We start from the raw sequence: 72,089 nt of genomic DNA on the forward strand, positions 1-72,089 counted from the left end.
AATAGTTGACTACTTCTCTTAATATTAATGAAATTAATATTATAAATCTGAGTTCTTTAGGCCCACAAAATGGTCAACATGAATAATGCTCATGTCTCATAAAAACGTTCCATAAAGAGTCATTCAAGTGCTGCGAATTCGGTATATAAAATAACCAACTGTAACTCCAATACACATTTTTAAATAATATATTTTATAGCCTATGTAAGTACTATTGAGTAATTAGAGTCTAAAGACTATAAATATAGATTTAACTTTTAGCTTTAGGTATTTATAAGGGATATATTGTAAAGTCTTGTGGCCAGGTAACAAGAAAATGTTTAGAATATAAGAAATCTAATATAGACTAGTGGCTATACTCTACTCAACATAATAATTTATACTTTAGATATGTTCGGGAATTGTGATTGTATTGACTATAAAGTACGTTTGAAATTTGTGAAGTAAACTTATAAATATATACTTTACAGTTACATAAATTAATAATACTTAATAACTATAATTTATAACCATTCAGAAAAAAACACTTTATGAACATTCAATGTAATCCTTGGATTATAAATAAGTCTTATTTACATAAATTATAATAATTTATATAGCCGAAGGTGGAGTGGATACAAATTTTCCAACTCCGTCTCTGCAGCCCTGCATTCAACTCTTATCTACTCTTTTGGGATAGTAAATAAATAAAAAATCAACATATTTCCTGTGGCCCACGTTCAAATTACGATACTCCTTGATACTCATTGCCATAAATGCTATTTATTGAGGTAGCCTGAAGATTTTATTTATATATAAAGGCCCAAACTTAGTTGGTATCATTTAGCTAATTATTCCCAACTATTATTTAATAATAGTTTGTAGTTGTTCATAGTATGTTAACTAAATTAAATTATAATTCAATCAATCAACGTTGTTCGGCACACTAATGAGGGAGAAAGAATAAAAAAAATCAACAGCATAATATAAATTGAAATTGTACATGCATAATCTTTTAATATACCAAGAGGACCAAATTTTATTTTAAGGTATTATATCTAAGAAGCCAACATTTCTTCAATATGAAGTTGGTGACAACCAACTCATGTGAGAACATGCCTAGGTCTCCTCAATCAAATTATAAAAGTTATACACAATGAAACCTTTTAAATTTTTTAAAAGTCATTCTACCCATGCTCAGAGTTTGGAAATACATATGATGTCATGAACAATGCATCTATTATATTGTTCTAAACCTTATTTTTCTATGAGCCCAATTCAGAGAGAACTTCTTTAAAGGACTGACTTGGTATAACGATATCGGATCGACCAACACAACACTAATTTTCAGGATTTGCATCCGTAAATAATTATTTTTAATTTTAGATAACTATACCTTAACAAATTTGAAACAATAGTTATAGTCAAAACAGTTGGCTTTAGTAATGTGTATCTCGCATTGTATTAGTTTGATCATTTTAATCTAAATACTATTAGAAAGATAAGATTTCGTACTAAAGCACCTTTGTAAACAGTTTTGTGATTTTTTGACTCAGTATTGTTTGAGTGCGCTTAAAAGATGGACATCAGCAAAGTGAAAATACGCCATATTTTATAGGTTTTGCTTCGAACAAGACGACGAAAACGTAAACCAGGCTGCTGTAAATGTGAACAGTGTTTATGGTATTCTGTTTTGTGGATTCTGTTGTGTTCATTTTGATGTCAAAGATGCACCGCCTTTTTGAAGGCCAATTGTCGAAAATGTGAATAAAATGATGGAAATCGTCAATTCCGATCAGAACATAAGCACAGTTTTGATTTCCATGGAGATAAACTTAAATGAAAAAAAAATCCCTTGGAAATCGTAAATTTATTTTTTCTAAAACTTATTTATAAATTTGGCAGATGTGTCGACACATGTGTGTCGAGGCTGTTATTGCTCGTATAGAACTACATATTTAACATATGTGTTCTTTTAACATATAACAATTATTTTTAGTTTTCTTTTTTTGATTACATAAAAATGACGTTATTAATCATTTAGTCATGCTAACGCTCAGTTTCTTTTTAGCTGCCAACAATTCCCAACAACTACTGTAAAATAATTTCATAGTAAGGAAGAATATGCTAACTATGAATTGATTTAAAGCCTGTTTCTCTGTTTCTTTTCAGATGAAAGGTTGACTGACAGAATAAAGGTAACAGATTCCTACTAACTGATTTTATACATTTTTGTTCTTTTTGGAGGAATGATGCTGACACAATAACAATCAAGGTTGAGTATCATTAAATAATATTGAGGATAGATTAAGATTTCATTTTGATTTAATTGTAATTAGGAAGCGTCTGCAGGGGGCGGGCTGGAGGTGCTGTAGATCTCTCCAAATTAATGAAGTGTTACTTTTTACAAGAAAATATAATATTTGAAGTAAATAAATAATAAATATTTGAAATTTAATTTTTGATTTTTGTTTTGTGTAAAGTTGCGGATTTTTGAAATTTTTTGTAAGTAGCTGTGGATTTTTGAAATTATTTTCCAGAAAGTTCAATGATTGAAATTTAATTTTTAAATTTTTTTTGCAAAAAATTCGATATTTGTTATTTTTCCAAAAAAATTAATTTTTCTAGCTTTTTTCCAAATAATTTAACTTTTAAAATTTTTATTTAAAAAAATTTATTTTTTTACAAAAAAAAAAAACACAAAAACCAAGCCCCCAAATATACACCTTTAGACGCCCCTGGTAATGTATAATGTACTTATTTGGATCTTGGATCTAGTGAAAAAAACAATCGATCTATGACGAATAATTTTTTATTTTTGTTTTTTCAATTACTTTTACAATTAAACACAGCTCATATCCAACTTACATGTTGGATTAATGACCCCTATAAATTACTTCTGAATCTCTTTTGATTTAGTGAGAGATGAAATGGCACGCAATTGAGCCATTAAAAATAGATATTCGATGGGAGCTTGATTAAAAGGCGCGGATCCGCCTTTTATTGTTGTCCACGTGCTAAGCCTCCCTCGCTCCAGGAGATTCAATTAATAATCAATATGATCCTTTGTTTTTTGCTCTTTTATCTTTTGATATATGAAGTGCGTACATGGATAATATAATGCATTGTATTTGTATTTGATGGATACAAGTCTATAAAGAAAAAGACCATTCATCATGATTTGAAATCATTCTCCAATCCCATTGTTTTTACTTTTTTTAAATAGAGCGTTTTTAATCAAGTCACAGATGTTAATATAAAAAACAAAAAATTGAGTTGTTACTGCGGCCTTCATTGACTATTAAACTATCCAAAATATGTTTGTAGTCAAGTTATTGTATGTATTACATAAAATACGAGATGAGAGACAGAAACATCGACTTAAGAAAAAAGAAACTGAAATGGCCAGTTTATAAAGCATTGTATTCTAAATGTAAAAAAAGCGACTCGTATGATGAGAAGATGTCCACAGAATTTGTTATGATGTTGAACCTGATAATGAGTATATTACACATGTGACACATATATCTGGGAATGGAAAATATATTGTCAAAGCATTGTATGAGTTTATAGTAGATAAGAATCTAACTGAGCAACAGCTTCACATGATTGAGCTGCCTTTCCAAGCAGTTTTCTATAAGTATGACTGTAATCCAAGTATTCAGAGTATTGGCGTGGTCCTTTGTAAAAAAATATATAAAAAGTTTTAGCTGAGCTACTAATTTTTCATTCGAAACAACCGTTGTTGTTGTTTTTTTTGTAGATTTTCTGGTTTTGAACGAAGAAGTTCAAAAAACCTGCCTTGGAATTGGAAGTAGGTATATGCATTTTTCAATGGAGTTATTTTGGTGCTATCAATGACATTTTGGCTGAAAAAACTGTTTTAATTATTACAAAAATCGAAAGGAGAATTGGACGGCAGATAGATGTGTAGATAGGACTAATTATAAACAAGTGGATTCTGTTCTTGCTGTGAATAATGATTTGCCTTCTTTAAATTACATAAGGAATAGGGTGATTTAGGAAGAAAAATGGCGAGCACTAAATTATAATTCATTTATTGACTTACGGCCCAACCTCCTTATGTTGCTTCACTATCTGCAGGAGGGTCCATATTATTTTAGGAAGGACCTGGTTTTTGGATTTTTTTTTCTTTCATTTGAAAAATTAAACTTTTTTGAAAAAATTTAAGAAATTAAATATTTTGCACAAAAGTTTGAAAAGTAATTTTTTTTGGAAATACAGAGCTATTCACAAAAAAAATAAATGTTTGGAAAAAAAAAAATAGAAAATTATATTTCAAAAATCCCCAGCTATTCAAAAAAAATTTTTTTTTTTTTTGAAAAAAAATTTGATAAATAAAACTTTTTCTACAAAAATTGAAAAAGAAATATATTTTTTTTGAAAAATTAAATTGTTTATGAAAAAATTTTCAACATCCAGATTTATCCACAAAAAATCAATTTTTTGAAAAAATTAAATATAAATATTATATTTTTTGTAAAAAAATTTCAAAAATCCACTGCCATACATAAAAAGTTTTATAAATTAAATTCCACATTTTAAATTTTCCAGTTAAAAGCAAAAATTCCTAAATTTGGGGAAGGATACAGCCCCTCGCCCACCCCCTGCGGACGCCCCTTATCTGATATTATAAAGAACCAATTGTCTCTACCAAAGTAATCGAATCCCACACAAGCTGTTGAAAGAGCTATAAAAGTAATGGCTGAATAATGTATTGAAGTACCCGGATACAACGCAAGATATGGGCACATCAGGCAAATGTTAATGACTAGAAAAATGAAAGGTCACAATATAGAATAAAAGTGGTAGGACAGGATTTAGTAGGCTTACTAAAAGGATTACCTTTATTTTTCCAATACATGGCTTTAGAAATGTGTATCTTGCGTTGTATAAGTGTGATCTGTGTACGCTGGATGACGTTAAAAAGATATGATTTTATACTAAGAAAACTTATCATACAGTTTTTGTGTGATTATTTGACTCAGATTTGTTTGAGAGCAAGTCAAAGATGGACACCAGGAAAGGAAAAATACGGCAGTATTTACAGTTTTCATAGAACAAGGGCAAAACGCAACTCAGGTGGCAGAAAATGTGAAAAGTATTTATGGTCCCGATACGGTAACAGCTAATCTTGCGGTATTTTTTTTCCCCAATTCCGTTCCGGTAATTTTGATCTCAAAGATGCACCACGCTCTGAAAGCCCATTTGTCGAAAATATGACTAAAATTATGAAAAGTGTAGAGTCTGACCTTCAGGTAGGCACTGTTTTGATTGATTAGAAGGCCCTAACCATTATTGGGGTAAAAACATATACAATCCCTTATAAATAATGGATATCTTTTAAATGCACATTATATTTACTTTTCAATTGTACTTAAGTTATCAGTGAAGTCTGATGTATTTGTTTCCCCCACAATCAATTTTTCCCTACTTGATAAGCCTAAAAAATCTAAGTATTATATATGTAGAGGCAAACGTTTTTATTCATCCCTAACCAAATGAAAAATGATATGTCTTTGAGTTTATTTCGAGGTCTTTATTATTCTTTGAAAAAAGCGGTTTGTTATTTTGATATATGATACAAACTATTATTATTTTTGTCTATTTTGTTGAAAGATTATTCAGTGCTCTATGATTATACATGGGGGAATATCTCATACATACATATGAGCATTAAGTAATATGAAGCAAATTCTTTTTATTTGAGAGACAAATTGTACGCACAACATCCCTCCAATGAGGAGTATAATTGGATTATGGGATGAAGGAACCGACAGTAAATGATTATATTAAAAGAAGACTCAACACTTTATATATATATATATATACTGTACATATATGAATATATTATGACGTAACATGCAATACTCTGATTTAGACACTTGTTTGTTCGTGAGGGGTTTTGTTCTCTCTCACTTCTTGTAGCAATTGAGTCCGAAATTGTATTTCTCCTCCTTGATCAATTAACAAAATTTACTAAGTATAATATTCAAATAACAAACTTGTCAAACAACAATTGCAAAATAAAACTTTTAACACAATGGTAGACTTAAGGCACATAAAGAATACCATTGTAATTTAAGTCAGCTGTCCATTTGTCTACTACATATTTGTGTGCTTTTAAAATTTGTGTGCCATTCTAAATTGTCTTCCTCGAGGCCACAGTCTGTTATCTCAATCGGCTTCTAGTACTGGGGGCTCATGGTGGCGACTAGGACAATCTTTTTCTTTGCAATCGACAGCTAATTATATGTTCTATAACATTGATCATAGAAAAATTGTAAGAAAATGACTTTTAACCTCTCAAAATTTGCCTAATAGAGATAAGTAAATATTAAGAGTTGGCCCGTTATACTAGGATTTCTCTAACAAGATCCACAGATTTATTGGTATTTATTAAATGTTTTTTGTTTTTTAAATAGATATAATGTAGTTTTTTAAGTTTTTTCAATATTTTATTCTTCAATAATTTTCTCAATATACTTAACTTCTCTACAAAACAAAGGTTGTCATAAAATATACACGGGTTATATAATACTACCTATTATTAATTAATTTATGAAACTACAGACTTGTTAGTACCCGAGGGAGGCATATTCAACTCCATATTAAATTTGCTATCCTTGACTATTTGTTGGTCGATGATGCTTAAAGGAAATCTTTAAAAAAATATAAATTACTAGGAAGTAACTAAGAACAAAGAAACAAATAATTATTTAAAAGTAGTTGCCTAAATATTTAAGATGCAATAGATATTTATGAAACAAAATATATGTTCGATTTTGTAAAAAACAATAACTAACAGAATTGCTCCGGTATAATTATAGGTATATGTTTGTTATGCATAATAAATTAACTAAATAAAGAATGCTAAAAAAATAATTAAATCACCAAAATTTTACTTCATCAAAATATTTAATATGTGATTAAATAAAGATTGTACCGAATCTATCCGCAGTACACCACATAGTCTTTTAGCTCAGGATAGCCTACAAATCTCTGAAATACCAATTTTGGTATTTCAAAACCGATCTGAAGAATGGATATCGTGACAACACTAGTTTAGAGTTTTCTAATATAAAAAACAATTTTAAATTGACGTGTTTTTAATGGAATAAAACAATTACGATTTCCCTTGGTATACAAGTGTGTTTTGGAGTGTATAATGACTAAAAATCTAAATTGCTTGATTCCCTCACTCATAAAACTCAAAAATACTCGAGCAGTATAGACTTCCAACCAACAAATGACTATAATTTTAAGACGAAATATATAAAATGTTTTATTGTAGTTTTCTTTAGGAGATGTCTTTGTAGAAATCATTTCTTCCCGTTGAACTCTTTTATGGAGTTATATGGACATAATATTTCTATATGGCTCAGGTCAATGAATGAAAACTTCTCTAGAAATAGTTATTCCTTTATCTCCATTCTGTATTTATTCACTATTATATATCATGAAACTGGATCAAAAAACATTTATTCCCTTCGTGAACATGACAAGTGAATGAACATTTCCTTTTGATAATGAATCATTAGGAACAGCACTTATAAAAATATATCTCAAATACGGAGAGCAACAACATATTATGGGAACCAATTTCATGTACAATTAGAGTCTTCAAAAATATGACCTTAGAAGAGTGTAACAATTTTTGTAGTTGCAACCTCAACATGTTTTTTATGTTGAAATTTTCTAATACTTTTTTAATTTATCTTTAATTTTTAATTCTCTAGTTTGGAACAACTAAGTATAAAGTGCGTTCGCTCATGGATAATGGAGTTGTGTTGATTAAGTATAAGTCAAACATTTCGCCAAAGGACCATTTGGGACATTTGCCCCAAAAACGATACTGAATGTATTGATCTATATTAAACTATGAAACAAAAGAAAGGTCTTGCAATGCCTGCAGTCTGAACCCCACAATTATTATTAGTATTTAAGCCGTAGAATACGAGCATGACCATTAAAACTTTCAACTGATGTATGTCTGGCCTTTCAAGCTTTTTAAAAATGGAGTTTTTAGGGTATAACTACAATTCAGTGTCATATTTTGACATGAAACCCCTATATAAATGAAAATAAATGGATATAACAAATTGATACAAACATTTAGCATTGGAAAAATGAATTATTTATTACTTTATCTTGATAACAATTTAAATTATTTTTTCATATTAGTATATGTTATTACTTAAAAACTCAAGAAGAGTTCTAATTATTTTTCCACGGATTACTTTTTTAATTGTATTCAATGCAACCTAAACAGCTTATTGTATGAAAATTCCTTAATTCCTATACCATGGCTCATTGGCCTTAAAGTTTTTCCAAAATACCCTTTTTCATTTATTTTGTGTAGTTTTTCGACAAAAAGTTTAGATAAAACACACGATTGAATTGTCAAAAAGGACATGAAAATAAATATGATTATTTTCATATGCTGTTGATTATATGTTTTATTCTACAAGCATCAAGATTCCCGTACACAATAAAGATAAAGAAAAACAGCTAGGCGCACGGACGGCAATACTATAATTGTAGACTCACCTTTATCAATATTATTTTAACTTATATTTACTCATTTCTTGGGAAAAATATATATTCATATTTCCAAAAATTTATAACATTTACTGATATTTCTTATTTTGGAAACTGTTGCGACTACCACTGATTAGTAGGTCAACATCCCATCCTATGCCAATGCATCCATATATATACTGTAAATACACGAATAGGATTACCGTCTAGGAGCTTGTCAGCACCTCCAGCAATAGTGGAGTTGACAAAGGAGCCGCTAAGCAGATAGAAAACAAATTACACAAATCTTATTTTATCCGGCATATAGACACCATATAATGGAGTTAGTTACAGGAGCAGTTTAGGAAAAGTTGTTAAGTAAAGTTCAGAGTCCAGAAAAACCTTGGTTCAAACACTTCAAGTAGAAATTGTGTGACTTGAATACATAATATCCAAATAGGCTCACTATTAAATGTGTTTTCGAAAATACAAATTGCATGTGGTATTTGATAGAGGAGGTGGTACCATTCGTTCTATTAGCAAATGTTTTAGATGATGATCAGAAGAAATTATATTCAAATAAAAAACCTGACATATTTAGAAAAGGCAAAACTATATTTAAGATTATAACTGAAAAAAAAACACCTCAATTAGATAATCTCATTTAGCGATACTGAATATATGGGTATGAATACTTGGCTTCGAAAGCCTAATGCATCATGGTCAGGAAATGAAGACTACATAAAAGCCAAAAATTATATACATAATATATGTATGGGTCGTTAATGGTATTTCAGAAAGAGGAATAAAAATAATGACTGACTATCCGAACGTAATAACTAAATATTGCAAGTACAGAAAGTATTTCCTTCAAGCCGTAGAATATAATATGCGGCGAATTGACAGTCTTAAAAAGAAATAAACGGATAATATAAATTATCTCTTTTTTGGGATTTTTACGTTAAAATTATGGAAGTCTAAGAAAATATACAAAACAATATGTAAGGTTTATCATTCTGATATTCAAATTGGTATTAGAAAAATTATTTTCTAATAAGAAATTAAGGTGAGTGTAAAATCTTTCGAAAATTTATATATGTTCCCCAAAAAATGTGTTAAATAATATTGATAGATGGGAGATACATTTTTAATATTGACATCCGTGTACCTGGTTTTTTTCTCTTTACCTTCATTGTATTCGGCAATTTTAGTACTTAAATAATAAAATAAATAAAAAGTATTATTTATAAATAACCATAATTTAGTTGAATGTCTTTTTCCTCATTCAATGGGGTGTTTTATCCATATATTTTATACAAAATCATACAAAAAAAAACACTTTAAGGTCGATAAGGTAGGGTATAGAACATATTTAAATTCCTAAAAAAATGATTTTCGAGCTTTTCACATGTAAAAGCATTGGAAAAATGTGGAAACATATGGAAATTCAAAAAATTATATTTTTGAATAGGTCTAAAGTCACTTTTTATGATTCTCATAAATTGGCTTTAGGTCCATTGGATGTATGAAATCAGAGTCCTTGTAGGTGTTTGTTTATTATTTAATTTATTTATAGTACTACAACGGTAATGACTCGAACCAGTTATGTGTTGTGCTTATATAATGATCATTAATGAATATGATTAACAACAAATATTTTTTCACCACAAAAAACACTCATTTCTTTTTTATATGACATATACACATAGCTTATGAACAATGCCTATTTACCATAATATTCCTTTAAATAAAATTAAAATATACAATAGTATATATCAATAAATTAAATATCATTTTCGGCCAAATATCCCAAATGTTCTTTCAGCGAAATGTCTGTTCAGTAAAATGTCTGTTCGGCAAATTGTCCTTGGGCAAAATGTACAATAGGAAAATTGTCCTTCGGCAAAATGTTCCGCCGGAAAAAATGTTTTCGGTCAAAAGTCCACTAATGGTTATTTCAGCAAAGTAGTTCAACGCTAAACTGGAAGGAATCCTTTGAAGTGGTGTTTGTTGGAGTTTGACTAGGACCAAATACGTATAAATTGTAACATGAAATTCTAATGTAAAAAATCTTTATTATCAATCAACCTTACAACTAGAAACGTGATTCCTATTTCCTAACAAACTATTTGAACCAAATGAATCAAAGCTAATAAATTAATTCACTTAATAAAATTATAGGAAATAGAATTTTTTTTGGATGGTTCAAAATTTGTCTTAAACTATGGTTATTCCTTAAATAATAACTTATTATCTGCTGTACAATTTTACTTTACTAAGCTTTTATGAGAGGATATAGTTCAATCTACCAATACAGTCTTACATATAACTTGTGATCCCAATTTATTTTTTCCACTTTATGAATTGAGCACTGAACGGAATGTTGAACGGCAAAAAAATAATTGAACGGAACAAACGCAAGCCTATTTTTCTTCTTTTGTTTTTTAAATCAGCTTTCGAACGTTTTTGCTAATCAGTCTTTTGAAGATTAAATTTTAAAGATGTAAATTATCTTATCTGTGAATAATTCTCAATTATTATTGCATACTCATTCTATAGTTGGACAGAAATGGCTCATTATCAGCTGATTTTGGGCTCTTTTTTTTTGTTTCTGTTAATATGAGAGCTTGCAAGATGGATTAAATGTGTGTGATGTAAGTTCCATGTCAAACACTCATTTTTGAAGCACATGTACACACTTTATTTTGCGTCCTATTTGCTTCATTTATAAAATGCGAGTATTGACTCACGATTTTTACTCACAACACATCACTGTGACTAATGAACTATTAGTTCTTTTATTACTCGTATTAGCTGTGCTATCCATCCACCCTCCCCACCCCCGTCCTCCTAATGAGGATCTTTCATCCACGGAATGAAAGATGATTTAATCGAGTTCAAACAACAATCATTACATATTTTTTTTAAATCACGATTAAAATTAGATAGAACCATCAAAAGTTCCAGGACGTTGGATTTTGAACAAATAAAGGTTAGACTCTCCCGATGTAACGGCAGTATTATTAAGAACCATTGATTTAGTGAAACAGCCTTAAATCATCCAGAATAAAGTCTGCCCAGTTGACTTAATGTATAATTACGAAATACGACTATCCTTTGATTAAGAGTATTTTGCTCCCAAGACAATACTGATTATAATTCATGAGCCTTCAATGTATCCTTACTAGTGTTGCCAGGTAAGTTGAAGCAAAATCGGCTATACTTTTTTATAAAATTGACTAAAAATCGGCAAGATTCAACAACAAGTGGCTAAAAAATCGGCTTAATATATATTTCTTGGTTTATAGCTAGAGATATTTAATTTTTTGGGCACGTTTACTAAAATCTACCATCACCACTTTCTCTTTCTAATTATTCTTCTTTTTTCTCTCTTTCTATACCAAGAACTTTTTTCCCCTAGACTCAACTAAATATCGAATATACTGTAACATAGAAAAGTATAGATCTCGGAAATTAATGAATTAGATACTACAAATTTTTATTTTTCTAATTTATATTTGAATGAGTATGAATCAATGGAGTAGCTAAGAATTCATGATACTAATTTATATTCCTTCAATATAAACCCAAAATATTTCTAACGACCACTACCATCACCTTAATATAAATAAAATAACAATTTTTAATATATATATAAATATAAGTTTTATTTATATCATAAAATTTAAATTAAATAAGTAAAGTAAGATAGACGTTTAAAATATATATCCATAATATGGAGAAAAACTTTTCTATAACATCCTAAAGTCTTGTATAATAATCTTGGTTAAGCATTTGTATGATGCGTTTTAATGGCTGTCATACATTACAGTGATTTTTTATTTTTTTTCGAAATTTATTTGGGCGCGCTTTTTTTCGGCGCGCTTTTTATAGTGAAACCCAAATAGCGACTTTTCTTTTATGTGGTTGTTTTGAACTTTACAGTTCTATTACTAATTAGTTGTTACGTCAGAGGTAGGAAATTGAAAATCATCATTCTCTATGGTCGAGTGAGCCTTTACGTCATATTCATTCTTATGAGAAGATACTTAATTGATAATTCAATGGACAACGGTGAGCTTCTTGGATTGATGATGACGTTTGGTACTCATAAGTTATGAATATGATCAACTTAAGTTATTTTTACGTGAAATATTACTTCCTATTATAAGTTGTATAAGACAAGGACTGAATTTAACTCTTTTGAATAAATAATATACGACTGGCTTTGATATGCAATTGTCTACTACTTCCCAGGCTCTGCTTAACCACTACCAAAATCCTGTAATAATGAGAAAAAAGAAAATACCTTAGCATGAGACTGTTATGCCGGTTCAACTATTTGGCAACTTTTTGAGAATACTTCACAATAGCCTTGCAATCTTAGGAGAAAAGCTGAGATGATTGGATCTCATATTACGAATTTCAATTTCAACATGGACTCTCTCCTAATCTTCCGGACCTCTGAAGATGTGATTTAGTTGAAGCTACAAGCTTGTGTATGAGTGACAATGCTACTCAAAAAGTTATATGCTAACTCTGCTATATCAAACAAGATTACCATTGAAGCCCTCCTATAGACTAGAACACATAGTTTATCCTTTGTATGTACAAAATTGAAAAGTAGGATATGAATGGTTGCTACATCATTGAAACAAATTCAATCAGAAATTGGATAAATCGTTTATATATCCAAGGAGCTACGAGTCCCAAACAACCTTCATCTATATTTTAATCCCAATTTAACTCACTTTGCTACATGTATCATGTATTCATTGTTCTAATTGGGAATGATATTACATTTATTTGCAAGATAACACTGACGAAATTTGAAAATATTAATCTTACAAAAAAATAATATAACATTAATTTTTCTCAAAAGTTATAAATTATATTAAAGAAGAATAAAATGAAATGATAATAACTATTATCAGCATATTTTATTATCCATTTACCTTTAATTATCCTTCATATTTTATTATTGAATATTTAAAATACATTTGATTCTATCACCACATCCAACAAAATGGAATAGGTAAACGATAAAAGATTTTTCTTGATAATAGATGGATGGAATCTAAGATGTTAATAGATAATTAATTGATGACAATAATGCTTTAATTGAACATTTAATATGTATATTTTACAGTAATCTATACTATTAAGAGTAATACAATCCTTTTTTTTAATCTAGTCGACTTTGATCTTGCACGTATTAAACAATTCAATCATAACCGATGAAGTTTCATTATTATCAAAGATGTAAAAAACAAGTTAAATAGTTTAAAAATGATTTGTGTAACATATTAAGCTCAATATCTACATTGAATTGCTTCACTTCTTCGTTTAAATTAAAAGTAATTTTATTTTGGGAAAAGGATCAAATGAATGTTGATCCATATTTTGTTTATTTTTCACTTTGGTGTATACCTAAGTATAATTAAAGGTAATAAACGCTTTTGTTATGGATTTCTATCATCAAAGATATTTATAATAACGGCTTTATCAATCCATGTATAACATTAATGATCATCGTACAAATTATTCTTAATTCAAGTAATTGAAAATTCATACAAAATTACAGCTTAAATTATTATACTTTTCCAGATATAATTAAAGTATAGATATGTATAATGAAAAAATAAATAAAATCAAAGAAACTTGCTTAGTACTACAGTAATAATAACAAATGAACTGACATTCGTCTTTTCAGTATATCGAAACAATTTTCAGAAATTAATTAATTTAATCAAACTTTGGACTTAAAAGTTTAATTGGGAAGGATCTTAATAAAAATCGGCAGTTTCGTGAAACCCATTTTGTAAATAAAGTAATCAGATAAAAATTGAGGTATAAATTTAGCGTGAAGAAGACAAATAAACTCCTTAGAATTGAAATATATCAGAGCTTGGAGACTTTATCAAGATGAATTGCAATGATTTGATATTGTCGTGACTATAGATTGGAATGCATAGTCAGAGACTCAGATGAGAGGGTCTTTTTCGAGTTCTTGGATGACAAGTGATCCAGGAGACGAATGAACTTTAATTTATTATACAAAAAATGAATTACTTAAATCCCAAAACACGCATTTGATGACGAGTAGGAGTATGGATAAAACCGACGACAAAATTAAAAATATGTTGATGTTCATGTAAAAATATAATTTGAAAGTGTCTTATGAAATGACGTCATTAGTCAACAATCATCATTGGTAGTGTTCTCTTCTAATATAAATTATTAAATCATCGCTTACACGATCCTAGCTGTAAAGAAGTCCGCTGAAATAAATTTGGATATAAAAAACTTCTCTATATCAAGCCTCACTGAAAAAATCTTCTATATAAAAAACGGATACCCATAATAATATATCAGGTTGCTCTAGGATTAATATATAGTTGAATCTAGGGGGGGAAAATGGTATATAGAAAGAGAGAGAAAGAAAGGAAGAATAATTAGAAAGAGAAAGTGGTGATGGTAGATTTTAGTAAACGTACCGAATTTGTTTAGTGCTCCTTAAAATATCATTTACACGTCCAAAATCAAAGCTATAATTAATATATATATATATTCCTGACATTACTAGACATTGGATAAAAATCAGCTAAATTATTGCAAAGACCAGCTAAGCTTTCCAGCTATTGAAGTCTAAACTCAAATAGCCTGGTAACAGGGATTATTACAATATTTAGGTAGAAGGTTGATCTGCAGAAGTCCAGTATCCTTTCTCTCTTTATATAAATGTTCCTCATGGAAACAAAAGGGGGTTTAATCTTTGTACATATTAGTAGTAATATATTATTATTACTCATAGCTAGCTCTATATTGATACAAGAAAAAGTCTTGATAAATATGTAAACATCAAGTGCTAGGAGGGATGTAGAGATAGCTATAGAAATGCTATGAAGTGACAGACCTATTTGAATATAACAACGTAATATTAGATAATAGTAAGAAGACCAAAGATTAATTTTCAAAAAATAGAAAAATTCGTTTGATCATTGTCAAATTTCAAAATATTTGTTTAAAAGTCTCGTATGTTGTCATTTTTAACTCCACCAACGAATTTGAATGGAGGTTATATTTTTGCCTCTGTTTGTTTATCCCATGTTCACATGGATTACAGCAAAAGTTACTCTTCAATTTTGATCTAATTTGGTACGAAGGTTATATATGGTGACGGTGAGACCCCATTAAATTTCGAAATGTGAAGTTCAAAGGTCAAGGGAGCACGAAACGTTAAAAATAAATAATGAACAATAAGTTCGGAACATATCAAGTCCAGGACTGTCACAAAAGCTTAGGCTTTGAGGGCTTTACACTGACAAAAGAGGCTGGAACGATCGAAGATCCTCCTTAATAAATGAAAAAAACCCAATAAGAAAGACCTCTTTTTTCGGATGAAAAACTTTTCACAGTCGACCCAGTCAGCAACTCCCACAGTCTTCGGTACATTACCAAGTCCCCCAAAGACACCCCTCTCCCGTGTAAAATTCATCAGGGGCTCGAATTATCTAGCTAATGCCATGATGCTCGATGTCATTGGTTCAGACGGTACGGTGTTTCTACCGGTGTGGATAAAAGAGACCTTAAAGGTCAATTAATATAAGGAGGTGTGTCCGCTCAACTTCTCCAACCTGAACCCACGTGTGGCGCGCCGTAGAGAGAAAGGCCATTGCCCACCACCACAGCAGCGTGGAGATAATGAAGGCCAAGGTGGAGGAGGAATGGGCCGAAATTCTGGCAGACGCCCACAGGAAAGTTTATCGTCAGTTTCGAACTTGCCTGGAGCTCTTTATTGTGGCAGAGGGCAGAATTTTTTAAAAATAATAGAAATTAAAATATCCTTCTTCTCCTTTTTAATATTTTTTTTTGTATTATTAATATTAAGCCTAGATTAATCTTTCTCTCTAATAAAGTAAAAAGTGTGCAAGGACTTATGACGCATACAGAACAAATAATATAACACATATGAAACTAAAAATCCAAATAATATAACACATATTAAACTAAAAATCCAAATAATATAACACATATTAAACTAAAAATTCAATAGATATTTAATTCAACATTCCACATTTTTACTTTAACATAGAGAAGAAATGATATTTAACTGAGGAAAAATGACTATTGGTATAGATTTGCGCTATGCCAAGTTACTAAATTCAAAAACCAATAAATAATAAAGTTTTTTGACAAGTTTTTAGCTTAAAAAAATAGACATTAGACATACCATCTGAAAAAAAGTCACCTCAGAAAGGAGGAAAAACTATAAATTTCTGAGCTAGTTAACTCCCAAATCCCAAAAAATAATCTTGATAAAAATTAATCAAACTAATAATTTAAGAATAAAGTATAAATACAATCCGATTCCTTTTTTATTAATAACTTGGATTTTTTTTTTATTAGAGAATTTTAATTCCTGCATAAATTTTGATTTCACATTCTAAGGGCGTCAAAAGGGGGTAGGCTGGAGGGGCTGTTGTGAATACCTATGAATTTTTGAAATTGTTTTCCAAAAAAATTAAATATTAGAAATTATTTTACAAAAAATGAAATGTTCGAAATTATTTTCCAAAAAATTGAATTTTTGAAATTATTTTAATTTGAATTTAAAAAAAAAAATTATAATATTTAGATTTTTTTACAAAAAAAAATCCTAAAACCAAGCCCTAGCCCCCCCCCCAAATATAATCCTGTGGACGCCCCTGCATGCATTCTAACAAATTTTTGACATGTGAAATTGATTTCACCTAAAGAGACCCTAAGGAGACAACACTTCTGAAATAATAATGGGCATTAGCTTTGTTTACTCATATTCGTTTGTTGACAAATAATATAACTCCCAAAATGCCAATATCGTATAATAAAAAATTACATAAGTTACTCATATAGAGGGCGCTGTGAAAATTATTCTGAGGAGGCACCATTTTTTTAAACAACAAGCTACAGACTATCACACGACCTTACGTATAATATGTGTATTTTTTAATTTGCTAATGTCCTATTATGTTCCCTCCTAATCAAAAAATGAATAGCTATATAACTTATTAAAGGGAGAGGAGAATAAAACTCTAATTTTTCTTTATAAGAATCCCATCCCTAATAATGTATTGATTCGAAAGAGGAATACGAGGCTTGAGGGCTACATTCTCATAACACAAAAATTAAAAATATTGTTACTATTGCCTATATGGCATTCAAAAAGTCTAATATTTAATGTGAATACATAAAATCAGATAAGTTCAAACTGTTGAAATGAATTTTTCAGATCCATTTTATGGTAAAAATGGGAAACATCACGATTCATAAAGAAGAAATTGAGTTTCCAGGCTTAATAATGTAAAGTCAATATTTGACTTACGACAATTTGGCTCTCACTCCATGAATAAGGCGTTAGACAATCTTAAACTTATCGGAATTAAAGGTTAAATTTTTTTGTAAGGGAACTTTGTCAAGTATCAGTTCATAAAATTTGATCTACCTAACCTGCATCGAAGAAAGGAGATCCTTAACAGCGTTGTTCCTTAACGATGGGGATATATAATTACGTATTTGTGCGTGTTCTTCTCATATTTGTCATATTCAGGCGATTGTTTGCTAATAGGGAGAGGTAATTAATAACTAAACGAAAAATCTTGTTTGTCTCGCCCTTTAGGGGTGTATTGAGTATGTACATAGTTGGGGGGAGGAGGAATGAGGTAGAAAGTCTTCAATAAGATTTTTTTTAATGTTTCTTTTCTGAAATTATATAAATGGAAGGGATTCTAGTACAATATATACCTAACTAATTAATAGAGCGTGTTCAAGTGACGTCTGCATTGTTAATATCGAACATTCTGGTGGCTTACACATACAACCAAGTTTTATAATAATGAAAACTCTTTTATCACTAATATTAAGGAAAGTAATGAACCATTGGATGTCAAAATGGTACCAACCAATCGAAGGACTTAAGCATCTTTGTCCAATCAAAAATATATCACTTTATTGCCTAGTTTTATTTTATATATTAGACCTTGATAAAATAAGCTGGTTAGGTTTCTTTGAATACAGATTACAGTAGTACTCCGTTGGGAAAAAATAATTTAGATGTAGGGGCTTCAAAGTCTATAGGTGCTTCAAATTAATCAAAATAATTGATTAATTTTTAGATAAACAATTTAATTTTTTCTTCGGAATATAAATGTAATATATATTAACGCAGCCTAACTAGCTCATTTTATTAAATTTCTTCATAAATATTAAAAAATAAATTGACCAAAAATCAATCAAAATCGATCTTTTTTAAATCAAAATATAAGGTCTAATCGATAACTTCAGATGGAATATAAAGCACTTGAAGAAAAAATAAAACAAATATTAGCTTCTAAGTAAGGGCATTCATTTCACTCGATTTTTTAGTGGTATTTATCAGAGAATATGAGTAATACACTTCTATATCGAGGATTAAACTACAGACTCTTATACCACCTTGCAAAAAATGTATTTTTTTAGTTTTTTCATGTCCTATTTGTAGTTATTGAAGTTTCTGGATATATTCTTGTTATATTTTATTGTTATTATTTAATACGCAAATGTGTATATATCTATCTATAACTAAGTAATGTTCATGTAACTTTTACTATAAATACCCTGTAGTCGTTTTATCTATCAAAGTGTATTTATTATCTATTGAATATAATATACATGTGTTACTCACATATATACATGATAATAATCATAGTTGTATTACTACACGTTCCTCCTCTTTCTATCGGTTGCCCTGGATTCTTGATTAATATAGATTGTGTCTAGTATATTATGCTTATGGTTTCTTCTCAATGACGTCTGTTAGCGCATCTAAATTGGAATTTAGAAGATTTGTAATTTATTATGAATTCTGAATTAAACACAACTTAATCCACACATAAAGTTGGTGCAGTCAATAAAAAATATTTCGAAAAAATACATTCTGTAGTACATGGAGAGTTTAATTTAGGATCAACGATTACTTTTTTATTTAAAAAAACAAGTAATCTTAAATAATATAGCGGGTCGTACGTAATGGATGTACCACTACTATAGATTTATTTTTCGAGGTATAGTGATTTTAATTCGTAAATTATCGTTGTTTTACGTGACAGCCGACTTTTTAAGCTTTCGAATGAGCTATCGCAGTTATCTCTATCATTTCTGTAAACAAAAATGGAAGAAAAAAGAAATCCGATTGCTGCTTTGATTTGCACATGCCACAGCATATCTGAAGTTGTCAAGATTGTTGGGATCGAGAGGCACTCCGTGTAAGGGGCCAGACGGCTCATAAAAGAGGGGAAGAGCCTTCAAATCGAGCCTAATATTGGAAGGCTGGAAAAAATTGTCACAGAAATGGCCCAGAAGGCGTTTGAGGCTAAGCCCACCGTGTCAATGACCAAATTTGCCAAAAAGATGTCATTGGCTCCCTCCACCATCTCCGGGGCGATAAAGTCCGTCGGGGAAAGTCCAAGAGGAACGTGGAAAGACCATTAAGGACTTGACAGCAATAAGATGTCCGTTTGGAGCGGGAAAAAAGCATCCTAAACGACTGGAAGCATCATGGCAACCGTATAATCTTCTTCTGAGATGAAAAGACATTCAATGTCGGCCCGTCTTCAACTAGTAGAACAATCTAGTTGTTTGCTTTGAACTTCTGAAGACCTCTGCCACGTCTACAACCCCCATCCTGGTGGAAGACATAGGACGTCTTGTCCGTCTACTTGGAGATCTTGAAGACCAAGGTACTTCCGTAGGTCCTCAATATCACTAATAAGTTGGTCAAGGGGTCCTACGTCTTCCAGCAGGATAGAACACGCGCCCACACAGCCAATTGTGTATAAGCCTGGATGGAAGAGAACATGGAGTTTGGGCCCAACAACTTCTGACCTCTCAAGAACCCCGATTTGAATCCTTTTTGATTACTCTATCTACTGGCAAGTTGAGTCCAAGGTCTACAAATGACGACACAGCAATGACATCGACCTGAAGTCCTCCGTGGAGAAGGAGTGGACGTTTATAAGAAGATACTAAATTGTAAGAGTGTTCTCCATCTTCCGTTGGCCGTTTGAAAGCTGTCATTGAGAGCAATAGAAGTCAAATTCATAAATAATATCTCTCATCGTGTGCTTAATGAATGTCTATAACAAATCTATCAATTGTGATTTAATTGAGACTCAGTAGGAGCAAATGTTTGCTCAGGTTGATAAGTGGTACATCCATTTTGCACGGCCCGGCATTTCATATTCCAACCCACTATGGTTATAAGCCACTGTGGTAGACAAAACTACATTTTCTTTGCAGTCTCAAGATTGAACGAATTGATCTCTTATAAAATGTTCTACTTAAAATTATGTTTCATTGTTTATTGCTGATTTTGGACTTAAGAGAGTATTTCATTTAGGAACGAAGATTTCTCAACACATTTTAGTTCAATTCTAGTACAAGAATGTATTATTCAATTAAAAAATATTTTTATTAATTAAAGATTTAATAAATACATCTTATTATTTTGATAATGATAATAGTGTTGTCTAAAAAGTTTTCTAGAGTAATGACCGGAATATATATTTCAATATTAAAATACCAAAGAGATAGATTTTGGATAACTTTTTATTTTATTTTAAAGTGCATACTTCTGCTCTAGCTATACATTACAACCACTGCATAACCAAACTTCCTTCTCGTATATTTGATACTACATCAAATATTTCATAATAATTCAACAGGTGCATATTTATATTACAATATAATTGGAGTCAAGGCCGAAGATTTAAAATAGATTGACAAGTAATAATCGAGAATATCAGTTGAAGTGATTATACATTGAAAGAAATTTCAACATATACATTTTTAATTTTATAATAAAAAATGGATATTTGACCTAAAAATAATATTTTATTAATTTTATAAATTGGGAAAATTCCTAAGTTTAAAGTTCTTATTTAGAACAAATAACTCTTACGAGTTATTTAAAAATTTGATCTTGTATCAAAATTACCAATTCATGTCAATAAAATTATTGGTAAATATTTTTTTAGAAACACAAATGACTTTAAATCATATCAACACTTAAATCCATTTATAAATATACAATTTATGCATTTAATAAGTTATAAGACTTTCAAAAATATTTTTGTATATAAGTGTTGTAAATTTTTTCATTTATGATAATACTTGGAAAGTTTTATCTCAAACTTTGTTCCTCTCTTATTAAATTGAAACACAAATACGAAAGAAAAAATAGGACTTCTTCAGCTGAATCATATTCATGATTATTCTATCCTTCGGATGAGAACACAGCTAATAATAGATTTTTGAACAAAAAGGGGGATGTGGGAACCCCAAACACAATGGAAAAACCTTTCAGTACTTTATACTACTCATCCTAAAACCCTGAAAAACTTATGTCAAAATAAAGTACATTCGCACGTTTCTTATAACCCTAAAAGCAAATACTGCCATTTTTTAAATAGTACGGCACCCCCTCTCACACGTCCGCTAAGTGTCAAAAGTTCTGCTCAGATAACATGGATCGATTTTGGTCCAAAAAGATATGATACCCTTTCTCACCAGATTTGAACACACTGGACTTTACTATATGAGACACTTTGGAAAAGGAAACTAATATGACCTTACACTAAATTGTAGACTTAGTAAAGTCCTCCATAGTGGCTGCACGGGAAAACTTGTCAGAGGAGTTTGTCATCAAATGGCTTTCAGGCGACGTGTAAAGGTTGGGGTTGATAATGAAGGTGGCCATATTGAGTTAAATACGTAAAAACCATGTCTACATGGTTTTATTAACATTATTTTTTTACCTATTATTGAAAATATAAAATTATTGATGTGTTACTAAATCCATCGTTCGATTCCACGTATTGCTGGCATACCCTATATAATTTTTGTATATATATATTCAACATACAAAGAAACTCGTAATACCAACTGGGAAATTTTTGTTTTGTTTGTGGTGAATTTAAATTCCATGACCAGAAAGTACGTTTTACTAGTCAAAAGATGTTACTAACTTTATTTTGACTTTAACGTTAGAGATCAGGATAAAAGCTACCCTCCTCGTGTATTTGGTATATCCTCTATAAAAAAATCTCACATGACGTGAGTTCTCTTCATCTGTCTTTTACCTTACCTATGATGTCATAAAGAGTGCTGGCATAACTATATGATTGACTTTTATTTTTCCTCGACAAAAGTATCAGGTATTTTGTAATAAATACTTAATACAATGTAGTACATCTCAGTTTGAAATCGCCTTTTAGATCAATTCTTCACAATCAAGAATATCAATTAACTGTTTTCCAAATCTAATTGATCATCCCAGTTAGGAAATAGAAGAAGAATGTAATGAAGTTCCATAGCTCTCTTGGGATAGCCATAAGCCATTTGGCCAGGTTTTGGAAGTATTTTATGGCTCACCTCTGGATCCTTTCAAATGGAGACATAGCTCTGCTTGTATTAAGGAGCACAACACTTGTATAACATGAGGAATTATTAATTAAGTATTAACTCAAATAATTAATTAACTACTGTAAACCCCCCTCCTTTGTTCCACGTTTTCCTTTGTTATAATTTTAAAAATAAAGGAAGAATGTGCCAGCCTCTTCGTGTGGACAAAAGTGAACACGATTTAAAGATGCACTTCCAGTTATATTAGAATTTTTTGGTTAAAATAATGTATTTATATTCTACAATACAAACAGTGTAAATAATGAATACACATGAAGACAAAAGTAGATCCTATAAATAAAAATGTTTAATGTCCTGAAGTAATATAACCTGATTTAATATTTTTTTTTAAACTCTAAGTATCAGCTAAGGTTAACAAAAATTTTATGGAAGAGACCCTTAAGCCATGCATCTTCTTGTATCAATGCAGATTCTCCTAGAGAAGGAATGGAGGTAGCTCTGTATAATACAAGAGGAACAATTCTCAAATGATATAAATCAATGCGTTTTTGTAGAGATAAATGACGCCACTTTTTGATCTGTTTGTTGACCATCATATTTAGTCGTACCCAATTACATCTTGATAACCCGTTGGTTGTCCATTCGATGCATGTTCACCTTCGGTACAACTCTACATACTTCGATTATTTAGAACTATCCGTTTTCCAAGATCCAAGGGGAAGGATGGCGGTTTTCGTTAGATTCATTTCTAATCCAGAGAGGACCTTTAATTTGTTAAAAAAAGTCAAAAGAACTTTGATCATATACTGAAGTTGAATTTCCGAATTGGCTTCAATCATTAACGTTACATCATCAGCATATAGGTCAATTAGATGTGGAGTCCCACAAAAAGAGACAAACTACCCAAACTACTGACAATTATCCAATACTTTTGATTGGAGACTTCAATGTAGATCTGGATAAGCTAGTGAATCATATCCAAATGCTGCAATATTGTGGGAACTTATAAAAAAGTTTAATTTACTGGATTTGACGAAAAAGTGCAGTCCAGAGGATTATATTTCCTGGAGTAGTGGGGATAGATTTGTAAGAATTGATTTAGCCTTAATATCGTCTATTTTTGTTAAGAAGGTTAAAAATGCTTCATATAGACCAGATCCGTCGACCGATCACAAAATTATTGAAATAAGTCTTCGTTTTATTCCCCGCAGTCATTTGTTTAAAATTCCAAAATAGATATTAGGGTAATATAATTTCAAAAAGTTTTTAAAATCCAATATTTTAAAAGGTCTTGTTTTTCTGCCTTCTCGATATGCTTATAAATTAATGGGTCATATTGCTGTTAAAACAGTGCAAAAATTTATTAAATCTCACAAAAAGAAAGCAAATGGGTTCCAAAAGAGTCTTCAAAAAGCTTTAAATAGCTCTTCTATTGTTTTTTTAAAAAATACACCACAGATTTGGTGGATTCATGCATCCAACTCTTACTCTTAATTCATACTCTTTTGGATCCTATTTGCTTTCTTTTTGTGAAATTTAATAAATTTGTGCACTGTTTTAACAGCAATATGACCCATTAATTTATAAGCATATCGAGAAGGCAGAAAAGCAAGACCTTTTAAAATATTGGATTTTAAAAACTTTTTGAAATTATATTCCCATAATATCTATTTTGGAACTTTAAACAAATGACTGCGGGGAATAAAACAAAGAGTTATTTCAATAATTTTGTGATCGGTCGACGGTTCTGGTCTATATGAAGCATTTTTAACCTCCCTTAACAAAAATAGACGATAGTTCTAAATAATCGAAGATTGTAGAGTTGACCCGAAGGTGAACATGCATCGAATGGACAACTATTTTATTGTTGGTTCTGATGCAACATGTCTTATCAAAGAACACTTACTTTATTGTATAACATTGGTTATCAATCAGAAGGATAAAGTCGCGGAGGAAGATGTATGTAAGTGAGTGTAGACACCGAACGTTGAGAGTGTAAGAGTGATTTTACTGCAAGAAGGATTCCGATTATAGGCATTAACAGACGACATAGTACATTTTTGAATTTGGATTAAAAGGGCCTTACTTAGAAACTAAATTATTATGAATATGAGGCATCTATAAACTTGTTTTAATCTCCTTACATCTTAACTATTAATTATTTTAGTATAAATTATAATAAACAATTCAATCCCCCCACAAATATTATTGAAATTAATATTCAAGCAACCTAACTAAGTTATTATATATAAATTTCTTAATAAATATAAAAAACTAAATTGACCAAAAATCAATGAAAAACGACCTTTTTTAAGTTGAAATATAAGTTCTATTTGATAACTTCTAATAGAAGATAAAGTACTTGAAAAAAAAAAGATATTAGCTTCTAAGTAAGGTCCTTCATTTTTTGGTGGTAATATATACATTTTTTATTAATTGTAATCAAGATAAAGTATTAAATAATTCATTTTTTAAATGCTGAAATGTTTGTATCAATTTATTATTTACTTTGATTTTCATTTGTATTGTTTTTTTCATGCCGAAATATGGCACTGAATGGTAGTTATACCCTACAAACTCGATTTTAAAAAAGACTTTAAAGCCCTAATCTGAATCAGTTGAAAGTTTTAATGGTCATATTCGTGTTCTACTGCTTACATAACAATAATAAATATGGCTTTCAGCCTGTACGCACTCCAAGACTTTCATTTTGTTGCCCAGTAATTCATAAGTAAGCAATTAATTTTAGGTCATTCGTAGGAGAAGCAGTAAACGTAGGTAAGAAGTCGTTATGTTAAGAAAAAAAGAATTTATTAATTTGTTGTAGGATAAATTCGTTTCATTTTTTATAGATTCAAAAAAAGTTGTTTCTATTTATTAAAAGAAAACAAATCTTCATATGATATTCTATTTTTTCTTCCGATAAGTATTTTTTTCTTTTTTCAATTTACTGGACAAAATTCCATGTTTACATAAATTCACAGAATAAGTTTATGTACTATCAGACCAATTCTTTTACGTACCGGGTCGTGCGAAATTGATGTACCACAACTAAAGATTAATTTTTTGAGGTAAAGGGATTGCAATTCGTAAATTTTCGATGTTTCACGCAACAGCTGACTTCTTAAGCTTTCGAATGAGCTATTGAAATTGCCTCTATCATTTCTGTAAACGAAAATGGAACCAAAAAGAAATGAGGATAGGGCACGCGCCCACACATCCAATTTTGTGTAAGCCTAGATGGAAAAGAACATGGAATTTTGGTACAAGAACTTCTGGACTCCCCAAAACCCCGATCGGAATCCTTTGGATTACTCTATCTGGTGGCAAGTTGAGTCCAAGGCATGCAAATTACGCCACAGCAATATGACCGACCTGAAGTCCTCCGTGGAGAAGGAATGGAAGTTCATGACAATGTTACTACATTACCAAAGTGTACTCCACCTTCCGTGGCCGCTTAAAGGCCATCATTGAGAGAAATGGGGGCAAATTCATAAAAAATATCTGTCATTGTGTGCTTAATAAATATATTTAAGTAATCGATCACGTCTGACTTAATTGAGACTCAGGAGGAGTAAAAGTTTGCTCACGTTGATTAATGGTACATCCATTTCGCACGATCCGGTACGCAACTCCAGTAACTATAGATTAAAGGATAAATATGTGATAGTGTTTCTTCCTTTTAGAAGATAGAAATACTTGTCTAAAAATTTCTTCCAATTATGTCAATCCATAAGTGGGCATCCACTCTTCTTGGAAGATATAACATTGAATTTAGTATATGCTTTGACAAGAATTTCTAATAAATCTTCCTCGCATTGAATTTTTTGTATTGATTATAATAAGATTGGGAAATTACGCTAAAGCTACGGTCTGGCGAAAGCATTGAATGATTTTCAACAAAAAAGTGTATAGAAACTTCATCAAATGCACCACAAATAACAATGTATCCTACAACAACCATTATGATATTATTTTAATTCTGGCTTCTTTAAAGGAAATTAAGTGTTAAAAGTAGAACAACTTCCCATCTTAATCTAACTTTCTTACTCACAATTATCACATTGAATATCAAGACACAGAACACCACTTATTTAGTTCTCCAGAAAATGTTTAATATCTTCTCTTCTTTCATTAGTATTCCGATTGTACGGATTATTAGATGGATTTCCAGTTCACTCATGTTTCTTATATGTGAACCCATTTTTCAAATAATGAGTGAAAAGGCCCTAATCTCTGGATTTTTCCATAGCCACGAGGAAAGAAAAAGTTGTGAGACAAACTCTCCATCCGCTTATTTTGAATTTAATATTATCCTCTTCCCTATCCAGGGTACCAAAATGTACAAAAAAATAGACTTCATAACTCAATGGAGAAATAAAAGAACTTTCGAGGCATTGATCTCGCCGAAAAGCAACACATTCACAATCAAGCCAATTAAAGCAAGGAGCTGTGTTTCTTAATGGATTCAATGGTCCTAGAGAACAGGAATAATAATTTTCGAGATACTTTTTAATTCTACGTCTTTCTTCTACATCCACAACACGAAAAGTGACGTTTCTATGCTTCAAAGTTCAGATATCAGAGATATCGTTAATAGATGAAGAACAAATCGGGGAATTCATGACGAAAATATATTAACTATATCAATATAATAAGGGTGTCGAAACATTGAAAATACAACAAAAATATAGAGAATAACTTTATTTCAGATGAGCTGGTTAATAAACTAATCCTACCAACATAAATTTTTATTCGTCCTTGTTATCTAATTTAATGTTGCGCTATCTTTAAGAGACCATTACGCCTTGTTTGAAGCAATATACTTTTAAAAAATGTATTCAAATTAAACTTAAGATTCTAAGCAATACGGGTTTCTTTGCAGTTTTAAGAATTTCTGTCTAAAAGTGCTGAAATTTTGTGTTACAATATTAGCCTTTTTTTTTCTTATGAAACAAAAATAGTTAGAAATAGAAAAACCCGTTTCTCTCCTTTTCATATATTTTCTAGGAGTCGATTTCTTGTAATGGCCTCACAGTTGTTTAAAGTTAGAAGAAATAAATTAATAAAGAATGGAGTTTTCTCTAGTTATTTAAAAACACATGAAGGATTTAAAAGTTGTTAAAATGTGGGAGAAGTCCCCTTTATACAATAAAAATATGAATTGCAATATAGTTTAAAAGTCTATTGAGTCCATTTATCTCACGATTGTTGTGTTCAACCCTACAGAAAGATGAGTAATTTTTGATCTGCAATCATAAATTATTGTCTTTGATATTATCGCCTCCACTTTTAAGTAATTTTCTCCTCTTATTATAAGAGCAATGATCAAATTTCAGGCCTTCAGACTTATATCAAACATATTGGTAATGATACACTCCACCATAGATATCAGAGGTCTCTCTCGATCACAAAACTAAAATAAATTAAAAAAAGATTCTACAGTTTCTTTGAAGAAAAAATATATATTGGCAGCAGAGTGAGCTAGAGCAACATAGTCTTACAAAAAAAACACACCATCAAAATGACACCCTAAACTCAAAAGCTGTGGCATCTGACTTTCAGAATATGTTGAGAATAAAATATTCCAGCCCAGGAACCATAGTTGTCAACTTTGCAATTTCTAAATGTGGTCAAAAACATGATTTTAAACAAAATACAAAATGGTTTTCTAATTTGTTGAAGCTCCTGGTCGCCATATAATTAGATATTTTTCCGCATATTATGATCTTTTCTTGTAGATATCACTTTCAGCTCTCATAATTGCTATAAAAAAACTCACATGTGGGGGCTTTATACAGATTCACAAGAAACATTGCCTATCGGATTCTTCATGCAGGGGTCACTTCCTTGACTTGTATTGCTAATTTCCTACAACAACTCCTGCCACAGTGAGCCGGAGCAACTTTGTTTTACAAAAAAATATACTATCAAAGTGACACCCCAAACTCAAAAGCTGTGACATCTGGCTTTCAGAATCTGCTGAGAATAAAATATTCCAGGCCATAGTTGTGTTCGCATAAAAGATGGAGAGTAACCTCGAAGATTTGTTGCAAAGTTATAATTGTAAGTTCCTTGTTGGACTCAGAGTAGAATAGGGGATCCACATCGGAATAATTATTGTCAATATCCTTGTTTATTTCCTTCTAAATCTCCCTACATGTCACAGCTGATTGTAGCTGATCTCCTATAAAACATTCTTCATATTTTCAGGGTCACCATGTTGGTTTTGTAGTTTCTTTTTTTATCATGCCCATTCTACACTAGATTTCCATCAGTGTGCATGACTCATGAGTAGACTGATGATTTGTGAGCGATCGCTCAAAAAAAATGTTCATTTTGACCTTTTGGCGAAAAATTGCTCATTCTGCGTTTTTTGATTGAAAATTGCTCATTTTTCCAGACCGGTATGAAATAAATAGAGAAAATTTGGAAATTAGTTCGATCCCACAACACCTTTGATGATATCTTTTGAGAGAAAATCCACATGCAAAACTCTTCCTTCATTAAGCAGGAAAACAATAGAAACAATCCACTAGCTTTTGGAGGGAAAATTAAGTATATGATGCAATCAGGCTTATGATTACATGATTGAATATGTGAGGAAACAAGCCTCATATAACAGCCAAAAAGAAGAAGAAAAAATTTAGTCCAAAATTGATTGTTGAATATTCCCTCTTAAATCTTGTAACAAAGGAGAAATACTTTTGCTACAAATTTTTCCTAACTCTGATTGGTTGTGTTATCTAACATGAATCCTGGAAAAGTTATATAAATAGTGATTGTAACAAAATTTCAAATTAATGTAGCTTCGGAATACGAATTAGATGGATTAGTGATTTCAATGGAAACATAGATACTCCTTTTGTGCTCACTACAGACTCAAAAGCTGTTTGTAAATCATGTTGTAACCCGTTAGGGATCATGGATCAAGACTGATATGTACTACCCAATCTATTTTGAAGAGATAAAGAAAATTGTATGCGAATTTAATTAAAAAGATGCCCTTGCCATTGAGAATTGCCAGTATGTTCTTGGAGATCCAGGTCTTTGATGTAAGACATATTGTTTCCAAGATAATCTGTAAACTATTACGAAATAAAAAAAAGTTTCTCATCAAAAGCTATTTTCAAATGTGAAATAGAAGGAATGTTCATTTATGATATTCTGAACTTCTATTCTAAGCTTTCTGAAGCCGAAAAAAATATTAAAAAAATTCCTCGGGAAAAAAGAGAAATAATTGAAGAAAAAAACCTCTGTCATTCACAGAAATCCTGATCTTTCATTTATGAAAAAGGTTATACTTATAATCAGTATATCAGTATTATAATGAGATACCCTCGTCTAACATGACTCCTGAAGATATCGCCAACTTCAAATTTGCTCCAAATACTCATGTGGGCGTTGAAAGGTATTTTAGTTTGTATAAAACTACAAATAGGAATGAAAGAAAAAAATTACAAAAGAAAATCTTTCTAAAATCTTGATTTGTTGTTATAATATAGCAAAATTTATATATAAATTATCATAAATATGAAACAACACCGATTATTTTAAATTATCCTTGTAAAACTGTACTTTTCTTTAATTTCAAAAAGCTTAATTTAGCATTTTGGTTGCTCATTTTTCAAAATTTTAGAACTCTATTTTTGCTCCAATCACTCCAAAATCCTAAGTCTACTCATGAGTCATAAATGACTATACTACATAATTGTCACTATTCAGAAAAACTCTGAAGCTCAAATTTTTCATTTAGTTACTCAAAGTGTCTCAAAGGTTATTGTTTATTAATGTTATGACTTCAGATAATGCCATTAATTACATGTTTGTGACTTGTAAAAAGTAAAAAAGTATATTTATGAACAAGAACAAGTCGCTAAGAGTCCTTATTTCTTCCCCACATCACGAGCCAGATAAATATCTACTTCATCGTCGTCATATGGGATTCAAGATGGTAAATTTTTCTACTACATAGCAAATTTATTTTCTTATAGTAGTGTAGGATACTAAATATAGGACTTTAATGAGAGGAAGATAAAAAACACCAAACTTATCCCTCATAAATTAAAGTGGCCTTTCTGACTCCAAGTTTAATAGGGCACGAGTTTTCCTAATTTACATAATACAAGGGATTGACCGAATGATATGCAAGTAACTACAAAATATATCTACGATTTCTTTATAATTAAGCAAACTGAGGTTTTTATGGAAGAGATATCTCTATCAGTATATGTGTACAGAAATATGGGGATCAGATATCATACTATGTGAATATCTACGATGATTTGGATCCAAAGTGACTAACTTCAACCTTTATGTTATAAACAAAATTTTGTCTCTTGTATTTCTTGCGCAAATTCATGTATAATATCAATAATACTTAATATTTTATCTTTATTAATACTTTTTTCATATTTTGACTTCAAAAAGTAAGAAAATTTAAGACTTCAGCACATGAACCAAAGTTAGAAGAAGGTAAATAAATATATGTATTCATTGAGTTGTTTTTAAACATTTTAATCATAAATTCCCTAGGGTCCTTTCCCTACATTTTTGCTAGAAGTAGACCTATTTGTGTTAGTCTAGGTTTAGAATTACCTTTATGATTCGGGAGACAAATATTCCCTTCCCCTAGGGATATTCCATGCTTCTTAGGGATTCTCCAAGAGTTTGAGGTTCCCTGGACTAAGGAGCAGTAAATATAATTAACCAAGAAATGAGTATTTTTTTTATTTCGTAAGTTTTATCCCACAATATATGTGAATACTTTATAAAGAGATATGTGAAGTGAGTCAGTTTGGATAGACTATAATGATTAAAAAGGGGGAATATATTGGGAACTAGACTGAAAATATGAATCTTCCTAAAGCTTAGGCACGGATAACAAATAACAATAAAAGATTGCCCAACGGTGCTTTTAAAAAATAATTTTTAGAGAAGGATACCATGAAGAAAACTGAAATATTAAAAAATGAACTACAAGGAGTTCCAATACCTTCAAAGAAGAAGACAAGACAGTCAATTAAGGAATTTTTAGTCATGTTAAGGTGATATTTTGACTCAAAATTGTAAATTTCTTAATATATGTTGACGTTTTTATTCTTGAACATAAATGGAACGTAGTATAAATTAAAATTTGACCACTACCGATAGGAGAAGAGTGTACCAAATACAACAACATGATTTACTGACTAAGAAGATAAATAGTAATATAATATGTTCAGTAATTAAAAACAACTTATACTTATCTTAAATAAATTGTACTTCAACATGTTGGAATCCATGGAGCATACCCAATTCTTAACTCGAAGAAACTGACGTTAGACAAACTATTTCCACGCCATTTGAAGCTAAGACCCCTTTGACACCATTCATGCTGTTGTTCATGACCATATTACTGTAGTTTTCTAACACCCTGTCTCGGAGATTATGAATATTTATCTATATGCTAATCGTAGATTTGAAGAAGTATTCGTTTAATTAATTTTTGAACATTTATATTCATCAATAATAAGAAAAAGGGAAATTCTACCAACTATTTTCCTTTTCTAATCTCAAAAAAGTTATGGAATTGACCAAATAGCCCACCCTTAAATATATTATATATAGTCACCTTGGCTATACGTGAAACGCACAATAGCAGTACTTTGGTTCTATTATCTCTCTTGGACCTGAACTCCACTACAAATTATGTTGTTAACTCTTCTTCACGACTTTGGCATCGGTTATCCTAAGCACTGAGGGGATATAATTATTATCTATCGATATAATTTATTAGAACTCTTCTCTTTGGGAAGAATCACAAATTCGTCATCCATAAACAAGCTGCACAAAGGTCTAATCAGCGAAATAAGAACGGACGCCCCGGACACTGCTGTACATAATACATAGTGATGACTGATGAAGAATATCATAACTTATATTTTTCTATAATATAAGCTATGATATTCCTCATCACAACGTATTTATGAATAAGTTATACGGGTTCAAAGAAAAGTGTCGTTTTTCAACATTTTTAAGCCTAAAATGGAAATATATCGAGTTCAGAGCACGATACAGAATCAATAAAAACATTTATTAATCATAAAAACACTTTTACATTTGTTTTATTAATCCTACTTTTTATTTGGGAATTGTTTTAAGGGTAAAAAACAAAGTGCTGTCTTATACTACTACCGTGTAATGTATCAATTATCTATTAAGCAGATTTTTCGAAAAGTTGAACCTCTAAAAATACATCTTTAAGAAACATAGTTTAAATAATTTTATGATACTGATAATAGATATATCATTAATATCCTTAACGATCAAATGCACAACATCATTGTTTATTTCCATGCAGATGTCAAAAAAATCATCGTTTTTTGAGAATAATTGAACCTTTTCATATTAAAATTTAACTAAAATTTGCTATATGTCTTGAAAAGAATCACGTATGAAGTGTTATGTGTCATTCTTATTTTTAATTACTTTCATTAAGTTTATGTAGGGAATCTTTTGAATAATTAATGTACCTTTTACCTGTTATTCTTACTTGTATTGATCTTTATTATTCTATGAGTACATACTTATTTTACCTTTTAGTCCCTAAGAGATATCTTTAGATAGTGTATGATTGTACCCCTAATAAAGTAGTCATTAATCACTATTGAAAACTCTTTCTCCGGTATTTTGCTCTCCGTCGTATCAGTAGTAATTTAGGAACCCTACATCAAGTTTTCTTATCTAGACAATATTCACTATCAACTTTTTCTAAAACACCACCATTAATGAGTAACTCTACCATTCAACACAGAGGCCTATAAGTGTATAGGGCTCTGATTCAACCTACAGGAGAAATAAATAGTAACCACGTAAATAAGTATTACTATTTTTGAAATAAAACAGAAGTTATCCATAATTTGATATTTATGGATCAAAATTATTCTGGTTAGACAATAATGGAACTCAGGCGAGAACTCGTAAAACGAGATGCTAGGACTCGTGGCCTATGGGAGAAAATTACTTCTGATTAAATATCTCCAATTATATGATATAAATTTTGGAGGATTAGTAGTCTAGATTCCTGATATGATTCCAACGGCAAATTGGGAAAATTCATCTAAATTGAAGACAATGGTTTAATCTGGCAAATCGTGTATTCCCCCTATGACGAAAGCCCACATTTAATTAATTATTTCAACTTATGCAACAAAATATTTGAGCACTCTATATTTTTGTAATATTTCAAGGATACAGCTCATTTTTGAATTGATCTTATAAGATAAATTCAAAAATGAGCTGTATCCTTGAAATATTACAAAAATATAGTGTTTTCTGAATACAAGCTTTGTTAAATTATAGTTAAGACTTTCACCTATCAAATGAGATATTTTTACATATTTGGATTTATCCTTTTTGGAGCTATGAGCCTCTAAACAAAACCGTTTTCAATTTTAAACAAAGATAATTCAAGTTCTAAAGACAATAATACATTTTAAAAATTGTTATGGTATTGTTTAGTATTAGGCTTTGAAATATATTCATCCATATTTTCAACAGCAAGCAGTTAAAAAAAGCTTTGTAATCTTAAAAATAGCCACAAATAAAAAAAGTTTATCGCCTTTATCCGAAGCCCCGAAGATAATTGAGTCAAACTAAGACCATCAATTAAGGGATCCAATTCTACTATTTCGATTTTTTTACATTTTTGCTGTTGAGCAGCATTTGTAATTACTTAATCATTCAACCTTAATGCTTTAGTAATTACTGCCTATGTAAATGCCATTCACCGTAATTTTTCTTTTTTTCAATTATTCAAACAAGGCTCAAGTATGACCTTATATCTACCGGTATAATTTTTTTATTAGTTTGCTCGCACCCCAGTGTACAAAATTCATATGTTGAATGTATCATCCAAAATGATGTTTTTCACCCCAACAAGCACCCCAACAAGTTGCATGGTTGGAGGTTGCGCTCCTCCGGCCAGATAATATTAGAACTCATTGGCTGTGACGTATGAAATATGATTAAATAGCTCACGGCATTACATTGCCAACACAAAAAATACACTTTTGTCAGGTGTCGATTCCCTCTTCTCACTTGAAGTAAAAAAAAAAAAAAAAAATTGATAAATATTAGTTATACAATAATTATTAAAATTTAGTTAAAGTATTCATTCAATTAAACTATACTTATTTTCCGTTGTCAAAAGGACAGGAATGCAATGTCTTGTAGATTCCTCGTCATATTTATATATATTGATCATTTTATTATTTCTATGAAGAAATTTTGGCTATCATATAGAAAATACGTACACATGTAAGGTGTAATACTTAATACGCTTTTCGTATAATATTACAAAGTAATATTAGTTACTATAATATAATATCGAATAAAATACGATGTAAGATATTAATATTATCAAATTTATATATATATAGGTATATATATGTAATTAATTTTTAAAAATTATGGATAAATAATATGACCGTGATCATAGTCTAGGAGAACTTAAGAGACTAATGGCAGTTGACTTATTTGGCTAACTACCAGATGATTTTGGGCCTTTTTTCTGATTGTGGGAAAAGTTGTGTGATACAATCAGAGAGAAGACAAGGTTAATAGAAATTGAGAGAAGATACAAATAGGTAACGACAATTACTACAGTAGTAAACAATATTATTTTGTGATGGAGTGCCTCTGAACACTTCCACGTTGACGTATGGATTCCTAAATCATTAGTTAATTAATATTGAAGAGCTTAATTGATACATTTAAAAAATATATATATTTCAGTACATCTTACACACGTCATTCCGCATCATGTCTCAAAAGGTAAATCCTTATTCTTATAGTACATTAATAAATAATATCCCTTTCAAATCATTAGCCGATGATTTAATAGTTGTTATGTACTTTTTATAAATAAATTAAAGTCTAAAACAGCTTACTACATAGGTCATTTTGGTAACTGGAGGATCTGGTCTTGTGGGCCAAGGAATCAAAACTGTCATTCAAAAGGAAGGGAATAAACCTGATGAGAAATGGATCTTTTTAAGCTCAAAAGATGGGGATTTATCGGACCCCTCAGCCATAAGAGCCATTTTCGAAAAGCACAATCCTACACACGTCATTCACTTGGCCGCTCGCGTTGGAGGACTCTTTGCTAATATGAAGGCTAACTTGGATTTCTTTAGACAAAATATGGCTATGAATGAAAACATTTTATCTACTTGTCATGAATTTGGAGTCGATAAGGTCGTCTCATGCCTCTCAACTTGTATATTCCCTGATAAAACATCATATCCCATTGATGAGACAATGGTAAGGAGTTGCTTCCATTTAAGAGTATATCCAAATAAGTTCTCCCATATAATAGATTCACAATGGACCACCTCATGATAGCAATTTCGGATATAGCTATGCAAAGCGAATGATTGATGTTTTAAATCGCGGATATTTCCAGCAACATGGTCGCAAATACACCTCCATTGTTCCATGTAATGTATTTGGACCTCATGATAACTACAATCTTGTTGAGAGTCACGTTATACCAGGTATATAAAACAACCATATATAATGGGCTCAGAGCAAAAATGTTACATATCACTTTTTGTGAACAATGAGGTTTTTTGATCACATTGATCAGCAATGATAAATATAATATAATTGTTTTGTTTTTTTGGACAAATTTTTTAGTAAATTTTCAATACTTTTCGTTTTTGTCAAATCAATATATTGTAACATATGTACAACAAAGGTATGAATATCTCAAGACGATGTTCCACTTGCATACACTCATATTCTTAAGTCTTACTTAATAATTACTTACTTAATTGCGAGCAATTTTGAAAAAGAGTTATAAAACAACTAAGACTTCAAAAGTAAAATTATTCCTACTTTTAATCATATGATTGGAACTGTTCTGTTGTGAAGAATTTATAATATTAGAAAATACAGTCCAGATTTGAAATATTAATTACTCTCCATTTTATTGTACCATTTTTTAAAGAGTTTAGTTATTTAGTAATTATTACAAATATCAGATAAATATTAACAACCGATTAAAATACTAACATTTAAATCAGATAATACTAATTAAAAAACCATCTCGTTTATCGTCTCAGGACTCATCCACAAAGCATATCTTGCTAAAAAGAACAACACAACCTTCCAAATTCACGGCACTGGAAAGCCTCTCCGTCAATTCATTTATTCCTTGGATCTTGCCAAGCTCATCATTTGGACAGTAAGAGACTATAATGAAATTGAACCCATCATTCTTTCTGTCGACGAAAAAGATGAAATATCAATAAGTGATGTAGCTCATCTTATTCTTAAGGCGTGTGACTTTAGTGGTGAAGTCAAGTATTTGACTGACAAAGCAGATGGACAATTTAAGAAAACTGCCAGTAATTCCAAACTCCGAAAATATCTTCCTGATTTCAAATTCACTCCTATTGAGGATGCTATCAAGGAGTCAGTGATATGGTTTAACGATAATTACGAACTTGCTCGTAAATGATACGAGAAAGTTACTTTTTTTTTTTTTTTTTTTTTTTTGTAATTTACGTGGAAGTGTGTTTGTGGTTTGTTTTTTAGTATCAAGAATGAAAAAATAATTAGTATAAATTGCCAATAATTCAAAACAATTATTATTAGTATTACTTCACGAATTTATTTATCATCTATATTATCTATTATTATCATTATACGTATAAATATATATTTTATAAATATATATGTTATTAGTGATCAAGTATGGATCGGGATATAGTCACACAAAGAGAAAAAATGTGACTGATAATTATGAGGAGATACAATTAATATACATTTTATTTAGCATCTTGTTCAGATTCTCTATATAGAAGCATTCTTTCCATAAGATATTTCCCAACTAACTTAGCATACTCCATCGCGTTTCCAACACGGGGAATAAACTTTTTGTCAAGAATGTATTCCATGGTCATAGCCTCTCCTCGAAAGAGAACCAGCATATTACCGTAATTGATAGGGATATCATTATCCTTACGATCGGGATTGGGATCAAAACGAGAGTACTTTAAAGAGTCTAATTTAGAGATACAATCTTCGAAAGGAAACCAATTCATGCTTTCAAGACATAAGAGTTGAGATCCAGAATAATGCCCCTTGTACCTCATTTTGGGACATGTATGGATATAGAATCCCATGTAGTAATAAGAGAGTTCATCAGATGCGTGAAATCCTTTAGCGCGTAAAAGGCCAAGTTCCCAAAGAGCAGATAAAGTTCCAGGAGATAAGAATCCAAAGTCGGGGTCATAGTATAGATAAACTGAGCTCACAGAATCAGGGAGTATATCAACAGCTCCGACACAGAAAATTTTTCCATCAAGGAGGTACTGTAGATGGTAGGCACCATAGCCTCCTTTATGGATAAGAGATGAACTACATAAAAATCGACAAAATTGAATCATGGTACACTCTTCCGGAAGGTCATGATGAACCGCCATTTGATACTTTCTAAAAATCTCATGAGACTCAACAAGGGTTGACTTAAATACCGGATCCTGTCCATAGGCAGGAACTAGCCTCGTTTCAAACTTGTGAATAGGATCAGATAGATTTTTGATCTCATCTACAAAGTGCTCAAGGGACTTGGGACTATTTTTGAGCGTTCCAGATGAGAAGAGTTTGGATGAGGAAGTATCAATTTTACCCTTGGAAACTTTATTTTGGATTCGTATTTTTTTAGCTTTTATGGGAAGGGGCAGATTTGGATTTGGGCCAACAGGTAGCTTTGGAGGATCCTTCATCGGGCAATTTTGAAACATCGCTAGTACATTAATGGATGGAGACTCCTCAGATTTCTCAATGGAAGAAGGATTTTCATCCTTACTACAAGGCTTTTTGTCATTCTTCAAATATGCTATAAACTTTTTAAGAACTTTCTTTTGGGACTTGCTCGGAGAGAAGGATTCCGCAAGGGAGCGAATCGTGTATTGAGCACAACATGACTTTCCATAGCTTGGCTTATAAACATATTTCCCGGACCGCCTCCATCCCCGATCCATAAGTGCCTTATAGTCTGAAGGATGTAGGGCATAGGCCATCATACCATAGGATATATTGGAGGTTTTACCCCGACAATATCCACAGAAATGACCCTCCCGCTCCCCAAAGTACTCAATAATTGTGTAGTCAGACATTACAGAAGGAATAAATAAGAATTAATCAAAGTGAAAATTTATTGGTAGTAAAGTTCAAGATTCATTCCGTCATGAATTTCATAGTCCATGAGGGAAATGTGATCCTTATAAATATTGTACCACTTCTTGAGCACAATTTTCTCCCAACGCGTCCCTGTTTGAGCAGCTATCAGCTTCTTCAAATCCCCGATTGTATCATCCTCATTGCACTTCACTCGAACCTTTTTTCCAAGACGATCATTCACTGTTATCTCAATCATGCTACCATCAGGAAGTTATTCCACTCGCTCAGGTTTAATAGTGAGTAGATATTGGTCGCAAAAATTGAGTATCAAGTATCAGATTAAAGGCAAATAAACTGAAATTCTGATCAAGTATCCTGCTAGAATTACTTCTACCAAGGAAGAGTAGAAGGGACAAGCGATAGCGTTCCCACTTCTCAGCAGGAAAAATTCACAGTAGTACGTCATTGGATTACCCTTAATCACACCCACGTATGACATCATCAAATATTAGCTAAAAATCTCCTTTTACAGCTAAACATAATAATAAATAATCGTCTATCTACTATCTTACTTAAATATACATTATTTATTGTAAGATTTGAAGTTCACTTAAGTAAGCATTTATTATTATTATTTTTAACTCCATCTTTAATTCAATAGCTCCTTTTTTTAGTACCTTTTGACACAGCCACTCCTTTTAAAAAAAAATCAAGTATAATCTAAATATTTTATCATGATTTCTTCAAGAAAAAAAAAAGAAAAATGTAAAAGATGTCTTCGTTACATCCATCCAGTGAGCACTATATACATGGAAAGTTCAACTATTTTCCGGAAACACATAGGTTGAGATTAATAGTCTTCTTAAATATTTCTAGGTTGCGTAAAAAACTCATTGATTTTATCAGATTATGGCCATGACTAGTGATTTGATTAATTATTCGACCAAACCACATCTTATTTTTGAATCTATCTCATGCGTTCGTTCGCCAAGAAGAATCCCTCTATTCGTCTCCTAGTCTTAGTTTTCCTATTTCTTCGGAAAGAGTTCCAAGGTGGGGTTGGAGTGACTCTCATCATCTTCACTTAGATGCTAATGTAAAAGAAGTGAAAACCTCAGAATAGGTTTCCTTAGTGACTAAGGAACGATTAATGAAGATTGGATCGGACGAACGACAAAATCATTTCTATTGGGAATAATTACGTTCTAGCTCCTAAATAAAGGCAACGATAACATCTATCAAGAATTTATTAGCAAACATTTTATAAAAATATAAGTACTTAGTTCATCGGTGCCCTCTGATCTTTTCTGCAATGGAAGTAAATATTTATGTTTTAATATTTTTTTGCAAATTTCCAAGCATTTCTGAATTAGACGCTCTTGACTCATAATTATCAATTTTTCTTAATTTTTAATCATAGAGTGTTAATATTTAGTAAATACATGTTATCCAGATGGTTCTTTTAGATATTTTATTTTATTTTATTGGAATTTATTTATTCAGCATATAATTGTTTTTATTCAGTTAAGAGTAGAATTGCAATTATTTATTTTAACATAGATGGGTTGTGGCTAATTTTAACATAAATGATTTAAGTTTATTCGATTACTTTTTGAATATTATTTTAATATCAAAGATTTGAGATCATTTTTAGTTACATTTAATTTCCAAACTATTCGTACAATTGCATAATTGAGAAAGATGAAGTGAATCAGGAGAGTAAGGATGAGGATTCGAATAGTTCTTTAATCAGGTGGCTGGTAAAATCAAATTCAATTTCAGCCCTCCTTTTTGGATGCAAAAATATATTTTTAGTACTTGAGAAAAAATCCTTTTAATTCCAGCCAAGCCCCCCCCCCCCTGACCCAAAAATAAAAATTTTCTTATAAATACTCATTTAATCACATTTCTCAGTATTTTTTTTTCTACATTTTTATCAAGTATTTTTATATATTTAAATATTATCGATGAATCTACCACCAGGCCCATAGGGGATATGACCCCTCACTTCCTTTCAATTTATATTTTAAACGACAATATTTGGAAATAGTTAGTAGTTATACCTAAATTATTTTTTAGCTTAGACATAGGCTCAAAAATATATATCTATATATATATCGCGTTCCTGACAACCACCATGAGTCAACACTAGCAGACTAAAAAATTTTGACTATTGACTAAATCATGAATTAATTTATATGAATTGGAACAGAATTTAGTGTGGCGGTTTACCCTTGTGCCATGATTATGTACCTTATTATTTTACTCAAAACATAGGCTTAACCCAATAAGTTTTGATTGCATTGTCATTTGAGGGAGTAGATTTTCTCTTTATTGATCAAATAAAGACATTATTATTAGAGACCTATTCAATATAATCTTTCCTACGATTAGCAACATCCACAAATGTTTGATACAATCAATGAAATACCTAAAATGGAAGGTCTATATCTTGATTTGAATCTGTAAATCCTTGAGATATCCTAAACATTTCCCAGTTTATCACCCTTTAATTAATTCAAATAGAATAGTAAAAGTAATTGCTCTTCCCAAAATAACCAAATGCTTTCCTCGACAGAGAACATATGTCTTAAGATTTGAAGATTTTGATATGATCTGAAGATTGATCATATCTAATCAAAATAAGTTCAGAAATGTATTATATTATTTCTTAGATGAAGTAATGTCATCATTAAATACGATTTCAAAGATTTTTGATGGCGATCGTTATACGAAGTTTAAATTATAATTAAATGGCAACATTTTTTTAATACTATTACCTTTTACTGGACATCAAAAATTGAATATAAATCATCTGGAACCAATCATTTTGAGTCTTGTCCAAAAGTGTTATATTTTATCAAATGGTTAATGTTGACGATTTACTTCTGATGATAAATATATCTTCTTGTAAAATAAAAGTATAGGATAAATAAGTTAAAATTCATTGTATTGTACTATGGAAGGGGGTTTCTGACTGCATATATATGTACATTGTACACATTTAATCATAATTGATCTGGATGCCATCTGAGAAATGAAGAATAAAAACTAGAAATTATTTTTAAAAAGTAGAGGTTTTATCAAAAGGTTCTGAAAATATAGAAGGAGCCATTTTTGTAAAGATGGACTCAAAGATAATAAGAAGAAAAAGGTAGAAATTATGCGTTCTAAATGAGTGCGTAAACACTTCAGTGAACCCAAGGTTAATAGAAATGTATTTCTATTAACTTTGAGTGAACCTACCTTTAAGTATGGATTTCTCATCTCGTACAATACAAGACGCACAAAAAAAGAAGATTGAAATGATGATTTAACTAAGTGCGTACATATTTAGTATGTTTAATCCAAAAAAATTGAAATAATCAGAATAAAGTCTTAAATTAATTCTTCCTTTAAATTATTTCCAAAAAATTTCCACAATTTCATTTCAATTTCAGCATATTGATTTAAATCCTTATTATTATTATTTTTAAAGATTCATTTGAGTGATCTTGGCTGTCACAATAAGATAAATTATCTGTCGATATTATTCAAAGACATATTTTACTAAAAGATGTATTTGGATATTATTGTATGTATGCATCAAGGTTAATATTAACCTTGGTATGTATAAATAAAATATCCAATAAATATTTTAGTCTTTTTACCAAGACACTGTTTTTGTCAGTTTGTCCAATTAAAGAATAGAGTATTCCTATGTTTATCTGTCGGCTAACAATTCAATTGAATTCAGACATTATGCTTAGATAAATTATCAATTAAGGCACCTTATATTAAAAATAGTTTTTAAAATATAAAAATATATATATTCATCCATAAATCCATATACTTAAAATGATTGGGGAGAGGGGGAATATTCACATATGACCCAGTGCATATTTTCAAAAATTGATCATATATCTTTTTTGAAAATAAAAAAATTACTTTTACTGCAAAATTAGACGGCATTAACCCTATCTTTGAAAACGAAATAAGCATATGCATTAAATACACTTATAAATAGACTAATGTCGCAATTTATCCATATCCTATAGAAAAAAACAAAAAGTTAACTTGATCACTAAAAATTTTATGAATCAACAATAGAGGCTTTAAATAATTATAGTAAAAATAACGGATAATTGCAAAGTTACATCGAAACATTTTCATATAAAATTAAGGGATGGCAGTAGAAAACCACTTTCTAACGATCAAAGAATACAAATATAGCATCTAATTTCATTCGGAGAATAGTTATTGAAATGGAAAACAGTATCTGGTGAGGGCAACAGTTTATCCAATGAAGATTTCAAACTGTAATTCACTCAGTTAAAGTATCGGCCTAAGACTTTTCTCCTACATATATAACTCGTCAACTTTATTTTACTCAAAAAAATAAATTATGACCCCAATGAAAGGATATTTGGATGATATAGTCAACTTGGTGGTGGTAATTACTTTTTGAGTTGTAGACATTTTTTAGAGAGGGAAAAAAGAAATTGAATTAGGTACTTATTGAAAATGAACATTAGGTCCTTAAGTTAATTAAAAGAAATTTTCCTATTCAACTCTTCTTTGCAAAACGTTGAAGATGATTCATAAACATTGTTGTGAATGACTTCTCATATAGATATTACAAACTTAGATAAAATTACCAGAATATAAAATGTAATTTATTACGTCAGCGAATTTATAGCCTTTAGCATAATGAAATGTTTACAACAATAATGCTGTGCTGAATTGGTCTGTTCATCAGAAAATGAACACTATATTTTAAATTCATTTTTGGATGCCATTGATAGAGGTGGGCTCAAAAGACCAACAGATGTGATGAACTTGACTAGAATCCATTTTTATCAAATATTACAGATTTTTTTTCAAGTAGATACTATAATAAACACATTATTTACATTTAAGAATCCACGACATGTATTTACTGTTACTGTAAATACTTAAATTAAAAAAGAACCTTTCTCTTGGATAATGACAGCAAAATGTAAAATAATCCCAAATTTAATAACTTTTTAGATAAAATATCTTGTACAATTTGTTTGTCATTTTTTTTTCTTATAAAATGAACAACCAAAATCTTTCTGTTAGAAAAAGAAAGAATTTATCTGATAAAAGTAAGGCTGCTAATATATTTTAATAAGATTCGAGCATTGAATTCATAAATTTAGATTGAGTTCCTATTTATAAATAAATAAATATGCCAAGTAAAGTTGAAAAAATATATTTTTTTTCCTTTCATTTTTTTACAAGTTTCATATAAATCCTACAATTTCAATAATCATGTAACTATTATAACTATTCACATAATATAACCTAACATAATATCGATTAATAGTTATGTTCTTCGATTGATTTCAAGAAATGGTGAGCTGATTATATAAATATTCAAAAGTCGATGATTGAATCACATTCATATTTAATTAATGTCTTGGTTTCTAAAATTGAAAAAGTTTTATAAAATTAATTTAGTGTAATACTAAATAATAACACATTCCTTGACATCTTCATAGATAGATAATTATAATCTGGACACATCTCAAACATGTTCCAATTACCTTTGAAAGTTAAACACTATGGCGTTGATGTTAATCCATCTTTGTTAAGTATTACATATATTTAGTAAGCAATTATAAATTATGATAATAATTGAAAAACGACCTACGGAGGAGAAAATAAGTATTTAATGGCATGCGGATTTTGTAAGTTTGTCCACTGAGAAAGAAAAGAATGTTTTATAATTTTAATGGTAGGTTTATTTTATTAGTGAGGGACATTTGATTATATGAACAAAACAAAAGTGTTTGGAGGAAGAAAAATCCCCACTGTCAAGCGTGGGGGTGGAAACATAATGTTTTGGGAGTGTTTCTCTGCGAAGAGGAGATACCAACTTCACCAAATCGAAGGGAGGATGGACCATCTTCTGAAGAAATGGTTTACTAAAAGATCATCAGCAGGATCTTGTAATATCCAAGAATACAACCCAGTCCACGGGTTGTACAAGTGAAGTGCTGAGTCCCAAGGTAGTTAAACTTCACCGCCGTTGTGTTTCTAAGCATCAATGACATCTTCTGTTATGCAATAATACATTCCGGCTCACGGGTTGTGGATGGGAAATGTTGTGCCCTAAGGTAGGTTAAATTCCCCAGTCGCCGCTTCCTTGAGCATCAAGGACCTCGTGTAATATCCAAGAGTAAAACCCCGGGCCACGGATTGTGCAGGTGATCTTAACTAATAATCATTTATTAAATAAAATGAACACTTACCTGAATAATGGGTTAACCAGAGGACAAGTTAAAGATTTCTCCCATTTAAGTAATAAAAATCCAACATTTCTATGGGTATCCCCAAAACCAGTCTTGTAAGCGTTCCACTATTTTGGCCTTCCATTCAATTTTTTTTTTTTTTTTTTTCGTTCCGTTCAGCGTTCCAATACTAAAGTAGTGTTGGGTCGGCCTGAACTGAATGAACTGGAACAATTATCCATCGTTCTGAACTGAGTGAGTCGATCGACCATGGTCTGGAATGATAAAAATTAGAAAAAGAAAATATGTTTCACACCTTTTTATTAAATAATATGTATTTTAAAGACTAATGGACTGTATAATTCGGAAATCTACCTCGGTAACCTTGTGTATGAACAACAACCCTCGACAATAAATATTATTACCTCAATATATAAGTAAAAACAATAATATTTGTGATGAGAATGATACTATTTTATTTAGAACAGAAAAACAATTTAGACCTCTTCCTGACAATAGCAACAAAAAACATTGACTGAAAAAAGGGATAATTATTGACACTGACGAACCCCTTTTGTGGCGTGCATTAATTGCGCGCCAAGTTAGAACTCTTTCTCTCTTTTGGCGCTAATAGACAAAAGGAGAAAATTGGCCAAGTTCAAACTTGTAATTATTAATTTTACTAACATGGTTTGTATAATGCAAATTGCAATTTTATGCTAAAATTATAGATTTGCCGCGATACTCCCCCCATGAGACGTTTAGCGATCTTAAGAGATATAAAGGTTTCATAGTGAAAAACAAATTCATTTAAGGGAAAATATATGGATCCCTAGAGGTTATTGAGTTAACATACACATCGTTACCCAAAGGTGGGATTATGTATAATTTCTTTAATTGGACCAATGACAGGTTTTGACCCAAATGTATAAGTCCGAAATAAAACTCGAATATTGATCCGATGAAACCCAAAAAATGCATCTCAAACTAGATGGTTGATCCTCAAAACCTTGCCATCCTTGTTGAAACAGACGGAATTCAGATTCTGCCAAAGAGTCTCTTGGCTAAGGTGAAAAACTTCAAATAAAACCGATAACTCTGAAAAACGGAGCATATGTAAATAGGGAACGTCTGCTTGTCTTGTAGCTTCCAGCATCCAGAGTCTCAACCTGAGTTGAAATTCGTTCAGCTGTACTCAAGACCAAGGAGTTTGGATTCCATGGGGGTTTAAATCCCATATAGAACCTCTAGTCAGAAGGTTGTGAGGCTTCTGGTCCTCGGCAGGTCCGACTACTACTGGGGTTTCCGACGTGATTTAAATTTATCAGTGCGTTTCTGTCGGATGTTCACAGATGAGAACTATATGTCAGAATGAAAAGTTATGCAATAAAAACCTCTTTGAGGGGAAAAAAGGGTAAAACCTCTGAGGAAAAATATGGCCCAACTTCCTTCCGAAGCTATTTCGTTTGTATTTATTAGTTTTTTGATTCTATGTATATGAGGAAAAAATACTCGCAATATTGGAAAAAAAAACCTCTTCAGAATTTTCCTTTACTAAAGATTTTATAATCACCTGGGTGGTGCCTTCTCCTTCCTGCCCCTTCAAGGCTTTCACTGTTAGCAGAGTCTTTCTTTGAAAGCTCCTCAGTGAAGCCAGTAGAGTACTCCTCAGCATCCTCTAAGCACTGAGGTGGAATGAGGACAGACTCAGAGGTTGCAGTTAGTGCCTCCTTGCCTGGGTCAGTGTCATTGGTTTCGACTTCGTCAGAGTCCTGGACGGGTTCACCTACGACGGAAGATCGGCCCGTCACTCCCTCAGGATTGAGCAGTCCCTTTGTTTAGGTGACCTTCAACATCTGCCGTCCGCTTCCAACACATCCATTATCTGAATTCAGATTTCCCAAGTCTTTAATCTTATCGTCCATTTCGACGGGAAATTGAAAAGATTCAAGCAAAGCTACTTGCCTAACGGATCTTATGATAACCGTGTCTGCCAAAGGTAGTTTTATCGAGACGGTCGAAGCAACACCTTGGTTACTGCTGTGGATTTCTACGACTTTTCCAATTCTCCATTGATTTTTCTCTAGGTTCTCTAGTTTAAGCAGAACAACATCCCCTTGTTGGAGATTTTTTTGGAGAGTAGATTGCTTAATCCACTTTGAAGGTATACTTAATTCTTGTAAGTATTCCTTTTGTAATATGGACCAAAAAGAATTCAATATCCGTTTTCTAGTGATCCACATGTCAGAACACAGAACATTTTCCATCACCTTGTCTGAAGGGGTGTTAATGGCGTTGAGATTTCTACCATACTGTATCATGTTCAGAGATAACTGTTTGGAGCTCTTCAATGAGTAATTTATTCTTCTGAATAAGCACTTTTAATTGCTTTTTGAAGATAGCCACCATACGTTATTTGACTCCATTGGTACAAGGGGCCTCAGGAGTACTGAATTTCCATTCAATATATTCTCCTGAATAATCCTCCTCTTCAACTTTCTTAAAGTCCAGCTTTTTCAGTGTTTGTAGTTGCTTATTTGCGGCTACAAAATGACGAGCATGTAAATAAAGCCATGCATACTTTGAACGTTGGTGGATGAGAACAACGATTCACATATGCTTCATCACACTGATGTTTACAATATAATAGGCCCAGATAGTCGATTCCTACATTTCTCCATGTACCTGGATTATCCATTCTTATAGTAGGTAAAGGAGCTATTCTTAGGGACTCAAACGCCCTGGAACTTTGTATAACTTCCTTACTAAAGATTTGACATATCCATAATTACCTATGAACCAATACCGAACTTTAAGCGTATTTAACGTTTGTTTCTGTAAACATTGAAAGAGACGTTGATTTGTATCATGTACGAGTCTCTCAGCCAAAGTTCCCATAGGTATAATTATAGGATTAATAGTGTCAAAAGCAATAGTGGAAGACAAGTGTATTGGGTTCTGAAGTCTAATGACTTCTGATTCTTTGTCGTAAAAAACAGGAAGATTCCTGAGAGGTAATCCGGGGAAAATCTTACGTTTTCAGACTCAGAGCAGTTGTCTTTAAGGATTTTTATTTCGTTCACAAGCCTGGTTTCTTTTTCTAGTTTAATTTAAAGAAATTCTGCCCATTCAGATTCTTCCCTAGATATGTTTAGGGATTAAATAGGATCTTTACGGGCCCCTCTCCTTATTCAGATAAGCACTCTTTTAATTATAGATAACTTAGATCATCGTCGAATAAGTTCATCTATAATCAAAATAGACCGAATTTGTGTCTTATAAGCAATAGCTTTATCACTTTCAGAGGCCATGACCCTGATTTGATTAAAATATATCGCCAGATCAGACCTATTAGTCTAAGATTTTTTATCAGAGACTTCAGTTGGCCGTTGCTGTTTTGGCCATTGATCACGGCATTCCAAGAGAAACTTTGGGCTGTGTTTCCAAAACTCTATTCTTTCAGTAAGCTCATTCATATAGCACCCTCTATTAGGCAAATCGGCTGGATTAAGGACTCCTGGACGAAACCTTACTTGGACAACGAAGAGATTGTCAAGTACTTTGCAAACTCTACGTTCTTCCCATGGCTTACAACATCCTCTACCTCGTTGTATCCGCTGCAGATTTAATAGGGAGTGGGTAAATATGACTGGGTTATGGGGATAGACCATGGCTTCAGTGCATTCTGAATATAATTTGCCATAGTCACAGTCTTAGTTAGAGCAACAAGTTCTGCTCGAGCAATCGTCAAAATGTCTTCAGGCTTACTGTTTTCAAAGAGAGTTTTTGGCAATTGTGAGCTTTTTGAGAAAACAAGTTGACTCAGTTTTTGCTTTTCTCAGTTTCTACAACAAGATATGCAACACACCCATTCCTACTTTTGAGGCATCTCCGAAGACATCAAGAGCCTTGATGCTTCCCTCGTTACAACGTTGGAAACGGAGATCGTTCATCAAAGGGATCTGTTCAATCCATTTGGTAAAGAACATAATGGCCTCTTTAGCAGCTTTGACTTTAGACAGAAGCTGTTCGTCCCACTTAATCTTGTCTTCCCATAATAAAGGAACAATCAGTTTAAATTGCATTCTACATTGTGTGACATAACCATGTGTGTCAAAGACTTGACTAGCTAGAAATACAATGTCTCTTCTGGATAATGAAGCACAATCAGGATTAAATTTTTCAAATTTGCTAGCAAGATCAAGCATAAATTCATCTGTACATGTGTCCAACTTTAAACCAAGAACTGAAATCTCACCTCGTGGAGGAGCAATTCGTTCTGGTTCAATCTCTGAAAGAATTTCCGGTTGTGAAGATGCTATCTTATGGCCATAAAATCCTACACTTTCCAGAATTTTTAATATCTCTAAAGTAGTTTGGATAGTTTCTTCGGGGGTATTCTGGCCAATGTGTATATCGTCCATGTAGGTCATTCTATATATAACTTCTGAAGCTATTGTGTATTTCTTTCATACCTTCTTGGCAGTTTCTTTAAGACACAACATAGAAATATATGGGGCTGAAACTAGTCTAAACATAACGACCTTGAACCTCATCACCCCTTAGTTGATCTCCGGGCCTTCCCCAAATAAAAGGAAGCATATCTTTTTCAAGAGGGTCGGCAAGATTTATCGATAAGAACATCTTTTTATTGTTTACAGTGACAAAATACTTCTTGCATTTAACCTTTAGAATAAGTTCCATAATTTGTGGAAGCATATTCTTACCTGGCATTAGTATCATATTCAAAGATTTAGTTGTATCTTTGACATCAGGTAAGGATACATTTACCACGATCCTAACATTTTGTAGAGTCATTATCAAGACGAAAGATAGGTCTTGATATTAGGACATAGCTGGGATGTTTTGTAATTCTTTCGTTAGAAGGAACTTCCTCAGCATAATCAAGATCAAGAAAATCTTGATAAGCCACTTCAACTAAGTTCATATGTTCAGGTTTTACCTTATCCTGAACTTGATGGATGACAGCAATGGCTCTACTGTAGTTATGATTTAGAACTCTACCATTAGAATCACTATCAATCCATGGCATTTTTATGAACCACTCACCCCTAGATGTATCGAATACAGTAGTTCTTTGCATATTGAAAATTAGCCTGGAGCTCATATGAGGTAAATTCTGCAGTAATTGGTTCTTTAGGATTTATACCCACATTTTCCCCATTCCAAACTTATTTAAGTTAAACTCCAGAGAACGATAAATAGTATCAAGATCAAAGTCTTCATACTTTTTAATTTGAGTAATAATTCCAGAATACAGAGAAGCCTTATTATCGATGGTAATTCGTTCTGAAATACCATCTACTCCACTAAGGATCCCTCCTAAGATACTCAACTTAGCAACAGGGAATGTCATGTCAGTTTCTCCTGATGGTAGCAAAATCATATTTTGTTACTGAAGCATAATTGCGGAATGATAAGGTACCGAAAGAAGAATTTGAAAATCTCTAGCTCGTGTACTAGGTAACTCTTTTGTGAACTTAATGTCTTTAGTATAATACCATTTCTTAGGATTGAATTGGATCTAAGGAATTACCCATTTGTTCACAAGTAATAGCGAGAATGGGTGCAGTACAAGTAAAATTCTTCAAATTGGCTAATTCAAAAACAACTTACTTTTCTTTATATGAATTTATTGCTCCCCCTGCAACAGCAATATCGATATTAATATTATCTCCTTTTAATCCTAGAGATTTTGCTGTAGCAGATTCAATCATTGATAGGTTTGCTCCTGAATCAAGTGCAATTCGAACCTTACATGATTTCCCATTTACAGGATTAATAACCCAACAACATAAAGTAGCATAGAATGCTTTGTACTGAGGGATATTGTCAGATATTTTACTACAATTAATTGGTATCAATTCTAAAGGGGTTTTCAATATGGACGCTCACATTTTACGTTGATAGGTTTCGAAAACGACGTCATTTTTGTTATTGTTTGTTTGACAGTTGTGCTCCGAAATTATTGTAGTTTCATCGCACTCGATCAACGCTTGCAAATTATTAAAATTTATTACAAAGTGGTGAGTCTTTGATCCAAACTTTAAGAGCGTTAACGCCAATTTATGGTCAACGTAATCGACCTGCAAAATCAACAATTCAACGTTTGGTGAAAAAATTTGAGTTCACATACACGCTAAATAATGTTCCTGTGCCAGTGAGACAAAGAAATGCACGAAGTGTAGAAAATATTGCTGCCGCAAGTGCATCAATTCAAGATGACCCAATTTTTTTTTTCTTGCGCCGTTCTCAATCGTTGGGCATCTCTGTGACATTGTTGTGGCGAATTTTTGCGAAAAGATCTTGGCCTACACCCGTATAAGATCAAGTTGACACAAGAGCTGAAGCAGCTTGACCACTTCAAACGTCGGGAATTCGTCAAATGGGCTGAAGGAAAATTCGAAAATGATCCTGATTTTCAACGTAAAATCATCTTCAGCGATGAGGCACATTTTTGGCCCAATGGCTTTGTTAACAAGCAAAATATGCGCTATTGGATCGTAAAAAACCTCTTATAAGAGGCCAGTTTTTTGTATTATCTACTTTCCCCAAAGCATTTAGGTTACTGATATTAATTTCATCTCTCTTATTCAGAGGACTTCTCCGATACATTCATACCTTTTCGAAGATTAAGATTACTATTGGAAAATGCAGGTGTCTAACCATCCCCAGTAACAGGGTTTGACATGGTTAATGAATCAGAATATTTCTGAGGTCCATTATTAAAATTATCGTTAATAATTCTTCACATATTATCCATACTTTCAATGTAATAATTAGATTTGAATATTTTACATTATTTTGTATGAAGAAGAGCCCCCCAATCCGCCACTAGTTATTTAAAAAAAAACTCCAGTAAAATCTAAATAGCAACTGTGAAACAACAGCCGATAATATGGAGAGACGTAAGTCGCAATTTTGGAACTTTCTGCGCGGGGAAAAACTTCCACTGAAAATGACAAGGTTCTGAACTGCAGCCGCACCACCGTTTACAGCGTGGTAGCCAAAGGGACTCCTGAGGTGACCACCAAATTTAAGTCAAGGCCTCAAAGGTCGGATGAAATGGTTGCTGCCGTGGAAAAGTCTGTCGAGGATACAAGAGGCAAGGTCACCGACTGCAGCCTCTCCAGGGAGTTCAACGTCAGCAGAAGGACTATGGACCGGCTAGTTAAGAAAGATCTTGGTCTTAAGGTCTACAAGAGAACCCCTCGTCAAGACTTCAAGTCATAAAATTTAAAGGAGTGTTCAGTTTTATACGTGCACACCTGTACTCCTTCGAAGGTAAGCAATCCTCCCCAATACTATGAATATTGGTTTTGAATCTCTGTGACGGCTCGTTTTTAACTTAATTTCCTTTCGAATATTTTCACAATTACTGTATTATACTTGTCAAATGTCTGGACAACGAAATTATAGCATAGTTCAGAAGCATTCCCTTCGAATTCTAAATTATGCACTTTAATATTACAATGAATATGCAAAAACTTGCTATGTTTGCACATCGCTCAAGATATATAAATATTATATGACCTTAACTCAAGTAAAATAATAAAAGTAAATACTCAACTCCCGTTAGTTATCATAATACCTTGAAATAGAAATGAACTTCGTTCATAAATTAAAGAAACTTATGTGGAAGTGAGATACGTTCAAGTCTTTTCGTAATGATTAGAGATTCCTTTTAAGTCGACAAATCTGTTGACAATAAGTGTAGTAATATTCTAAAATCACTTTTCTTTTAGTTGAGGATATTATGATAGTTTTTTGTAGGTAACAGTAATTAAGTATTTACCCTTCTTCATGATGTCCAATATCAAGTGAAATACTATCAACAACTTGCAAATCTGGTCATTGTTTCTCTATCTATATTCCTAAAATGGTCGATAAACTTTTTAACGTTCTGATGAAGAATTTTGCATTAATTCCTTAAATAAAATATTTGCCAACGTCAGTACGACAACAAAAACATTCCCAAACTTCATTCGACCGATCAGATGATTGTACTTCCAATATTATATTTTTATCAATACATAGGGAATGTAAAAAAAACCAAATATATGCTAAATCAATAACGAAAGTAATATGAATTACGTTTTAATTTGTCTGGGTATAAAATGAAATTATTTAGTTAAAGGATAAATATAATTTAGGATAAGTTAAGAAATTGATTAATTTAAGAGTGTGAGACATTGTTACGAGTCGGATAAATTTACGAATCAATGTTTATAAATCATACTGGTCATTTCTTAATTTTTCTAGTTACAGAAAATGAAAAAGCCAGCTTTCTAGTGTGAGCATATCTAATCGTTTTATAGCTATATCTTTGAGTTAGTTACTCAGTTGTGAGGCTAAGGCAAAGCCAGTTAAAAAAAAAAAAAAAAAAAGCGAATGGATGACGTTTGACCCTTCACTTACTTCTTGTATTTAAATTTCATTCATATGGTATATTGATCAACCATGCAATCGAACAGCGCCAATTCGAATCAATTTGGCATTTATTAGCCAATAATGTTACAGTAGAGATTGAAATCCAGTAGAATCGTTGATTCTCCTAGTTGAGATTACAATCCTATTATCTCCTAGGACAAATTACAATTTTACTGAGGGAGATATTAGAATTGAATATTTTAAGAGGTTGTGTGTTTTTGAAAATATGACGCAAAGTCATACCCTTCAATTTACCTATTATATAATTATATTTAATAGTAAATCGTTTATGTTTAGAATTTCAACAGAAATAAGCTAAATATAAATAAAATCTTTTTGATTTTTCATCTTTAAGATAGCATATTCGTAATAGTAACAGTTACTCATTTACATCATATTTTGTCTCTTTGAGTTTGTGTTCTAGTGCATTTCTTCTAGTAGTCCTCGACTAGTGCTGTTTCTTATGAACGACTCTTTTTAGTGAACGTACTGAACCGACTCAGTTGCATGAATGATTCGTTCGTTTATAGCTTAAGATTCCCATATATAGAATATATCACTTAGCCTCAATCAAGTCAGAAGCCATTCTAGAGACCAGTTTAGTGTCATTGGTTACTGATCTGTCTGATATTCTCAGCGAGTGCAATTTTTTGCATTGTGAAAATATTTTTATAATTCAATTTACCAATTATATCATTCTTTACCAGCTCCGCCTTGGCGCTGATTAAATTTCCTCTATTTTTATACTCAATTATTCTTTGTAGCTCTGCGTTCGTCTCTGTCGAGTCCCCATCTAGACTCGCTATTTTGGTCTTCATTTTGTTTCTTAACTGTGCTTCTTCTTCCCGATATTTAAAAAAAAATGAATGGAACCGTTTTCTATTTTATCTAAAGCTTCACAGGAGGAGTACAATCCCATTCTTGTTCTCTTGTCATGATATTTTATAATCCTGCGTATTTTCGGTTTTGTTTCTTCTTATTCCAGATGGGTGATGTTATGATTCTATAACGTTTTGGTGGTTTGTTTTAATCTTAAGAACCTTCCTATAATAGGAAAGTAATGTGGCAAATATGGAGGGAGCGCTTTGAACTCCTTTAGCTGTTTTGATATAGTTGGTGAAGCGAAAATATAGTCAAGTCTACCTTGCTTTAGGGTTTCTGAATTCGATGACAAGAAGGTCATTTGAGGGGTTTGAGGTCGAGCTTTAAGGGACAAGTTGTCCAGAAGATGTTTGAAGATCACAGTCTTAAGGTCTGTTGTATTTTTTATTTCTAGAACCTCCGTAATTTTTTGCGTCTCTTGCAGGATTCCTTGTGATATTTAGGTCACCGAGCAAGATTATTATTCTGGGTGAGAGGTATACTTTTCGAGTATATCGCTATAAAAGGAACCCGAGTCGTAGTTTGGACCATTAGGGCAAATATTCTAGATATTTTATCTAGGAACTGTACGTCTAGGATGACAACGTTTCCCATGGTATCAGAGTACACCAGACTTGGATTTAGGGTGTCTTTGATGAGGACTATAACTCTCCTTGATGGTTGTGTTGTTTGGAATTTTGCATTTGGAACAAAGGATCTATGGGATTTTGGAAATAGATGTTTGATAGTGGATACTTTGTTAATACGAGTGTCAACAAGAACTAGCACGTCTGGGATGGACAACACATTTAGATATTGGAAAACCTTCTTTGCTCTAGACGGCGTGGTAATGGAATTTACTTTACAGGGCATTATTGAACTCATATCTTAATTAATATAAATAAATGTGGGGATATGGGAAATTTAACAATAAAAGTAATACTAGGAAAAGAAAAACAATTAAATACGGTTTTTTTCTTCCCTTGTGTTTTCCCCCATGATCACCCGACTGTGATATTTGATGCAATGTTTGAGATGCATTCATAAGTATTCCTATGGCATTTCGATTCGAGTCCTGTCCTTTACTGCTGGGTCCAGTTTATCCTTTTCTTCACTGGTAGTTGATGGGGGGGTCATTTCCAGGAGCACTAGCCACCTCCAGGCTTTTAGTGTGATCATGTACCACATCTTTTAACCGACATAAATACTTGATAGGGAGCTAAATCTTTCTCGTTTATACTTTTTAGTCCTTCTGGATTCAGCAGGGCTTACATTACGAGATAGTTCACTAGATAATACTTTATCATGATTTTGATCACCCATTTCATTTGAACAGTTTTCTGTCAATTTTAAGATTAGATGCGACTCTTCTTGTCTTTTGTCTGCAGCAACTGCGGCTGCCGTTTCTAACTTATTTTCGGAATTAAGAACTCTATTTTTCTCGTTACTATTGGTTTCAACCTTCAAAAAGATATGACTGGTTCCTTTGGAGGGAACTTTTGGGATTTCCGCAACCCGTAGTTCAAGCACATTGCTTAAAACCTGATGATTTGCTTCAGAATTGGTTTCCTCCAGCTTTTTTTTTTTTTTTTTTTTTGCCTTCATGGAGTTGTCTGTTTCCTTTGTATTTAAATGTTTTTCACTTTCTGTGTTCGAGTTTTCTTCTTTCCATTCCTCTGTAGGATTTTGGGATCCTCCTTTTAAGTGTTCTCCTTGAATGAGATGTTAAATTTTATATTGTTATCACATCTAGAGAATGTATGACCGAACATGAAGCAGTGGGAGCAGGTAAATTAATTCCTTGTCTTTTCATTGCTAATAATTTCATTCCCTGTAAAATTCAATCCCATACATTTCATTCACACTTTGAAGAGGGATATTTAGTGACGTAATACGGTTTATCTTTCTACACTAGTTAGTATTTTTTGTGTAGGGCTGTAGAAGGAGGACTTGGCACTGACGATGAGTGATGAATGATGATTAGTGATGGTTGGGAGACGGATACAAATGATTTCTGTTGTCTATTGATTAGAAATGACGTGATAAATCTTTAATAGTAAGTAGAATCCCAATACGTTGATATTATTTATGCGTTGGAAATACAAGTAAATGCTGCGTTGTTCTTCCTCTTCTTCATCGTCTATTACTACCCGCTCCTACTCCTTTTCATCCATTGACAATCATCAATTTCATCATCCCCTTTTCTCTTCCTTCCTCTTTTCACCATTCAAATCTACGTAAAACAATAACTATAATCAAATTGCTCGGGCCCGTAACTCCCTTTTCCGAGATATCTTACTCTCTCCTCCTTCAAGCTCAACTCTGGATTGAATTCTACAAGTTTCAACAATCATCATCATTCATTCTGTGTCTCGTAATAGATTTCTAGAATATATCATTCATCCCTTCACATCCAATCATATCTATTCAAACTTAAATACATAGGTTTCAAAGCATTTTGAAGGAGACACGGAATACTAATAATATGGTCCGTTGCGAAGAATAATTGACACATTCATATGCAGTCATTTTCTTCAACAAAAGGCCATGGAGAGGATTGTACTAGATTTATAGAGCTAGTTCAAGATGTGGACCTCGTCCATGAAAGTCTGCATGCATTTCTGAATATGATATTTAATATTAAATATATCTAAATATTTTATTAACTTATCACAATCATAGATTTTGGATCTCAACGAATGGAAATAAAAACATTGTTTCAAGACCCTTCTGAAATAAAACCACCGACTTATATAATAACTGAATGCTCAACCTACATAATAAAAAGGAGATTTGCCCTTCAGCTGTCGGCAGCCATTTTATGTAAACATCTATATCTATGTATATTAATTTATCTATCTAGAAAAATATTCTATATAAACTTCTTTTTGAATGCTCCTTTGGAGTAAAGTTCTTCACCTTGAGGTTCCTTACCCATTGTCGGCACCTCTCTGAATCCTTCGGTAATCGATGAAATGAAAATTCACTCTTAGCAACCCATTTGTTCTTGCACCCAAACGCAACACAAGACATGATTTACAATTTCACTTCAAAACTTAGCTATGAATAACTTAGGAATACATAAAATGGCTGCCGACAGCAGAAGGACAAGTCTCCTCTTTATTATATAGCTTGTGCATCCAGTTATTATATAGGTCGGTAATTAAAACATGATTCTTAGTGGTTGATAAATATAAGAAACCGATCTGTTGAGTTGAGGATTGAGTAGGATAAGGAAATCTTCACATTTTAAGGTTTAATATCACTTACTTATATTATAATAATTATAATTTTTATTTCACAGTCAAATTCAAACTCAGAAAGTTCATACCTAGGATGGACATTGGACATCATTAATTATGAAATTATAAGGAACTTCCTTCTGAAAGAGCCAATCGAAATAGATTATATTAATTCTTGTTTTTGTAAATATATACTTAAAGTCAAGATTTTATATAAGCAATAATGATCTTAACGTGTGTACGAGGATATTTCATATTTTGGATGATCTGTTGTGTATAGATGAAAAAAAGATGTTTGAAAAGCTTCAGTCTTCAAAAACCGTTTCTGTGACCTAACTAGCTATTTGAAAATGAAATTTGTCTAATTGAATTTACTACTAGTTAAGGGATTGAAATTTTTTAATTTTAAAGTTATAATGCTCCATTTTAAAAGTTTCATTAAAGTTCCTTCCGCAAGTTGTAAAAAAGAATATAATCCTCAATTTCCATTTTGAGGAACAACAAAGAACTATTTCGGATACATAAACAATCACAAACCCTTCACTGACCTATAAATCGAATCAAATAAGTATTTGTGTAAGTGTATAATATATATATAGATGGGCTGTCAGAAACCCTTTTCTATTTCATAATTCAGTAAATTGTAATATATTCAACCTTTACTTCTAGATATTAAAAGAAGCTGTATTAAATTTTTATATGTAAATCGCTCAATTTAAACAATTTACAATTATAAACTTGGGGCATGATTCAGAATCATTTATTAATTCCACTTCATTTTTTATTCAGCTCTCAATATCCAGAAAAAAGAATGATTCCAACTGATATTTAAAAACCTGTATTGAATCAATATAACCATTTCTTAAATATTAAATTGTAAAAGTATTAGATATAAACGTATCTAATATATATATAATATACATCAAAAATATGGTGCATCATTGATTACTACACTACGGTATTCATTTGTATCAAACTGTATCTAATCCAAATTGGTATTAAGGAATACAAGTTGAGTTTACTTAGACTCAGCTCAACGTTGCTTTTATCCTAAAACTTCCATATTGCATAAATAATAATATAGCATGTTTAGTTTGTCCTTTTGTTAATCTAATATTAATATAAGCGTTCATTTTAGTTAATAAATGATTTTTAGTACAGAAAACCTGCACAACCGGTAGCCCAGGATATATTTTTGGATGTTATATGGGATTTATGATGCTCAGGGAAGCGGCTGTGGAAGATTTTTTTAATTCAATAGCTAGAGTACACTTAAGTGAAATGCTACCTGAATGTAAGAAATACGAATAATCAGTAAAGGATTGAGTTCTTTTGATGGTTTAGTTCTTTTAGTGAATCAGTTCTTATATTAAAACAGTTCAGTTGGTGGGTTGGTGACTTTGCAATTGTTCGTGTGTGCAAATTAGAGTGTACTCAAAGTAGCAAGCGAATGAACTACCGTGCAATAAACAAAAATATACTTCTTCACTTGAATATACTAATAATAACTTAATAAAAAAGTCAAAGTGACTATTAATATTTGATTGAGGTTAAGTGATATATTCTATATATGGGAAACTTATGGTATAAACAAACGAATAATTCATGCCACTGAGTCGGTTCAGTACGTTCACTAAAAGATTCGTTTAAAAGAACGAATTGATCGCGAACGATATAGCACTAGTCAAGGACTACTACATGAAATGTATTAGTAGACAGAAACTTATGAAGTCAGACTTTAACTCTGATCTCACAAAGATACTTATTTCATATAATATACCCTTATCCATTGCTAATCATCCTACGTTCAAAAAGTTTATGGAGAAATATACGGGTAAACCGTCCCTTCCCGAGGAACCATCATTAAATTAGTGGAGAATGTTGGTAATGATGTCATTTATAGAAATACCCCCATTGTAAATTGTGAAGTTGAGATAATTTTCAGCATGTTTTGAGTCATCCACACCTACGATCAAAATTATCAGTAAAAAGTATAAAATATTTACTAATTTCGAAATGGAACTCTGAATTTTGTACCATCTAACAGTAAGTATTCCTTTTTTTTAAATTTAACTAAAAAATATGAATCTATTTTAGCTAAAAATATCAAGAACTATGATACACAACTCATTAAATGGTAAAAACAACTGTTAAAATGATCACAACAACGAGGGTAGTAGCTTTGGATGGTTCACAATTAGTTTGCCTGACACAAGTTTCTTCACTTAAAGACTTGGGTATAATTATTAGGTTTTCCAATATTATATAGTAATCAATATTACTTTTTAATCGCTTAAGGATTAGCTATGGTTGATAAGCTCCAAGAAATGGTGTCCAGAAAACTCATAAAAGGCAAAAACAACTGCTTAAATGGTCACAACAACGGGGGTAGTTGCATTATAATTAGCAATTGTGTATATTTCATGATATGTTGTTATATAAGCATAAATAACAGGGATTTTTTTTTTTTTTTTTGATGCTCTTAATAAGGAGTAATATCGCCGGACATTACTTAATAATTAGCTTTTGCTTTAAATCTTTACGATGGACTTAATTCCAACATTTTTTTTATTCGTATATTTATTGTCTAATTTTATGATTTTGACATTTACTTTTTTAATAATAGTTATTTAGATCTCATCGGTAGAGATATATCTATACTCTGCACAATTGTATATATCAACTTCCACATGAAGAAAAACGGGTGATTATCTTTTTGATTAAACTCCACGTCTAGCTTGTGTTTTGCAACCTAAAGTTATGAACTATTTAACTGAATTTCGATGTCAGACTAAGAAAATATTATTTGGATCAATCTATTATTTCAATATTCTGTATTTATAATTTATTGTTATTATTAGTTATTTGATTCCAATTGTTTAATTTTGTATATTTAACATAAATGTATGATGGTTTATTTTTTAGTATGTAGATTATATTTAATTTAAATCTTCTTTTTTAAACTTGGAACTTCAAATATATTTTGGAATACTCTACTTTTTCGTTTCATTAGTTATTATTCTGAGAATATGATCAATAGTAAATTACAATTTCATGGAGCACTGTGACGTTTTCAACTCTTCTGTAACAGATAAAAAACGACTAAGTCAATTACACGACGTATATCTTCATTAAACATTTTGCTAATAAATACTTTTGTTATACCCTCAAAAATCATAATAAAGCAGGCAGCTGATAATCACAAGTGCTTTAGTTTATTACAAAGTTATAACACCAGACCAAAAATGTAGAGTAATATAAAAAGGTAAAATTGCTAGATAAATTTCAAAATATATATTGAAGAAAATCAGGAGCTAAAATTAAATTCAAATAAGCCAATTGAGTGTATTTTTTTATGGCCGATTATATATAACAAATGTCATCATTGTATCTGATAATAATGGCAAAAGATATCCTTCGAAAGAGAAAGAAGAGCATGTAACTTTAACATCCGAACCAGGCGGTTCCTATATTGATCATCTTTCTCCCGAAGGAAAAGATGCCAAATCAACTCATTGTGGTATCATGCAATTAATAGAGAAACTTTTGGGCCATAGACTTGTTCGAATAGTGTGTGACTTTATAACAATGAACTACTACATATTAACTGAGCTCGATGGTCCCAAAAATGAAGCTAACTCGTTTTCGAGTATTCTAGATTATATGAATAATATATAATACCTTTATTATGTTTTTATTTACTATAAATAGGGAAACTTGGAAAAATTATTTATGGTAAGGTTTACGACTTAGAATTTGATCATAAATTCTGAAAAATAAGCACAATTTTCCCCCTGCGTGAAATGTCAGAAAGTGTAATTGATGATTTGTCAATTGATCAATTTTATGCTTATCGCATTACGAAAATGATTATCTCAGGGAGTGTAGATGAAGATCTTCTTAAAATCAAAATCGGGATTGTTTCACATTCAAGATGGCTCACAACAGCAAGTCGTTACGTAAAACTCTTCATCTCAAAAAATGGGTTGAATGGAGATGAAGCAAAAACGTTGCGCGTTATTGTCGTGTTCATCGTGAGTTTTAACTTTCAGATATGGTTCGAAATTAAAGTAGCTCCCTATATTTTAAACGGTCCATCCCATACATACCATCAAATACCATTAATTCAGAACCTTAAAAAAGTGAACTTTCAACAAAAGTAAAAAGTATCAACATAAAAATTTGTGGAGAAAGTGCGTGGCATGCTCACTCTGAGCACGTCATACTTTCTTTATTAATAAGCTGTAAGCAAGAAGATATCAAAAATAAGAGATGGAAGTGATTTGGCAGATATTCGTGTACGCCCATATTGTTCACCTAAACTCAATTGGGAACCTACGTCAATTACTAATATCCAGGATTGGAACAATACTACTGAACCTTTTATCAAGGCAGTCATTCCTCAAAGTATACTAATAAGTTTAGTCCCTTCACCGCTTCGACTTTCTAAAATACATGCCACACAAAAAAATATATATTTGGAAAATTAAAATCGCTTTTGATTTTCCCAATTAATGAAGAAAAAAAACCATTAACAGCTATAATTCATCCATAGTAAATCATGAAAAATGTGAAACTTTTAGAATATAAAAATATGAATATGCTTAAATAAAAGAAATCAACCCTAGAAATTAAGGGATGATAAATGAAATGTCATACTTTTACGAGTTTAATAAATAGTTTTCGGAGTCCTAAATTATAAATTGGTACAATTGGATGTTTTAATTGGCATAAATGAAGACTCAAAGTATATTTGATAATAATATATCTGACACTTGGTATCAAAAAAAGAGATTTGAGTTGTAAAAATGAAAAAAAAATATCAAAATAAATGCGCGTAATACGCGTTACCAAAAGATAGTATTGATTTATTAGTAGTATGTTTGGAACAAAAATACTCATATAATGAGGCAAGTTAAAGAAAAGTCGTTAAATTATTTGTTGAAAAATATAGGTTTTATCTATAATACTTAATAAAATTAAAATCCTATAACTTGATTCAAATCGATAATTTTAAAGAAACAACATGAAAATTTCCTTTTTTTATAAATTTTAGATTTTCCAATCAAAACGCGTCCATGAAGGACCATTTTTTTGTACGGTTGAAGGTTATTTTCTTGTTTAGACGGGAAAAAAATGCAAGATACAGAATACCAAATTCCCAACTTTGGCATTTCGGTACAGTCTAATATATATACATTAAATATTATACTGTTACACAAAGCTGAATATAATAATCGCTTTAGACATTTATTATATTCGGAGAAAATATAAAAATACCTCTAATAATATAATAAATAATTAAAAAATGTAACATCCATAGACAATGCAAAATATAAAATTGAAATATGTACAAAAAGAAAACTGTAGACAAATGTTACAAAATGAAAATATTACAACTGCTTACAATTACACGGCTATATGTATAGTGTATACCGTAGATATGCACTTATTATTTTCATACTAAGGAATGCAGTTATTAACTAGTCGGAGCAGTGCATTCAGGTTGGGTTGTAGCCGAAAATTTAGACAATTGATTCGGGCCAAATTGTATCCTCTCACACGGCAAGCACCCTCCCTCCCTCCACCCCAAAGTCTTGCATTAATGTCTCTAACAATAAATAATAATAATAAAAACGGAACCTACCTGTCTGGAGAGGTTAACTCTATATACAAACTAAGACCACTGTGTGAATATCAGAGATGTCCTCACAGGAGGAATTTACAACCTTTTGAAAAAATCAGCAAATCAATTAAAAACCAATCAGAGGCCTCTCCAAAAAAAAAAAAAAAATCAGCCAGAAAATAAAAAAATAGAACCTGACTAGCCCTGACAATTGAAGACATACCAGACTCTAGTTTTATGGCCGCAATTTGGCCCAACTGTAATGTTGGAAAAATGGAGCTCTGTCCGAAAGTCGGGTTAGGTTCGGGATCACCTTTTTTTCTTCTTCGCAACTATTATGGCACCCCTGAATGAACAGAACACTTAGCATTTGCCTATATTGTCTATTCAACGGGTAAACGTTTCCAGGAAATAAGGTAACTTAGAAAATCTTTGTCGGTTCCTCTATTTTTTAAAGGAGGGAGGCGGTTGAAAATAAATTGGAGGTTCCCTTGAATAAAAGTGCCTCTATTTTGAGGTTATTAATTTTTTTTTGAATAAATTGGAAACCATTTTATAAAATTGAGAGTATTAGGACCCCTGGAATTGCCTGCTTTGCTTTTAGTAAGCTACGCCCTTGAAGCTAAATTTTATATATAACGAAACAAAATGTGCTTTATATATTAATGAGAATTTTTTAAGTCAGACTTTTTATACTAGATAAATATTATGTGAATAAATAAAAATTCAAAAATGAGCGATTCAACGAAAAAATACACGAATGAACGGCGAACGGAAAGTTTTTACAAAATGAAGTAATGAATGGAAAATGGTGAAAACAAGACCGGTATATAATATATTTTATTAATGTTTAATCACTAGCTTTGTGTGACTTGGTAATTGAGGAGGTAGTGTTGTGTTTTATCACCTGAGTTGCATCAAATGCTATTTATAAAGAGTGTCCGAGTTTTTTTCAATTGCTACCCAATTCAAAGAGTGTTAATAATATGTTTTTATTTATTTTCTTGTCATCGTTATTCATTTTATCCCATCACACACCAAAGTCAATAGAGTCCAAAAGTAACTTAGTGTTGCAAAGATTAGATATTCAGGCTCAACCCGGAAAAAATCCGTAACTTAACCAATTTGGTATCAAAACAAGCGCAATTATATGTCAATTAACATATCCAAAATAAGCTTTGATCGGATTTGGGGGGAAAAATTATTGCAGTTAGAGTAAAGGTGGGTATTTTCTGTCAAATTTTATCATAACTCACTTTTCAATTGCCCTCCAATAGCCGGGAATAAAGCTGTACCAAAAATGCTGTGATCATGAAATTTGGCACACAATGTATTATATGTACATATTTTGCTACTCAAAAAACAGAAAAAAATGAAAACATTTGACCAATATAGATTTTAAATATCAAAGAATCAAATATATATCTATCTGCTTCCTCGTCACTTCCAACACTGTCTTCGTCTGATGAAACTTCCTCTTGGTCACAATTCTTGTACTCAACTACATTGCAATTACCAGAAGCGGAAACACATGAAAGCCTGTCTCAACTGCGGCTACAAACGTTGGTACTCCAAGGGCTTATCTTGGATACGTTACAATTGCATCGTATGAAGTGAAGAATATTATCCGGAGCTGCGCTAAAATCCGTCATGATAGGCTCGTAACTGTTATTGGATAGTTTCCAGCCCCAATCAAGTGGACTTAGTACAACGCCCATCAATGTTTTCCATTCAATGACCTGCAGATGGATTCACAAAAAGTGATACTTTGCAGTATTTTTGGTTGGAGCAAGAGACTGTGGCTTGATTGTCGTTTTAGACGTCACTACTGCCTTCATGAACTGATGATGTCGCAAATCTTATTCACCCAGTTTCTTTTTCCACCGTTGCTATAAAAGACATAATTTGAGTAAAATCTAAACACAAATTTCATTGAGGATTCTCTAGGGTAGGAAATTTTCATATGCATAGATAATTATGTAGTAATATTTTCATTCACCTAAACATTAAAAATGCAAGTCCTTTTTGCTCTACTGCCTCTGCTGTGGCTGTTTCGTCCTCAAATACTTCAGAAGATTCTTGAAAGATACCGTTTGTCTCAAACTTCTTCAGGGAACTTGTTTTTCCTGATATAAAAATATAAAATACCCTGAACATTTTGAGTAGATGTTAGTATATTTTGGATGCTAGGCGTAGGTAATCTATTAATGGTTACTCAAAGAGTTCAGTTTTTACCATAAACACTTTATGTGTGTGTGTCTTTGATTTACAAAGCTCGAAAGCAATGCTATTTAAGACAAGCATGACCATTGGTTTTTCTTGATTTGTGCATCATCGAATTCTGAAACAGTGAGGTAGGTACAGCTGTGAGCTCGTACTGGAAATGGCTTTGTGTATCCTCTTCTCTCTCGATCAGTACAAGTAGCCTATAAAATAGTAGCAATGGGTCAACATGAACTTTCTCCTGGTCAATTCTTACTCCGACCTCTAGTGCCTCCAATGTGATAAGGAGAAAAAGTGAATATATATTATAACATTTGATATAACATTAAGCCTCATGCCTCAAACTGTATAAATAAATTATTTCAAGCTTCATGGACACAAGAGAAGTCGTTGCATACTCGTAATGAGTAAGGGATTCCAAAAACCGGACATTCAAGGAAGTCCTCAGAGCAAGTCATTTTTCTTTTTTTCTCTCTTTATTTCTCTCTCTTTTCTTCTTCTCTGTCTTTGTTTCTATCTCTTCTAGCTGGGGCATACGAATACTTATGGACTTTTACTATGAGATCACTTCAAAAATGAGTTTTTTCCTTGAAATATTGTCGTGGCTCTATCTTAAATTGATCACGATATAGAGCGTTTTTGGACAGGCTTTTTTTATAATAAAAGTGCATACTTTCAGCTATCAAATGCAATACTTTTAAGCTTCTTCAATCTATTCGTCTAGAAGCTATAGCCTCTCAACAAAAAGCACCTATTTTCAACTTTAAACAAGGATAACTCGAGTTAAAAGTATGATGTAGACATTTTAAAAATGGTTTTTGAATTTTTTAACATTCAGCCTTAAAATATATTAATATAACTTATCCCATTCTTCAACACCCTGGGCTGGATAACGTGATTGCTGTTCACTTATTGATTGTATCCCAGTTTTCCTCTATACGATTGATACTGAATTGAAGTACTTGGCGTAGTAACCAATTGTTTTACGATCACCAAAATTAAGAAACAAAAATTTTACTTGGTATTTACTTAGTAATTCGAAAAAAACGTGGCTATTCTGTTCTGACCGTGAGCAAGATAAGATCATTTGGTAATTTTGTTTATAGTGTTTCACTGTTTTTATACAAAAAAGCTGGGTCATCGAAAGTGAAAAACTTTAGTCTCTTGCCATATAAATCTGAGCCATAAATCTTGTTAAGACTTTTGACTTCAATTGTGCTATTGTCAGCCTTCTTAACATCTTTCATGTTTATTAAATAAGGGCAGCCTAATAATAATCATATAGAGGACTCCAGTCTTTGATAATGATTTCGTCCAAGACAAGAAGAATTTCCTATAAGTTCTTTCCTAATCTTTGACGATACTACTTTACTTAGGGACTCCAATTACTTTGTGATGGTGTATTGAGAAGGAATGGCTTTGCCAGTATAAAAGTTATCAATATGAAGTGAAACATTGTAGGAGACCTGCATCTTGCTCATATCTGACATGAAATTAGAAGCATCAGGACTTGATTCAATTATATTCTTTGAATAAAGCTTCAAATTATCATCGACCATACAGTTTTTATTCTGCTGAAATGCAAATTTTCTAAAGGCTTGGATCCCAAAATCACAAAGGCCACGTGACAAAAATATTTAAACCTTGCCCTAAATCTAAACTTTTTCTCCTTCTTTGTGGGCGAAAAAGAAATTAAAATTATAATAATTATCCAATGAAAATTAATGTTTTTAATGTTAAATTAATAAATTTAAGTGTTATATTTATTTATTTTTGTAATATGCATAATATTATATTTAAAATATGTTCTTTATAAGAAAAGTATGCAATATTAAAATTGAAGGTCCATACATTTTATAATAAATACACTTAAAAAATAAAACTACCTATAAAATACGCCTTATATTTTATACAAATGGAAACTTGTATAAATTTTATTTTGCGTTAAGGAAGAGATGCTATAAAATCAACACAAATTTTTATTTTTAAATTTGACATCATTTGTATTTAATTTTTAATCAAACTTTGGTAATATCCATCACAATTAAACATTTAAACAATTTGAGTTGTATTTTTTGGGGGTTTTAATGATGACGAAGGAGTTGTTCTTTGACTTCATACATAGTATCGAACCCGATTCATGCTAATACTAATTTTATAATTAAGAAGCTAATTTTATTTCAATGCTTAAAGGACATGGCAGTTTAATATTGTAATGTCAAGGATCCATATCGTCTACTCTTCTCTCACGATTATTGAGATTTTTACCATTTTAGGACACAAATGATCTACAACTGGATCCTTTTCTTCAAATTTGAACATTTGGTAGGTCATTCAACCTTTATAAAAACTGAGTGAGATAATGAATTAATATTGTAACCATTCTTAACTATATAACATTGGTTGGGAAGTTAAAGTTATGTTTATCATAAAAAATCCTCGATGGACTAAGACTTGAGTTTTGGATCAACTACGAAGTAATTCTTGGCAATGTTTTTAGTAGATACAGAGAGAGTAGGATTTGTGTTTTCTTTCCTACCTCCCTCAGGAGTACCATGTCAATTTTCGTTTTTTTTTGTTTTTGTTTTTAGCTTACCAGTGGATAGCATTGTTTTCCACTCTGATTATCACATAAGCTTTAAACCAAGTAGCAAAACAAGCACAAAAACAATAAAAAGGTAAAAATGTCTTGGTTAAAATTTACTTCAGGGAGCACTATACATGGAGAGTGCACTTCTTTTCAGAAAATACATAGGTTGACATAAACAATTATCTTTAGTATATCTACGTATAATCTTTTATCCAATCAAACGCCACGTAGATTTACTAAAGGTGATTGCTTATGTCAAACTATGTATTTTCAGAAAGAAGTGCTCTGGACAGGGGCAATATTTGGCTATTATTTCTATAATAACAACTCTAGCTATAAACTAGAATGTATTCGTGTATTAATAAAAATAGCTAGATTTGAATCACAAATTAAAAAGAAGAATACTGAATGTATATTAATTCTAGTATTAATAAATAGCTATTAACTATAGTTTTGTTATTTTAGTTATTAATTATGTGAGGTGATAAGATGAATGTATGGAGGGAGATGAGGGGATGAGCTTTTAGACCAAATCATGAGTTATTTTAGAGAATAACTATGCTAGTCAATTGGCCCCCTATATGCTACAAGTACTGTACGGCTTTGCTTCCCACTGTCAAACGACAGCTACTGGAACATTAGTCTACTTGGGTTCCATTTTTTGGAGTAGTTCAATTCTAAAATTCACCAGGAAGTCCTTGAGGAGGATGAATTGAGTTGTTGTTGTTTTTTTCTCTGAGCATTCTTCAAAGTTCAAGACTCCATCTTTAAATCCTTCATGCAATAATTTGTTAGGGAGGTGGAGAAATTGATAGAAATTCAGGAGATTAAATCGGAAGTTGGGACACCTCAATACTAGTCTGCAAAGGGAATGCTCGTTTCTATATAGACGAAAAGAGGGCAAATGGACCCTGGACTACGTGTGAGAGATATTGATAGAACCTTCAAGAGGAAGCTACAGAAGAGGCCGTTATTGAATGCGGAATATATTAAAATTTTAGAGTATTCCTCAGTTGAAGGATATATACCCCATAATAAATAAACTTTATAAATTATGCTTGAATTTGTGTTCCTTCTTTTCAACTTGTTTGCTGTTAAACTTGTATTTGCTCTTTAGTTTTAGATTCATGTACGGGAAGATACTCACTTCACACATGTATCGCTACCTGAGAGGACCTTCTCATGAAGATCTAAAACTATTTTGTCTGCAATGATAATATAAAATAATTGAAAAATATATCGAAAATTGAATTTATTTCTTAAGTGGTTTGCTATTAATGGTGGGTTCCTTTAGTTTTTATTAACTTATATATCTCGTTCATAACTACTTAATGTATCCATTAGGAATTTGAATTTATATTAAAACATTATTCATTCGCATGTATTGCAAGCTTCTAGTACATATAAGAGCGCATTTAAGGTCAATTATCCCTGGAAAATTATTTATGTATTGCCTGTAAGGTGATCTTTGTGTACAACCACTTATCAAATTCTATGGGAGAACATGGGACCGAAAACGAATATCTAGAAGATATATTGCCAGATAAATGAGAGCAAACTTCAAGGAAACACGGAGGTCAATACTCACTTATCTAAGGAGATACGAAGGAATTTGGGCTTTATAATACAAATGATATTTTGCCCTGCATATTACTCACCCAGTAATAGCGATGCTGAAAAAGTACCTTCAGGCTTCCTGATTTAATGTCCGCAGGGGTACAATTGTAATCTTCAAAGATGGTATTGACAAATTTGCAAATAATTTGAGTAAAAGTTATACCTTCCGCCATATTGATTTTATCTCTTCTAGAGACAATATATATCTCTTTGCTCAAACCTCCCATCTAAAAAAAAATGCCAAACCCAGACGTTTAAGCATCAGTATTAATTTCAATATATGGAAATAATTACCGGAGGATGAAGAGTACGGGTCTCTTAAATTTCACAATAATTTTAAATAACTCAAACTCTATTGATGGTTTATAAAGGGCATGAAAGTTCCCTTTATTGAGATCAACATGTAAAGCACACATTGTCCACAGCACAACTAAGCATTCTATTGTCTGACTTGGTAACCAAGACACATGAGTTTAAGCTTGTTTGCTGGGGAGCAGAGGCCCGTAATAACAGATCATCATGATAAATGCTGCCACTTATATGAAGTTCCGATATAATGAAATTAATAACCGGTCTCATTATTTTTTTAATAATGCTAATAATTTTAGTAATATAATTAACTAAATATGTAACATTTTAAATACTAGAATACGATGTAATATAAGATATTGATAAACAAAAAACGTATTACCGTCTTCAGTATAAATAAATGAATGAATTTATAGGAAAACTCATACTATTTTCTCAAGCTACCGGTCGCGTTTCGCTGCTTGGTTTAAATCTTTAATTATCACTAAGTCAGTGTCTCCCCCCTCTCAAGCTCCTTTAGTATCACAAGCTCACGTACTATAATCTTATATTATACAACGTTAGATGTAATCGGCCTTGTCAGAATTCTTAATCAGATGTCTTGTGCCGACTGCTTGGCAAGATAGGCAGATTTTGACAAAACACGCAACCACTCATGGTATATGACATCACTATTAAAAGCGTGGGGGAAGGCGAACATTAATCGTACACGCGTTATGATTAGGGATGGGTAAAGATGGGCTATTTGGTCAAATAAATTATTATTTGAGATTAGAAAAGGAAAATAGTTGGTAGATTTTCCTTTTTTTCTTTCTTCTTTTTCCCTTCATTATTTATTAATAGTTCTTGTGTACAACATTTCCCTCTAATGAAGACCATAGTTTGCCTCTTACCTAAGTAATATTAAATATAATTAATTTTATCAGTCAAATGCATTAAAAAAGTTCCCCCTCCGCCTGGACTGCATTTAATTGGATCTCCATATATCCCTTTTCTCTCGGAGTTCATATTTTTCCGTTTGGAAAACCTAGCAACATGCCTTCAGTGTTTCTCTGCATGTTCAATTTAAGGGATCTCGTCTCTGTGTGCCTCACTCAATGGATCTAATTTTCTTTAATGGAAGGATCGTTCATTGTCTAGATGCCCCTTCAATTTCAAGGTCTGTGATAGTGACTTCTGTCATCGTAAATCATTGCCTCTATGTTCAAAAATATATAAATTCCTCTAAACCTTCTACGGAATAATCATATACTGCTAAAAGAACTATTGAGTTCCATAAAAAGATAGAACAATCTACTGAAAGTCCAAGTGAAGAACAGAAAGAGTTCTTATCCTACATCCACTGCTCCTTTATTGAAATTCTGAAGTTTTTTGTTCTTAATTCAACTCTGCTTCGTGTCTTACTCTAAGAAAAACATTTCATTCATAAGAGTCCTTCAGTTTCCTTGATGTATATAACGCATAAATAACTTTATAAGGCCTAAATTTTCAGCAAAATTTTAGATTTTTGATTTCTATCTAATTTCTAACTATATGTAAAATTATAAAAATATCTGAGATAATATAAAAACAATATTTTCTACGACACTGAGAAAATATCCTTTTTATTGATTTGATGTGGAATAACCCAGTTGAAAAGTTTAATAAAATAGATAATGTCGACACAGTGTTTAAGTAAATCATCGGAGAACTAACCGTTACTTCAAGACAGTTTTTTTAGTATTTCAACTTAGATTAACAAAATAAATTTAACTTTAACTAGTTAAATTAAAAGTTAATTAACTTATCTAAGTTAAAATTGC

The 72,089-nt window shown here is 31.5% G+C and overlaps 2 protein-coding genes and 3 long non-coding RNA genes across 6 annotated transcripts; 2 read left to right on the plus strand and 3 right to left on the minus strand.

Moving 5' to 3' along the window:
• Positions 1–27,648: 27,648 nt before the first annotated feature.
• LOC121115147 (uncharacterized) lies at positions 27,649–32,503 on the minus strand. Its single transcript, XR_005863419.2, has 2 exons — positions 28,742–32,503; positions 27,649–28,375 (listed from the first exon to the last, which is right to left on the minus strand). It is a non-coding gene; the product is annotated as an uncharacterized lncRNA (long non-coding RNA).
• A 2,379-nt stretch (positions 32,504–34,882) lies between these two features.
• On the minus strand, positions 34,883–35,388 carry LOC121115189 (uncharacterized). The gene is made up of 2 exons (XR_005863430.2): positions 35,133–35,388; positions 34,883–35,039 (listed from the first exon to the last, which is right to left on the minus strand). It is a non-coding gene; the product is annotated as an uncharacterized lncRNA (long non-coding RNA).
• Positions 35,389–35,519: 131 nt separating this feature from the next.
• On the plus strand, positions 35,520–37,607 carry Gmer (GDP-L-fucose synthase-like protein). 2 transcript variants are annotated; one of them, XM_040709365.2, is made up of 5 exons: positions 35,520–35,588; positions 35,737–35,775; positions 35,899–36,264; positions 36,320–36,497; positions 37,068–37,607. In XM_040709365.2, the coding sequence occupies exons 2-5, from the start codon at positions 35,764–35,766 to the stop codon at positions 37,463–37,465; spliced, it is 954 nt and encodes a 317-aa protein (XP_040565299.1). In that variant the 5' UTR covers positions 35,520–35,588; positions 35,737–35,763; the 3' UTR covers positions 37,466–37,607. The 2 variants fall into 2 exon arrangements, with proteins under 2 accessions (XP_040565299.1, XP_040565292.1); XM_040709358.2 differs by having other exon boundaries at positions 35,560–35,660.
• On the minus strand, positions 37,593–39,520 carry Ate1 (arginyltransferase 1). The gene has a single exon (XM_040709338.2). It carries the CDS (start codon positions 39,126–39,128, stop codon positions 37,776–37,778), a length of 1,353 nt encoding a protein of 450 aa, XP_040565272.1. The 5' UTR covers positions 39,129–39,520; the 3' UTR covers positions 37,593–37,775.
• A 76-nt stretch (positions 39,521–39,596) lies between these two features.
• Positions 39,597–40,597, plus strand: LOC121115183 (uncharacterized). The gene is made up of 3 exons (XR_005863429.2): positions 39,597–39,746; positions 39,807–39,926; positions 40,009–40,597. It is a non-coding gene; the product is annotated as an uncharacterized lncRNA (long non-coding RNA).
• The last annotated feature ends 31,492 nt before the right edge of the window (positions 40,598–72,089 follow it).

The sequence above is a fragment of the Lepeophtheirus salmonis genome, chromosome 1 (genome assembly GCF_016086655.4).
Source record: "Lepeophtheirus salmonis chromosome 1, UVic_Lsal_1.4, whole genome shotgun sequence".
Taxonomy (NCBI): Eukaryota; Metazoa; Arthropoda; class Copepoda; order Siphonostomatoida; family Caligidae; genus Lepeophtheirus; species Lepeophtheirus salmonis.

Bases quoted from the DNA above. Each gene is read 5' to 3' on its own strand.
- Ate1 (XM_040709338.2), bottom strand. From the start codon at position 39,128: ATGTCTGACTACACAATTATTGAGTACTTTGGGGAGCGGGAGGGTCAT.
- Gmer (XM_040709365.2), top strand. The intron at 36,265-36,319 runs GTAAGGAGTTGC...CCCATATAATAG, and splicing joins ATCCCATTGATGAGACAATG to ATTCACAATGGACCACCTCA. The intron at 36,498-37,067 runs GTATATAAAACA...TTATCGTCTCAG, and splicing joins TGAGAGTCACGTTATACCAG to GACTCATCCACAAAGCATAT.